Genomic DNA, 72,089 nt, shown 5'->3' on the forward strand with positions numbered 1-72,089 from the left:
TTCCACATCCAGAAAAACGTTGCTCTCTTGTAAATCTGAACACACTCTCTCCCCCTTAAACAGAGACACTCTGTTTAAAAACAGACAGATCCACCGTCAATACGTACAGCATTTCTAAACACCTCAACAACCTTGACGGGATCTGACCACAAAGCACATCCTTTCCCATCTATTCTACCTTTCTTGAAGCGAACCCAATCACCAAAAATGACCATTTGTTCACTAACAGAACCCTTCCCCCTTTTTAATTCTTGTTTAATTTGTGTGTTATATTCTTCCACTCTTCGCTTAATCCTTTTGAAATCAACTTCAGCCACACCATCAATATCACCTTGCTGGTTATGTAACCACCGTGGAACAATTTAGTACCAGGTTTGCGTCCCTTCAACGATTTAAAAGGACTTTGTTTATAGAATTAGGAGATGTCGTTTATCTCAGTATCCTGGATCGCAATGTATTCTTCCAATTTAGTCCTCCCTTTACAGCCAGTTGAATAGTGTCCTTGACCACCCAGTTGAACCTCTCAACTTGATTGTTGGCCTCAGGGTGGAAAACCACTATCCTTCTGTGTGTTACACTTCATTTTTCCCCAAAATTCTGCATTAGTGTACTAATCAATTGGAGCTCAATAACAGTCATCAACTCCTGAGGGATGCCTTCTATACATACAATGTAATCTTTAAATTCCACAACAACTTGTGAAGTGATATGAGGCACCATTTTGATTTCTGACCATTTAGAATAATACTCACCTAGAACAATGCCATAAGCCTGGTGCTTGGGTAAACCAGCAAATAGCCCAAAAATGTCCACATCCAATTTCCGCCAAGGACCACAAGGTAATTCAATAGGTTAAGGTTTCAACACAAGTGGTCTTAGTGGATTTGTCATTGGAGTCTCAATTACCGCACAATTTAGCTTGATGCTCAATAAAAGTATCAACACTGGGCCAACAAAAACTTTCCCTGACTTGCATTTTGGTGTAAGCTATACCAATATGCCCTTCATGGGCTATATCCACAACTACTTTCCTCAAACTAAATGATAGTATAAATTTATCACCATGTACCAAAATGCCATTTTCTTCAGCCAATTTCTCCCGTACCTTGGAATATGCCATGATATCTACAGAAACCTTCCTCTCCTCTGGCCAGCCATGTAAAATCCATTGTGTAGCTTTTTGAGATCCTTAACGTTTTCCATCTCCTCTGCCCATCTAGACTCTAAAATGTTGGGTTGTTCAACACTAAGAAGGTTTCCATCATGCAAGATAAACACCACTTCACATTCTTCCTTATCTATTATTCCAGTAGCGTCGGTTCCATCTGCAACCGGCAAACGAGATATGCAATCAGCATGTATGTTGTTTTTTTCATGTACACATTGATACTGAAAATGTTGTAGTCTGGATGCTAATCTTGTTGGTTTTTGAGACATAGAATGTCCAACCCCAGGTGCCATCATGTAGATTAACGGCTTATGGTCAGTTTTAATGAGAAACCTGGTGCCCCACAAGAATGTTCTGCTCCCCATCCGCATGCTAACAGCTCCCTTTTGATTACAGAGTAATTCCTTTTGGCTTCTCTCCAAACTCTGGAGGCATACACAACTATCCATCCCTCACCATGATCTCTCTGCAAAATGACCCCACCAAACCCACAATTGCTGGCATCAACCATCACAATACATTGTTTTCTGGCTACAACAGTTTCAAACATGGTGCATCAACAGTTAATTCTTTCAATTTCTGAAAAGCAGCCGACATGGCTTCAGTCCAAATGAACCTAGTATTTTTTTCAATAAGCACCCAAGCAATTTAACTTTATCAACATAATTGGCAATCAATTTTGAAAAGAATTCTGTTAATGCCAGAAAATCTGCTAATTGCTCCACTGAAGTAAAAACAGGAGACCTAACGATATTCTCCACATGATTTTTTTTGGGCTTTATGCCTGAACTGCTGATAGAGTGACCAAGATACTCAACTTCAGTTTTCCTACAATACATTTATAAGGTCATAAGGTGAGACCCTTCTCAGTTAATACCATCAATGCCTTCTTTAAATTGTGATCATGTTCAATATTGTCCTTCCCAAAAACAAGTATGTCATCCTTGAATGCAACTGCTCCACTTAAACCCTCTAATGTTTCTTTCATCAACCTCTGGGAAATTATTGCAGCACTGATCAGCCCAAAAGGCATATGACAAAATTGAAATGGAACCTCCGGGGTTATAAAAGCAGTTGAATCTTTCGATCCCTCTTCTAGGACCATGTGGTGGTATGCACTAGCTAAATCGAGGCATGAAAATATTTTGGCACCTGTTAAGGTGGTAACCATTTTGTGAAGGTTAGGTAAGGGATGGGCATCCACACATATACATTTGTTGAGAATGCTAAAGTCAATGCAAAGTCTCAGCTCGCCAGAAGATTTGACCGACAAAACAATTGGTGAAACCTATTGAGAGGACTCAATTGGTTCAATGATTTTCTTTTTACAGAGATCACCTAAGATGTCTTTCAGTTTACTCTGTATGGCAAAGGGACATTGCGCATCCTATGACGAACAGGAAATGTATTCTCAGGTAGTTTGATGCGATGCTTGAACCCACGGTACTTCCTAATATGGTACAAAAATCCTAAAGAAATTGTGATTTGAACCCAAAATTAACAGTATTATTGTCTGCAGAATTGTGGGTTACAATACAGGAGGAGAAATAGTAGGATCTAGTTTGATTCCCATTGTCACTTGGCGAGGCCAACCTAGAAGAGACTACCCCTGGCTAAATATATTTCTCTAAAAGTTTGAAGCCCAGAAAATTCTATCCTGGCCCAAAAGAAACTTAACAAGTCAATCTTATGGCCAGTATACCCTCCAGGAGAGACATCAGAATTCATAAGCTCCTTACTAAGATACTTCTGTTTTTGGACAGCCTGGGAAATAATTGTATACCAAGCGCATGAGTCAACAACTACACGTAAAATAACACTATCAATGTTGATTTCACAAGAGGTAAATTTAGTAGATTGCAATTCTTCCCCAACACTCACTACGGTATTTATGTCAGGTTCACTGCCATCGTTGGAACTGTCATACCCTTCAATTCATCCCTGGCATCAAAAGGATTACAAATGCCATGCACTGTAATGGACTTGCAGATGAGGTAATGACCTCAAATGTTGCTGCAACAAGATAGGCTTAATAAAGCAGGATTATCCTATTTGTAATAGGAAAATTAAAAGGGTAACACCCACGTGTGTTGGAGGATGGCGTGGTGGGCTTTTTCATTCCACCCCAAGGACTTGTACTTTAGGTATCTCATAAAAATGGAATGTTGTAATGGTGAGAGAGAGAAGTCATGTTATAGGCACCACTGAAAAAGGTGCTTCTTCTATGTGTTTTATACTTAATAATGTATATGTAGCTTGTTTTTTAGCCTCTGCTTTTTGAGTAGAATTAAAATATTTGGAATGTCACTGTCATTCGGGTGTTACCAAGGCACATTTCCAGCTTTGAGAGCTTGCAAAACCCAAATTCTTTGAGTGATTCCTCATAACTGAGCCTGTCCATATTATAGAAAAGTTAAAACATCTTTCAAACATTAAGAGTGGAAGATATTACATTATTTTTTGAAGAGTACACTCTTTTAGATAGTGTATGCAAGCCATTACCCATCATTTTGAATGGTATTTACAGTTTTCACCTGTCAATTTCTTTGATTCTCTCAGCAGCCCTTTTTGCATAACATCTTTTCACTTCATTATAAAGTGTGTATCCCGGTTTTAGAACTGGGGGTCTCTAGTTGGCTGAGGTTGGCACAGTAGGCCAAATAAGGACCTTCACTAAGTCAGGGAAAGGGAGGACACCTTTTCAGAAAGGCTCAGCTCACCCCCTCAGTAGCTTGGCACGAGCAGCCAGGTTTATTTCTAAGGCAAATGTGTAAAGTATTTGCAATCCCGCTCTCAGTAACCCAATGATGGCACCACAATGGACTCCACACAAGTTTCACTGAAAAAAGTATATGTTTATATAAAAAGATATACGATGAGACCCACGATAAAAACTCCAACACATGCATATTTGTAATATTTTACATGGCCAGTTATTAGGCCAGCAACCCCTTGTAGGTTCTTTCAGTATGAGCAATTCTAGATGATCCAATGCAGTCCTAATGCAATGCTATGCAGTTCGTAATGCAAGAATCAGGCACTTCATAATGTAAAAATAATGCAGTTCATTATGCAAAAACAATGCAATGCGTAATGCAACAATCAGGTAGTTTCTAATCCAGAAATAATGCAATACGTAATACACTAATCAGGTAGTTCGCAATGCAGAAACAATGAACTGCGTAATACGACAATCAGCTAGTTCGGAATGCAGAAATAATGCAATGCGTAATACACTCCAGCACCGATCATGGTGCCTTAGGTGGTCTCTCCACCACTCGTACTGACTTGCGGTCAGCTACCATCAACAGATGCCCCCAAATGGGTATGGTGTAAACAAAATTGCAGCTCCGCACTCCTGCCCCGGTACTGCCACTCCTTGGCAAATAGCCACCCAAAGTGGGCTTAATACATTGTCAGAAGTTTCTAGGCTTTAATTCCCTTAAAATCCAGATGCGCAATTAGTGCTCCGTGTGAGTCAGTGTGATAATGAGTCTCTACCCTGGAATGCTGACACATCCATCATCCTAAACTACAAGTCCCACAAGCCCCAGAGCGATCAGCTGACTGCTCTTAATGACGCTAGCTGTCGGGGGTTGACACTAATGATTCCTGTCTGGAACGCGGAAGTATCAGAATAGCCGAGCTCCGGAGACTGACAGAAGCCCCAAACAGCGCGCTCCTCGATTCATGACTAAAGGTAGGCAAAAAGCGGGCGAAAATGTGTTATGCATCGCGCATACCGCAAGGGCACACAGAAGGACTAAAATCCCTTTTGTTCATCAGATTGAAGAAAAACGGACGAACAACCATCTGTGAGCAGATTCACGCTCGCCGAGGGACGCTTCCCTGAAAGGTAGAGTGTCCTTCCGAAATCTCTCCACACATGGCAAAAAAAGCACGTTTAAAATATGCACTCTTAAGTAATTCCGCATTTCCACAAATAGGGAGCCTCCAAGTACAGAAATAGACGACAAACGATCCGAAAGGAGCACATGAAGAAAACTCTTCACGAGCGCGGTGCCATTAACAGGTATGAATCAGTGGCACATCCCATTTGTTAGGGTAGATCACCCCCCAATCCTGCAATCTCTCTTAACAGACACAACTATTTTCACAGATTCCCCAAAGACAGTCAGACAGACAGAAGGCCGTTGAACCCGGCCCAAAGCAAAGCTACAGGTATGTTTTTGCGAAAAGGCAGAGTGTAAGTGAAGCGAAATGGGTCAGAACAACACAACTAAGACGTTGTTCTTTCTTTTCTCTCTTTGCACACAACACACAGACATTAGAAGTGACAAGGCCCTGATGAGACCCCGTTCACTGAACTAACGGGATCGAAACGCGTCGGCTTACAAGAAGGCTAAAAAAACAAACTGGACTAATTGCGATGCGGATTCACTGATTTGTATCCCATTAGCCTTATTTCAGACTCTTTGTCCTTCAATGAATTTATGAAAAAATAGTTTTTTCTTGATATTAATATTTTGTTCATGATTTAAGTATTTTTGAACAAATGTTGCAATGTCTAAATAATGTGCAATGTATTGTCTCACAATTTAAATTGGATAAGTTTTTTTGTCATTTATTGTTCACATATTTGTCTAAATGTTTATATGTTTCGTGTTTCTCATACATGTAATGATGAATCTTTTTGTATTTGGAATTCATAAGTAAATGGTGAAACTAAATAAACCCACATAATCAGAAATAGTCCTGATTGATGTACTTGTAATATCAAGTAACAAAAAAAGTGTGAGGGGAGCAAATTGTATTCTAGTGTTCTATTAAGGTCCAGCACCCCCCACGTCCCGGGACCTAACTCCTTATACCTTGGCAGGCCCACTAGTAGCATTTGCATTACCAGCCTTGTACACATAATGTACTTTACTAGTAAGGCAAACATACCAATCATGGACAACCAATTACCATTACACTTTATACAGGGAGCCATTGCACTTTGACACTGATCAGCAGTGGCAAAGTGTCCAAAGCATCTAAGTTGGCAACACTACGTCAGAAAAATATGTCTAGGGGGAAAGCAAAAGGTTTAGGGAACTTTAGCCAAGAAGGGCCAAGCCCAACAGCCGATAACAAAGACAAATCTTTTGATATAGCAAGACAAGGGACTAGAAGGAAATCTATGTTTTCATTTCTTCTGAATAGATGTATCTTAACAGCAGTGATGGTGAAACGTGCAAACCAATATTGGCACAGCTTACCTAAACTATATGTGGTAACACTGGCAGTTATAAATACTTTATATCTAGGGCCTGAGTATTCACATAAAGGACCAGGATTTTTTGAAAGAAGCCTGTGCAGACACACATCGGAATCACTGGGCCGTAGAACCATAAGTTCTGTATACTATAATTTACATCAGCATCAGAAATGTTTTATTTCTTTTGCCAATTTAAAATTTGTGTCCACTTTTTGAATTGAGAGTGTTTTAAAATGACTCATGAACCAAAATCACAAACAAGTTGTCTGATGGATTATTTTGTTCTGGAATATCATTTCTCTAGCTATTATGAAAGCTCCAAGGCTTCTGTAATTTGAATTTGCTAGCCTTTTGTTTCCCAAATACTTTTTTCACCAATATTGTCTTTCCAATACATATAGATTTGTATGGCAAGGTTTTCAATAAATTTACAGGAGTAAATGAGGTAACTCCTAGTAAGGAAGTTCTTCCAGAACTTCTCTGGATTTTGCAAATAGTAGAAGGCTGAAAGGTCTCCCCCATGAAAGTAATGGAATTTCTTAAAGAAATGCTCCCACTGTGTGTAACATGGTGTGCATAGTGTTGGAAACAAAGCATTTCTTTAATATGGTTAGCATTTAAATTAGAATTCTGTAGGAAATTGGATTATTAGTTGTGCAGGATGTGAGGCCTGCTCAAGTAGCAGGTCCACAATTGTCCCTTTCTGAGAACAAAGCACCCTGTTGCAGTTCTTAGATTTTTCAGGGTAGCAAATAGAGCAATCCAAGGCCTATTCAAGGGAAGTGGTGTGGGGTAGTAATAACCAATTGCATTAAGAATTCTCAATGAATGATTGTCCAATCAGTGCTTTTTCTTTTGAAAAAGAAAAGTTCTTTAATTAAACACTCATCACTAAATAATTTGCATTAATTTATAAATATATACATAAAGCAGATTAAAAATACTTTTGATTGTATTATGAAATCACATTCAACCCCTTAAGGATCATGACTCCCAAACTCAGAGTACCCCGTCCATATCGGGTGAAACATAACAAAATAGGATTTATCATAAATGAAGTTAACCAATTGGCTTTGTCAAGGGGTCACCCCAACAACATATAAGACAAGCCTATTAGATTTGTCAGAAATCACCAGATCAGTAATTTAAGGCAAGATTTTTGGCTATGTCAAAACTGCATCACATTTAAGGATAGTTAACCCACATGTTGAAATCTCCATCATTTCAATCCAAAAGAAATGCAAAAATTAGCATAAATTGTTAATAAAGCACTGAAAAAGGACCTACAATGTCTTTGTCTTTTTATACATCTTCATGCCCCATAAAATACTGCCATAGAAACAGCCTCTACAGGGTCCTGGACTCCCAGCTGTAGAGCAAAAACTCTAGCTTTTGGAGTGACTGAGTTAATGTTGAAAATCCTGGAGGATCACCCTGACCCTTCAAACGTAGGTTCAGTACTTTTAAAAAAAATGTCATTTGATGCATAAGAGCCAACAGTTTGCCTCTCCACTGCCCACCCATTACGGGCAGGGTAGTGGTGACCATTCCACTCCCCCAGACATGGGTTCAGGGAGTTGTGGTAAGTCAACCACAGAGACTGTGATGATTCTCCCCCTGCCTCTTGGTTTGTTGACCCTTTCTTCTTCTGTGGAGGGGCGTAGCAGTGCACTCCCTTTCATTTTCTTGGCAGGGTCCAGATATGGGGTCCTAAACCCCCACCGGATGGGGTACCCAGCCCTCAGGAACCGTGAAGAAGGGAGATCCATTCACAACCTCCCACAGAGCTGTCACCAACCATTTCCAAATATGGTAGGTGACAGCTCCTTACCCTCATCCTGACACAGATGGTCCATCCTGCAAACACATATTCCCAATCTTTTCACTGTCTGGGAGTAATACCCAAAGACCAACTGCCAGCTACACCTAGTCATATTACCCAAGATACAGAATGCAGGCACCAAATAGTTGACAACTTTCTAATAGTGGCATTTTCAGAATGGTGTCTTAAAGGGTTACTTAAAATAGAACTTTACCATTAAAGAAATGTTTAAATGTCAATTCTTTGGACGCCAAACTTGACATTTCTGACCGCTTCAATTGAAAGTTATCACTTATTAAATGCAAAAAGGTAACCCAATATTACTCCATGATAGAAACAGGCCTTGCAAGAGTGAAAAATTAATGTATATTTCACTACCAGTTAAAAGTAGATGGCCAACTTTATAAATATATTGCACTTTAAGGCCTACACTAATGTTGACTTATATGTTTTAAAAAGGAAGGTTTATTGTGTCAGGGGGAAATGGCAGTTAAAAAGTATACACTCAGGCTGAAGTAGCAGGCCCACTAGTAGCATTTAAGTTACAGGTACTGGGTATAAGTAGTAACACTTTACTAGAGTTGTACAAGTAAATTAAATGTGCCAATTGTGTTAGCCAATGTTACCATGTATTAGGGAGTGAGCACACACTCTTGAGGACTGGTCAGAAGTGGTAAAGTGCACAAAGTAACCGCTGCACCAAGACTACACTCATTGCCTCCACCAAAAACATCTGCTCACTCCTTGACCAGGGCAAAACTGCAGCCCTCATTCTACTGGACCTCTTAGCCGTCTAAGACACTGTATCCCACTGCACCCTAATCACGAAACTCCAAGATGCTGGCTTTCACTGCAAGGCCCTGGACTGGATCTACCCGTTCCTTACAGACTGAACACAGATAGTCAGACTGCCTCCGTTCCTCTCAGAACCTACAGAGATTAGCTGCAGAGTATCCCAGGGCTCCTTCCTGAGCCCCACTCTCTTAAACATCTACATGGCCCCCCTCGCCGCCATCTTCAGAAACCACAGACTCAATAGCGTCTCCTACACCTATAACATCCAGCTGATCCTCTCTCTCACCAACGAACCCACAGGCACCAGAATCAACTTTCACAGCAGGATGAAGGCAGTTGCCATGTGGATGAATGGCAGCTGCCTTTGGCTCAACTCGGACAACATCGAAATACTCATGCTGGGACTGGCCCCTCAGCCTGGGATGACTCCTGGTGACCCACTGCACTGAGAACCCCACTTACCCCGAAGGAACATGCACATAACCTCGGAATTATACTGGACTCCTCACTCATAGTGAACCACTAGATCAAAACTGTCTCCTCATCCTACTTCCACACTCTCTGCCTGCTTCACAAGACTTTCAGATGGATCCCCACTGAATCCAGAAAGTGGTCACTCATCACCAGTAGACTCTACTACGACAACACATTCTATGCCGACGTCACCCAGAAACAGCTCAGGAAACTTCAGTACATACAAAACACCACAGCCAGCCTGGTCCTTGACATCTCCTGGAGCAGCCACATAACACAACACCTCCAACAGCACCACTGGCTCCCAGTCAACAAAAGAATCACATTTAAGCTCCTCACACATGCCTACAAAGTCCTCGATGATGCAGGACCAGCATATCTTAACCACCGCCTCTCATTCCACGTACCCGCCAGACAACTTTGCTCTACCCCACTTCCATGGCCACAGTCCCATGTATTCACAAGACCAGAAGAGGAGGAAGATCCTTCTCCTACCGTGTCGCCAAGACCTGGAACCCTATGCCCCTCCACCCCAGGCAATCACCGTTGCTGTCCCAATTCAGGAAGCATCTCAAGACCGGGCCCTTATTCTGCACGTGTATGCCCAGACGAATAAGCATCCCCCTCCATCAGTGCCTTGAGACCCTCAAGGGTGAGTTACCTCACTTTACAAAGTCCTGATTGATCAATTGATTGAAAGTCCTAAATCCAACAAAAAAAAGATAGGCAATGATGGAGGAGTAAATGAAAAGGTTTTGGGGAAGACCACCTTAAGGCTAACAGGGGACATCAAGCAGATGCACAGAGAGCAAAATGACCTCATAAGGAGTAGGGGTGAGCGGAACTCATGGAGTTTCACTCGAAGATTCCTCAAGAGGGTGAAATATGGCATGTTGTGTTTCTCGTGCTGATTTATAGAGCCAGGAGCTTGTTCCTCAGTGTAAAATCAGCCAAGTGGCACACCAGAGTGTGCTGCTTCTTTCTGCCACTTGAGTAGATTTTATATTTGATTTGTAGCTTTCTTTACCCAATCAGTCGCGACCAGCAGTGACTGCCTTGCTGAGAAATCTTGACTGGAGGCATTGTAGCACCCAAAAATTGCACTACGGAATGCATATTCTCACTTGCCAACTGAACATCGAGGAGCTGTGCATGAAATGAAATACCAGTATTTGTAAAGCGCACAGCTACCTCCGAAGTGGTGTCCCAGCCCTGGGGGCCCTCGGGAAGATTAAGCAAGCTATTGCCCAGAGTCACATGGTGCTGGGCTGACCTGCCGCTGGTAGCGGGGATCGAACCGTGAGCCCCAGATTCCAGCGTCAGTTGCCCTGGCCGCTGCGCCACACCTATTGAGAAAACCTCTTTCAAGTAAGAATAATACCAAGTACAACAATAAGAAAAAAGGTAACTTTCTCATTAAAAAAATCACTAATGATTCATTTTTGCTACTGAAGATGGATGTGTGATGTAACATATGACAAAAATGTGCATGATTCAAGTCAATATTTTAAGATGTACACCAACTAATATAATCTCAGAGCCACAGTGCATCAATTTTATCACTTAAAATGGGCACGTTCTCTTCTAACATTTAACCTAAATGCATCTTTCATACACAAGAAAGGCCACTCTGCCATGTAACTAATACACTGAAAATTATCACCATCTATTACAACTTTCTTGTAAATATACCAAAACATACTACTTAAATAAAATCAACATGAGTCTATCACTAGTATGGACACATAAGTAGAAATGTCATTCCTTTACATCATGTACTAATACTAAGCCTCATGAGACAATGTTGTCTATGACATCTTGTCGCAAATGATTTCCTTCTTTCTCACCAATGTCATCTTCATTTTGCAATTCATCAACATCACCCTTTTACCACCTCATTGTTGTCATCATCCAGGATGAAAGGTGTGTTTGGCACACCTTATCTGGCAGATTTCTCATAGGTAGTAACTAAAAATAACGGTCAATATGGATAGGATGAGTCTTAAGAGAATACTGTTTGTACATTTAGACATTTATACAAACATAACACTTACCAACAAGCCAGGCCCTAACATTTCTAATATTGTCATTTGTTGTATGCCTCGATTGCACCATAGGTCAATCCAGGGAAGCATGCACAGATGTTTGTAATACACTGATCAGTAATGGAAACACATTGCACATCTAAAGAATTGACGTTTTTCTGTTACGGTGCCACCAACAACATGAGGTATGCCACCCAAAGTATGATACCCAGCCTTCACATTGTTGACAACTTCTTCATCGAATAAAGCTTTTTGTATGGGGTATCGTCATTGTCAAGAATTCCTATAGGAATAACTAAAAGTTACTTGTGACATTCCATAGCAATATCCTATTGTGTAGGGAAAAGTTCAGTTGGATTTTGATTCAGAGGTAGAAGTTGTGGTTCCAGCTGATGGCATAACTCAAATATGGTTTAGCGGTTTAGCCTATTTTCTTCATAATTTCTTTTTCTTGCCTGGTGTCAAGGTCAGGGAATGAACAGGATACTCTAAGTTTGCATCTCTACAGTATGTCTGATTTTTTTTTTACTGATTTCTTTTTTCTAAAATCAGTATGTAAAATGTGTTAAATCAACACACTTTATACATTATGAACACTAATAAAACTATTGGTGTGTCAGCTCTCATTATCACAAAAACACTGTTAAGAAGTTATTCTGCTATATGTATGATATTCCAGCCCATAATATCTGTCTTATTGTACAATCTGCAACTTGTACTCCACTTTTATTATATAACAAGGAAGAGTATAAGTCCCAGAATCCAATAAGGAAACATGCGCTACAAATGAACATCAGTCATGGGAAACATTGCAACAATGTATAACCTTATTTTAAAAAATGTTTAATCCAATTTAAAATTCATAAACTGAGGTTTTCGTAGAACTGCATACCATAAAGGTATAATGTTAACTTTCATTATTCCATGTATTCAACTGCTACTATAACTCTGCTGACAGTGTTTCTGACACATGAACTGCTATATTTTAAGTGTTTCTTGCAAACATTCTAGCAAACAACATGTAATCCATCCTAAAATGGAGACTGCCCGACTTCCACGTCATGACAGGTAGAATTTGTTCTTCCACTAAGGGGCCGATTTCGATTCGGGAAAATGCCCTCCGAATAGCCATACAGAGCTTTTTTCCCGTATGATTCGTATGGAGAACCGTACCCGTACGTACGACCTATTACGATGTGTACCCAAAGCAGTTCTCCGTACGAATCGTACCGAAGACCGTACAGCTCACTGATCTCTACGAATCATATTCGGAACGCGCAGTACGCGACGTCCATAAGGATTGAAGCTGTATTTTCCGACCCAGCAAGTACGAGTCTACGGGAGTTTAAAACATCCGTAAAAGCATATTTCGCCTCGAAATGCGTATGAATCGGACCCCCCGCGTACGGTACGTACACCCCATGATAGCAGGGGTTCGGGCGTCAGGGTACGGTGTGTACACCCCTGGATTTCAGGGGTACGGTGCGTATGTCCCCCGTGCGTACACCCCATGAATGTTGGCGTACTGCACATGGGGGTACGTTTCGTACCCTCCAAGGCCGTAGGTGTACAGTGCGTACACCCCTTGCGTTTAGGGGTACTGAGCGTATGTGAATGTGGCTCTCCATATGAATTGCCTATACGCGACGTGTTCCGTACAATTTGCGTATTAATTACCGGATCGTACTTGTCGGGTTGTACGGCATGTTTACGAATCGTACGGTTCACTGTGAGAGTCTAATTCGTACAGATTTCACCTTGTATTTCGTACGTTTCGCACGGATTCGGACGTATTTCTAGCCTACGGATCGTACTACGGGATTCGGACGGATTTGTATGAATCCTACTGAAACGGCTTCCAATACGAATCGTCGTACGGGTTTGTTTCCCGAATCGGACTCGATCACTTGGTGTTCTGTTTTTAACAGACATAACACTGGCTGATGGATAAAACTATCCAATGGTTTGTATAGGCAGGCTTTGACGGATGTCTACATCACAGTGATGTCCGCGTTCCTGTAACAGTTACTCACTTGCCTCCTAACCTTGGTAGTGTACAGACTTTCTCCAACTATGCTTCTCTACCTCATCTGTGAGCTGTTTTGGTGGTCAGTTTGAAATGCTCACACAAAGTCCTGGCCCAGTACAGCCAGATGTATGCTCTCCGCAACAAATACCACTCACATTTTTTTTCAAGGATAGACCAAGCATGTGTTACTAAGACATTCTGTTCATGTAACAAATGTTCAATCAAAATTAGAAGAGCACTATGACGAATGACTTCAGAAGATGTATTATGTTCTCAATATAATGCAGTGGCCATAATTAGGATGTTGGTCGGAATTGCCTCCGTCTGACATCACTGCGATTTTGGAACTGACCAACCTTGGGTCGGCGGTCCAAAACCTCAATTACGATGTGACCGCACATGGTACGCTTGCAGACTTCGATTTCCCTATGGGAGCATGTACGGCGGTCAGAAACCGGCTGCAGCACAGGCTCCCATAGGGAAATGGGAGTCAATGTAAATCCCTGCACCGAGTGGCAGACACCTCATGGTGCAGGGATTTATCGGGCCCCAACCGTAGGCTGCAGAAGAAGGGGAGCCCTGCTAAGGGGCCATCTAAGTTGTTTTCCGACAGTCTTTCCCTAGTGGAAAGTGCAACATGGTAAGCCTGTCGGAGACCGAAATCATAATCCTGACGGTGGCAACGCCATCCGTAAGGGATTATGTTCGGTTTCCCACTGCCCAATGGGCTCCTTGAACCCGTCGAAAGCCAGCAGGCTTGACCGGCCAGTTTGACTTCCTACCGCTCAAATTTTAAAACGGTGGCCAGAGTTCAAACCAAGAATGGCAGTCGGAGGCTTATGAATGTGTTTTCATTATGTTTTTACCAGTGGCATTGAAATTTATAGCATGTTTGACTATCCCAAAAATGTGAAGTTTAATTAACAATGTGGCTACAGGTAGGCCCAAGCGGACTTGGTGAAGTTTGATAACACCTCACTACATTTGCAATGTTCTTGCCAAATACCACCAATCGGCTTGTGGCAGAATTTTTCTGTTCAAGCAGTGAGCGTGATATCTATGGAAACAACACGAGGTTCCTTCAACACTAGCTTAAAAGCCCCACCGAGGTTTGCCAGCCCTTGCATGATTTCTGGTCACAAAAAAGCTTTCCAGCACCATTTCGTAATGCCCGGCATCACAAGCGGTTGGGCTGCTTCTGGAATAGCATTCAAATCAACTCACAAATACCATTTTGACTGAATATTCAATTTGAACAGATGGTTCAGGTAGTTTCTTTAGTGCAAAGTCCAATGTTTTTTATTTTACTTTATATTTTAGCAGGATGGAAGTGCCAAAGAGATTCAAACTTCCTCTTTCTGTCAAGAACGCCCCTATCAGTGCTTTGCCCATCTCCTGGTCACTTTTTATTTGGATTTTGATGTGAAAGGATCACTCTCTTTTTCTGCAATTCCTGCTGCATATACCATTAGATTTTAAGGATGTTGTTTTAAATTGTGACATCACAACAAGCAAGTTAAAAAACTATTGGGAAATGTGTTCTTTGATAGAGTGCTGTAGGAAAGTACTTCTTTTTCACATGGTCACCCCCACTTTTTGCTCACTGATACTGATGCTTTTGATTGGAAGTGCACTGGGTCTGTGCTAACCAGGCCCCAGTGCCAGTGTTCTTGCCCTAAAATGATACAAATGCTGATATAGGCCCAGTTGGCAAAGACTTTTGCACCTTTGTAAGACTCTGGTACATGGTACCCCTGGTACCCAGGGCATGGGTACTAAAGAGGGTTCATAAGGGCTGAAGCATGTATTATGCCATCCGAATGGACCTCAATACAAACTGCATGCAGACTTACATTGCGTGGAATAGTGCAACCCATTCTGAAAATACATTGCACACTCCCTATGTGCAATGCCAAAGAACACTAGATACACTATATGTTGTAAGTCACCTCTACAACAGACCTTCATAGGCTCAAGGTAGAGTGCATTATAGTACATGTGAGGGCACATCTGCATGAGCAGACATGCTGATGAGATGCCTAGTTTTATTACAATGTTTTGCAAGTGATCAAGAAGCCATTTCAAAGGTATGTACTGGATACTAGTCATTACGAGTTAACCAGCTACATAACTGATTCACTGAAAATAATCGTGTTTGGTATCAAACATTTCACCTTAATAAATCTGTACTGATCCCAGTATCACATTTATGAAGACATTCAACTGCAACCCTACTAGTCTCATAGTTTGTTGGCTGACTGGTATCTTCCAGCCTGCCACCATGAGTTTTTGACCCCTTGCAAGGGACAGCCAGTGCGCTCAGAGGTCAGGAATAAAGCCTGGTCGGCTGAAGGTGTTCTCCCCTCATGCAGCAATACAGGTAGTGACTTAGCATATCAAGTTGGAGGCTTTAAAGCTCCTGCCGCCTTTGATATGCAACCCCGGCTACCCTCCAGACCTGGGGGGAAATTAGATATTCAGGAGGTGTTTTTCAATCACAGGCTAGTCACACCCCTGAGGTGGGCTACCTAAAGTAAACAGCCAAAGAAGGGTTGTCCCTTCTTGGTTTTTGGTGAGCTATAGACTTCGAGTCAGGGTTATGTCCACTCCCCACAGGAAGTTGTCATATTTGGGTGTAGTCACCCCAGTGGCACATAGTCCATTGACTTCTACTATTTACTCACCTAAATGCCCCTGACATCCCCCTGACAATAGACCTACAGTTTCAACTTCCTGGCAACAGAAGAGAACAAAGAATAGTAGACACTGTGAGAACCAAGGCCCTGCACAGAAACTGGCACCAAACATTGTATTGCTGCTTGCTCCTTAACAATTCAGAATACCCAACTTGCCCCGCAGCTGTGCATCCTCCCCAACACTTGGAGGACTTCCTAGCACTTTACCAACCACCTATCATCTCCTTTGGGATGGGGGAGCCATCCCCAAGCACATTCCCGGCTCACCTTGTTGTTGGCCATCGGAGCACCGAGTGAGCAACACCTCAATATGAGGTACTTGGGGGTCTAGGAGGTTAGCCCCATCTCTCTTCTGAGTTACCAGAACACTTGCACCAGCCGACTGCAAGTACTTGTTTGCTATGTGTGTTTTTCCCTCCCATAATAACATTGCAGATCATCTGCAGTGTAGCACAGGGATCCGCCCTTAGCCCAACGCTGTTCAACATTTACATGGCCCCACTCGCACACGTAGCCCGACAGCACTACCTCAACATAATCTCCTACGCCGACGACACTCAGCTGATCCTCTCCTTCACCAAGGACCCCATCACCGCCAAAGCCAACCTCCAAGAATGAATTAAGGCCGTCGCCGACTGGATGAAGACCAGCCGTCTGAAGCTGAACTCGGATAAGATGGAGGTTCTCAACCTCCGCTCCAACCCTTCAGCCTGGGACGACTCCTGGTGGCCGATGGCACTGGGGGTAGCCCCGACACCCACCGACCATGCACGCAACCTGGGAATCATCCTCGACTCAATGCTCTCAATGACCAAGCAAGTCAACGCCATCTCCTCCTCCTGCTTCAACACCTGCATGCTCTGCAAGATCTACAAATGGATCCCGACAGATACAAGAAAGACAGTCACCCAGGCCCTCATCAGCAGCAGACTCAACTACGGAAATGCCCGCTATGCTGGAGCCCCGACCAAGCTCATCAAACGACTACAACGCATCCAAAACGCAGGACTGATCCTCGACGTACCCGCCACAGCCTCATCACCCCCACCTAAGAAACCTGCACTGGCTCCCCGTCAACAAGAGGATATCCTTCAATCTCCTCACCCACGCACACAAGGCACTCCACAAGACCGGCCCAGCCTACCTCAACAGACGGCTCTCCTTCTACATCCCCAAACGCCAGCTATGCTCAACCGACCTCTCACTCGCCACCATCCCACGCAACCACCGATGGGAGATCCTTCTCCCACCTCACCGCCAAGACATGGAACACCCTGCCACTGAGCCTACGACAGATCCAAGACCTGCTTACCTTCAGGAGGATACTCAAGACCTGGCTGTTCGATCAGTAGCGCCCCCCCCCACAGTGTCTTGAGACCCTCAGGGGTATGTAGTGCACTTTACAAATGATTGATTGATTGTTGGAGGTTCAGTACTTCAAGATCGTTATTTGAGTATGTTACTGTTTTGTTTCAAATTCAATGTCTCCAAAAATTAGAAAAATTCAAGAATTTGGTTTCTAAATTCATATAAAATTTACGTCATTTTTATAAATTGGTCTCAGATTTCTTATTGAATGTGTGAACCATTTATTGACGGTGTGTGTACAACATATGCTTAACTGGGCTCTCTGATAAGCCTAAGCTGTTCAACCACACTACTACAAATAGAGCAGGTGTAATTATTAAAGTAAGCCCTATAAACCTAGTAAAGGGTTTTCTGAACTTTTTGCGTGGTGTGTCCTTACATTGGCACAGTACATAAGAATTAACAACAAAGAAACCTAGGGGTCTCGCTAAGAGGATAGCGAAAGAACCTCAATCCGTCCTCGACCAAGTCTAAAATAGTACAGCGATGATTAACATTGAGTTAGTGGAGTGGGATAAACAGTAAAAAAACAGAAGCTGTGTTAGTGTTAGAATGTAAAAGAGACTAGGAGTAAGGATAACAGTAATGTAAGTTCGTAGAATGCTTGGAGGAGTGATTAAGGTTTGTTCACCCCTGGCATTTAAGCATGTGTATCCTTGTTTCTTCCTAGTGCGTCGCCTCATTAACCCTAAGTCTGTGTCCAGGTGAGGTGAGGTCTATTCCCCGGTAATGTAGGGTGAGTGTGATTTTGATTCTATTCAAAAGGAATTGAGTGGCATATTCTTCCTCAGTAAACATTAGTTTTGTGTTTTTGGTTTGTATTTTCTAGATCCAAAAAAAAGGAACCACGTACACGGAGGATCAGTAACTAATCTATTGTATCCTTTTGGTTTCTTTCACTGATTTATATGCTTCATTTATTCCTAATTTGATTCAATAACTTTTCACATTGCAGTAGCAACTTTATGAACAGAGGCCCTGAAGAAAGCCTTGGGTCTTCCCCATGAAGGCTGAAACATGTTGGCCCTTATGCAGTCATTTGTTTTATACTGCTCTTTTGCGCTGTTCCTGTTTTTAACTAGGAAGAGGTCATATTCCCAATAAAATAGTCTTCCTTTATGTCCTCTATCCTATCTTAATTCACCACATTTATGATTTTTTGCACTGCACCGTTACCCATTAGTTGAACATCACTTGGTCATAAAGCGCTTGTGGACAGTGAACCCGCTCTGCTACAGGGTAAGAATTTGGTCTCAATGATCTAGAGACTCATTACCTCTGTGGGATGACCAGATGATAAAATTGATCATACAATACTTTGATGGGTATCCTATGAACACTGATCGGGTTCTATTCACAACCACTAACACAGCTTCCGTTTTTTTACTGTTTATCCCACTCCACTAACTCAATGTTAATCATCGCTGTACTATTTTAGACTTGGTCGATGACGGATTGAGGTTCTTTCGCTATCCTCTTGGCTAGACCCCTAGTTTTCTTTGTTGTTAATATTGTCAATGGGGGGTGCAACCTAGGCATGGTCTTTAAACAACCCTTAGACCCTTTCTCTACCTGTTTTTGTAACAATACATAAGAAGCCATCTTCCCATAAGGGCATGCATGGGTATATATGTGTAACTTGTAATACATTTTTTGGGATGATTGTGGTTGTGGCGAGTGGCCTGATGTTGCAAAAGGGGCTGAATTTTTGCATTCAATTTTCTAGCTTTTCAGAGGGAAACAGTTTGCGCAATAAGTACTTTTTTCTTCATGTTTGTGAAATATGCACTATTCATTTATTTTACCATGTGGTCTAGTCTGCCCACGGACCATCTAGCGAGTACTGGGTATTGGACGTATAAAACAACTGTTTCTCTGGTACATGTTGTTTTAAAACATTTATGATTTTGGAATGGCTTTGGATTAAATGCAACATGTGTTTTTTGCTCTTCGGATTTTTTAAATACAAAAAGGGTATTTTGGTGGGGTAATATTTAGATGCCTTAGGAGGATGTAGGATGGATAATGTTGGAATTCTTTCATAGGTGACTTAATTTTCGTTCTTGGTAGAGCTGAATTAATGGAACTGTTTTCTTCTATGTTTCCCATACTTCCCTTGTTTGCTGGCCAAGTGGCCATTTTTTTATCTGGCCAGTGTGTGTATTGTCAGTGTCCATAGGCCTGCATGTGTTCTTTTTTTCCATGCCTTCTTTCTTGCTGTTACTTAAAACATGTTCCACAGCAGCCATTTTGAGTAGCCAGCAAATGTGCTTTTGCCATAGGCCTGCATATGTTCTTTGTTGTTTCTGCCTTTTTGCTTGTTGTTGTTGGAACAAGTGAACAGAGGCCATTGTGTATACCCCGTCAGTGTGCATTTGCCATAGGTCTGCATGTGTTCTCTGTTGTCCATGCATTCTTACTTGTTTTTGTGTGTACATGTGGCCAGTGGCCATTTAGTGTAGCCAGTCAGTGTGCTTTTGCAACAGGCCTTCCTGTGTTCTTTATTGCCCATGCCCTCTTGCTTGTTGTTGTTTGAACATGTGGTTTGCAGCAAATATATCTATCCAGCTGAGTGTGCTATTGTCACTGGCCTGCAGTGTTTTTGGTTGTCCAAGCCTTTTTGTTTGTTGTTGTTTGAATATGTGGCAGGCAGACATTTTGTATAGCCAGGCAGTGTGCTTTTGCCATCGGCCTGCATTTGCTCTTTGTTGACCATGCCTTTTTTGCTTGTTGTTGTTTGAACATGTAGCCCGCTTCATTTTGGGTAGCTAGCCAGTAGTACATAACATCCACCAAGCACCCAAGGGTAAGGAGCCCAGTCAGCTGTCAACATTTGACAGGTGTGTGTAAAAGGTGTCCTGGTCGGTATCAGGTGCATATACATACCCCAAAACTTTTTTTCTCAAGCCAGGCTACCCTGCACCAACACATATCACCCTAGTGTGTCCACCCTTGACTCCAGGACCTCAAACAGCACACTGAACAGGAGCCAAATTGCTGACTTGTGAATAGGCTGAATAAGGAGTGTAGAATAATTGACCCCACCAACACTTGTGCATCTTGGAACCCTCTTTGGCAACCATGTGTGTTTATTAGACAAAGGTAATATGGGCCTGGTGTCTACGCAGCTAGGCTAATATCCTGTGTCTTCTTTGTATAGATTCCATACCTCACACATTCGGGGTTACAAGGTTAACTACTTATTCACCAACTCCATTTGTGTGTCTAAGTAACTACATGCTCTACAATGGTCGATGCACCAAAGAACAACTCCCCACTCCAATCAACATTGGTGACATAATCAAATAAAGTGAAACAGTCCCCAAATGCTTGGTTCAGTGAATACAGTCGTAACGTTCCATTCAAGATGTTAACAGTTTAAACATCATAAACCAGATGCACCTGTTATGGAATGCAAATAACCAAACATCAGAACATAAATGCTAAGCTTACTTGAAAGATATCTAATATCTCAGCAACAGTCAATATCGCTCCCCACAGCTCGGCATGGGAGCCACCTAGTTTGTCCGACAGCCAGCAGCTTGTCCTCTCTTATGAGGGCTCTTATTTATCCGGGAGGGAGGAGCCAGGTGTATCGGTGTTTTGCTTGGTACTGTACTTTATATTCAGGGTGTCCTTACTTCCAGATTAAGAAACACTGCTAGGACGTCACTTATAAGTCAATTGAGGATTATGGAGTAACCATTGAGTTAATGCTACACTACCAGCTGGTCCTGAGTCTGAGGCACTAACTTGGGATGAAGTGGAGCTGATGACCTGTCTTGTGGTACATATGATGGATGCCAGTCAAATCGCTCCTAACTGGCCTTCCAGTACCTTCTGTGGGGACAGGTATCCTGAGCTGCCGTCCCAGCTCAGACCAGTCATGCCTCTCCGCCTATTTTTAGTCCTGGGTATTGCTGTTCCAACCAGTCCAGGGCCTGCTCTGGCGCATAGAAAAAAAAATTGCTTTCTGTATACAGTATTTTAAATTGGGCAGGGAAAAGGATGACATAGGTGAAGCCTTTCTGCTTGAAGCCAACATTGCACAGCAATTGTGTAGTCTGGGAAAACCCCCACATTGCCCATCAGGATAGGTGCTTTGTCTCTGGCTGCTTGGAATAGGACACCCTGGTCCCTAAAATTTAGGATTCTGACAACACTCAATGTGTCTTTCGGAGCTCTATGAATTGACCTTCTGGTAGGTACTCAGCTGGCCCTTTCATAAACAAACATGTCCTAGAGTCCAGAGGGAGTCGCTGCTGTCTGGAGCCATTCTTCTATAAACTGGGTGGCACATGTTCCGTCCTCTCCCTCTGGGAATCCGATAATCTGAACATTATTGCAGCGGGCTCTCACTTTCACATCATCTGTTCAGTCTTGTAGAAGATCCTCTCATCACTGTAGCTGAGCCATTTGAGCTTTCTGTGCTCTGGGGATAGTGTTGAAACGATTTGTTCACTTGTTTTGACACTATCGGACTGTTTCTGATGGTTCTTCAGCAAACTTGCATCATTTCTGATGGCTCCCAGTCGGTGCGCCATCACCAGACGTGATTCCCTTATTTCCTGCAGGAACAGGTCCAGTTTGTCCATGAGAGATGAACCTCCATGACAATGTCTAGTGACCTGTTCGTGGAGTCATCCTTTGGGGATGGCTGGTCTCTCTTCTTTGCTCTTAGTGCTCCCCATGTCCTCTGCCTGCCTACACCAGCAGGCAGAAAGGCCCACCTGAGTGAATATCCAGCTGCAGTTGCATAAAATCTCTAGGCCGGAGATGGAGGAACTCTTTCCAACTTCACAGGTGCTCCCTCCTCAGCGGTAGCCTCTTTCCAAAGAGCTCAAAGAGCGAACTTCGAGAGTCCCTATATTTCAGAGTGTCAATAGTACTCCGGCAGTGTCTCAGGTAAAACAACAAGTAGGGGGTCACCTTTTGTTGATCAACACTCCAAGTGACAGAACAGGAGGCCCCACTCATGTCGTCTTCAGCCTGCGGATTATTAGCTGTAGATTGTGGCGACCTCTTGGCCTGGAGTCCAGTTAGGCACAATAGCAATGGACTTCCTCCTAGTTCATGCTTTCCAGCTTCCCATGAGGACCCCTTGCCAGGGGGTCACTGGCCAGGGCCATTTGGTTCTTAATCTCTGGGACCACAAAGGCCCCATGTCAGCCTGTCTCAGTTGGGCAGTCCCTCCAGACTTCTGCTAGTTGGGCCCTGGCACCCCAGTTAGTTGCTCCTGGCTATGCCCTTGTTCCAGGTCCTCAGCATTAGGATGTTGTGGCCCCCACAAACCTCCCCCTTCCCATTCACTGTCACAGGGGGGAGATGCAGCAGGGGAGGAGGCATTAAGCACCAGTTCTCAGTACGTCCCATTGACTGGAGAGGAATGGAGTCTTCTCCACATGTGTTTCTCCCCAGGACCTCCCCTCACCTCCGCTGGGCTGCCACAGGGGCTGAGCACTGCACCCCTCTCCTGCCAGGTAATCAAGGCAAGAGAGGTGCCCTACATTACTCAGTCTATGCTGCGTTCCCGGTCCAATCGGGCAGACGAGTGAACCTCCTCTGTGCATGGCACCAACAACAGCAACAACAACACCCCTTGGTGGCGAGGGGCTCATTACAGAGCCACCTTCCATCATTTTAACACCAACTTGTGGCCCCTGAAATGGTGATATGCAGCCACTATAGACCCCAGGCCACCAGTCACACACTCCACCTCCTTGCCTCAGTTGGTCACCCCTATAAACTGCGGTGCTGGTGACTGTTGATGCACAGGGGCTGCAGTCTAATTCACCTGCCATTTTGTCAGTGCAGTGTGGTCCACAACCAGCCAGTCCCAGGAGTGGCTGCAACAACTTCTATCTCACCAGTGGGATGTCTTAGAATGACACTTTGTCCCTGGTTGTTCACCTCCCAAGCTGGGCTCCTGATGGCACTCTCAGGGTGAGTTAGGGGCCTGGTTGGAGAGCTCACTGACTACACGTCCACCATGTTCAGGTGCTGGCCACATTCCCCTTGTAATGGAGTTTGGTGCATGTGCTGTTATATGCAGCATTACACATTAACACAGACAATCCAATATCCCAGATACTTTGAAGATTGCATGTCAGGAAACTAGGTACACAACACAATGGTGATCGAAGATCATGTAGAGGCTGCCACCGTTTTCCAGTTTAAAACCTGTAGTCTAAATATCTGGTCCACAGTCGATGTCCTCATCCTGAAACCAGCCTGGAAAGGAGTTAAAATCGAATTTTCCTCCATACAGCTCTGAACTCTGTCTAAAATAATCCGTCCCATCAGTTTTTGAGTGACGTCTATCAGGCTGATAGGCCTGTAGTTAGACGGTTTAAGAGGGCAGTCTTTTTTGTAAATAGAGACTATTTCCGCACCGCGCCAGGTGTCCGGGGGATCCATGCCTTTTAATATGGCATTAAAGAGAACACGTAAGTTTGGAACCCATATTTTTGGATCAGACCGGAATAAGTCCCCCGGTAGCTTATCTAAACCGGGCGCCTTGTTAGGCACTAATTTAGAAATAGCAACTTCCACCTCCGAGGAGGTGATCTCCCAGGCCCCCTCCAGTCGATGCTCATGGAGGAGGCCTGGGAGAGGAATTACAGGGCCATCAACGCTCGAAGGTGCATATAGGGCTCCGAAGTGAGCTTCCCAGGCTGCGGCAGCTATATTTGGTTCAGTTGCCATTTTGCCTGCCCTGCTCCTGCAACTAACAAATGTCTAAAAAGATTTTGAATCTTTGGACTTCAGTGCAATTCTAAGATCTTCCCAATTTTCAGCCTCCCACTCTTCCTTTTCCTTTTGTATGACCCGCTTATGCATAAGGCGACATTGCTTAATCCTTGTCCAGTCCTTTGTCTTAACTGCAAATATCAAATCCTTCTTTGCTTTCCTGCAGTTGGCATTGTACCATGGGTGGGCCGGGACTGGTTTTACCTTTGAACTTCCTTCTGGGTAGAACACATCGGAAAGTTTCAAGATAAGCTGTTTGTGTATTTTCAAAGCCTCATCCTCACATCTTTGATACTGGGCAATTGCCCCCTACTTGCCCATATCTCTTAAGTGTGGCAAGGCCCTTAAGTATATGTCAGCAAGTTTTTTTGGGGATCCTAGTATGAATGGCCATTTGACTCTCCGCCTGTTGTTCGTTAGCGAGAGCGGAGGGTCTAGTAGATTGGGCACAGAATCTGGATTAGACAAACCCAGACTCCCTGGTTTGAGCATCATAACAAGAGGGTTGTGGTCACTATCTTTCCTAGAATAGATCTGGAAAACCAGGACCATGTCCCATGTTCTAGATTCCACCAGGATATAACCAAGAATGGAGTTTTGCCCTTCTCTATTAAAGGCCATTCGGCCAGGTCTATCCAATTTTGTGCTCCCGTTGCAGGCCCTGAGAGAGGACAAAAGCATGAGAGAATTAATTTGAAGCACCAATGGTGACCAAGCTCTAACTACCGGAATCTGTGGTTCCGGGATATACCAATACTGGTCCTCACCCTCTGGGCCATCTTTACTTACATCACAGAGGGGCTCAAACTGGCAGTTAAAATCGCCTCCCACTATTATAGTAACTGCTGGGTCAAGAGTTGAAATAAACTGTCTAAGTTGGTCAATAACTCCAGACTCCTTCCCACTCTGGGTGGGCCGTGAATAAATGTTTACTATTGCGGTTTGTCTGTTTTCTGGAAGTGTTAAGAGGACACACTGCACATCGGGAGAACTAGTAGGAATCTACGCTGCATTAGCACCCAGGTGAGTACCCACCCAGATGCTTAGTCCCCCCGAAGGTCTGCCCCTACCCTTCGTTATTGCCAGTGTGCTAAAGGTAGAAAACCCTCTCCTCTGTGTGTCTTCCAGCGCCCATGTCTCCTGAAATAGACAGACATCGCATTTCTCCACAAACGCTTCGCAGTCTGGGCACAAGAGTTAATTTTAATCCCAGCCACATTCCAGGAGAGGATTTTCATAGTTTTGTTAGGCTCCCCCACCTCAATTCCTTTTTGTGCTATATTGAAGCTGTCGTCCCGTGCAAGTGGGGCATCAGTAGCCTTCCCATTCTCACTAAAATTTGGACCCATCTCCTGTACCACCCTATCGTGATTCCTTCCCACTTCCAACGGGGATGCAATCCAGCTTGCATCCTCCTGTATTATTGTTTGTGGGGTTCCAGGCACTACACCAACCATATTATTACCCCTACCCCCCTTGGCCCTTTCACCTTGCAGCCTCCCTTGCTAACCCACCCCCCTGTGGACTAAGTATATTAATGGAACAGACATTTGTCTTGAGGCCTTCTTGCTCAACTGATAGGCCCTGCGCATCAATATGGGGGGATTGGGGCAAGCAGCTCTTTAGCCGTCAGTCTTTTTGATCTAAAACACTGTATTTATTGCTCAGGGGAAACAAGTCTCCTCTAGGGGTATAAGTGTTTACTCCCTTCCGAGCAGCTTGTTCGGCCTGGACCCCAAAACCCCAGGTATCACGAATCCCCAGGGCTGCCCTCCTCTATAATCAATAGGGGAGGCAGGGTAGAAGTACGTTAGGGGGAGAAATTGAATTTGTGTTCCTGAACGTACAACAACCCAGTTGCAAATATAATCCACCACCCAACTGTTCCTGAAAGTGATTACAACACAGTCTCCCATTATGTCTTTTACCCATGGCCCCACCCAGTCCATGCGTCGAGCGAAAAGAACTTCACTGGATACGAATGAGGGCAGTGGCCTATTCGAGTTTAGCCAGTGGGTGCATTTATTTTTTAGATCACCATAGTCCTTGATTTTTCCCCGATTCAAGGCTGGAGCCCCTGCAAGGACTATCACATACGGGACGGACTAAGGAGGGAAATCTAAACATTTTTGTTCTATTACTGGAGCATCACAAATAGTGCTCCGGTTAGGTGGAACTTGTAGATTTGCTACCCCTTTGCCCTCCTCATTCACATTAGCTCTGCTCATTACTGGATTGGTATTTACAGAACTATCACTGGGTTGGATTATGTATTCACTGAGCAACACATTTGGGGGAGATAAATCAGCCAAATTTTCTGCCAGGGCAGGAAGGTGACAGGCTACATTCTCTGGCCTTGGCAGCCTCGCTATAATGACATTACCATCAGTTGATCGTGGACCATCTTTCTCCCCCTGAGCAGCTGCAAACAATTGTTCAAAGCGCGAAAGTCTGCTTTCAATAACATTAAGTCTGTCATGGAAAGGAAGACATGACTTGGTAAAAATACTTTCCATTTTAACCCAAAAGTCTTCTCCAAACTCCGTAGGGCACGCTACGTCAGGGGATTGTGGAGGCATAGGCACTTGTTCATTCATCTGGTTAGGAACTGGGCTATCAGTGGTTGTTGTCAAAAGTTCTTCCCCCATATTATTGCATTTCTGGATTTTTGCTTTCCTCTTGTTTATGGGGGCTCCTCCACGCTTCCTTTTGGAGACTATTGAAGGAACTTTGGCTCCCGTTTTGGAACTGCAATCAGCTCGAGTTAGCAGTCTCATAGTAGGCAGACCCTGGGAGTCGTTTTTTTGGGAAGAAGCAATAGGTGCAACATCCATGGTTGCTGAGAAATCAGAGGGTCTATTTTCTATTCGTACTTTATGGCGACCCTCGCCGTCATCGCCCACAGAAACGGTGTTGGTGATTCCATGCCGGATTGACGATAATACCTGTGCCAAACAGCCCAAGGACGACCGTTTGTCGAGGGCAGGATCCAAGGATAACCTCCTTTCAGTTATTTCTATTTGGTGTTCATTCATAGAAGATGCCCTAGTGAGAAATTGATCCAGGGTTCCCACAAACAACCCACCTGGGGTTGGCTTTCTACCCTTCCCCACCTTACAGGAAGCCATTGCAGAGTTTAATCGGGACAGTTGCTCCTCTATTCAAATACAATAAATCGTGTGCTCCAAAATAAATCAGTCAGCAAGGGCAACCAAGGTACAAGGTACTGACCTTATCTCGATCAACTGAATGCGGACCAAAGGGGGTGGCCCCGTCCCATCCTCGTTTGTTCTCGAACGGGCTCAAACGGGCCCACACACGTCCCGCGGAGCGGGGGCCGCAAGGCGCTTTAACAGCGAGGTGTACAGGGTACCGGGGCTGCTGGTATCGGTAGTCCCCCACAGGCAGCAGTGAAGCAAAACAAAGACCCTGGCTTCAAGCGGCGAGGCACTTTAACAGCGAGGCACAAGTAGGCGCAGGTGGGCAGGGTCCCGGGCTGCTGGTATCGGTAGTCCCCCACTGGCAGCAGTGAAGCTAAACAAAGACCCTGGCTTCAAGCGGCTCCCACGGAGCGGGGGCAGCGAGGCGCTTTAACAGCGAGGCACAAGTAGGCGCAGGTGTGCAGGGTCCTGGGGCTGCTGGTATCAGTAGTCCCCCACAGGCAGCAGTGAAGCAAAACAAAGACCCTGGCTTCAAGCGGCACCAGCCGTGAAATATTCACTTGTTCAAAATCCAAGTTAGCAGTTAATTAAATACAATATGGCAACCCAATGTTATCTCATGGGAGAGGCAGACCTCACAGTAGTGAAAAACATATTTTGGAGTTTTTCATTGTCAGGACATGTAAAACTTAAATGTACATGTCTAACCTTTTAATTACAATGCACCCTGCCCTACTTAGGGCCTACCTTAGGGGTGATTTGTATGTAAAAAGGGAATTTGAGGCTTGGCAATGGGTTTATTGTGCCAAAGTGAACTGTAAGGTACAATTGAATTCAGGTTGTGATAGCAGACCTGGGACATGTTTTAAGGGGATATTTAAGTGAGTGGCACATCAAGTGCTGCTGGCTAGAAGTGGTAAAGTGTGCAGAGAGCGCAAACAATTCAGCAAAAATAGGAGGGGTAACAGAAAAACGTTTGGCAGTGACCCTGCAGAGAGGTCCAATTCCAACCCTCCTTTACTGTCAAGGAGGGATTTTCTTCACCCAGTACAACTAATCGCCCTTCCACACCCTCCATCAGCAGAGAGCCATATGCAATGCTCTGCCTGGAAACCACCAGGTATTCTCTTGCGGTAAGACTGTACCCGGCATTACCGAATCAGGAGGATAGTTCCCTAAGGAAGGAATATTAACATGCGGCAATATGGGCCACTGCATCCATTTCTGAATAAGAACCCATAATTGTGCGTCTTTTATCAAGGGAAATGTCATCAACTATGACCTTGAGGATTTATCTGTCCTCAGTAAAAAACTGTGGGATAACAACATCACTTTTACTCCCGCTTTCAGCCATAACAGAAATACCAGGCCCCACATAAATAGCGCCTCAATTCATTGAAATATTCTATATTTAACGACGATATTAAACGCCTGTAAATGTATGTTTTCTACTTCTTACCAACAATCCGAGTAAAAGAGAATGAACATGCACGTCTAAGTAACATTTCTTTTTCACGCATTTCTTGAAGTGCACGTGTAATCTTTAACTTCTGGCATGATTGAAAGGACTAAATTAAACTACATTAAAGTAAAAAAAACAAAAAAAACTGTTCGTCTATTTGGGACCGAACGCTACCCATTAGACATGGTGTGGAATTTTAGCAGATAGCAGAGGAAATTGAGAAAGAAAGACCAGTGTTCCTGTTATATCACCGACTCAAAAATATACTGTATTCCTCTTTATATAGAAGGAGGACGTCACTATGCAAAATCTGAAGTCAAATTAAAGCAAATACTTTACACGTTTTGAGAATCGCATGCTCTCTTGTTTTTTTCTTGTTACAAAAGTATTGATGTATAATTACGAGCAGTCATTTAAATTTGGAAGACTAATTTACCAAATATTTTATCTCCCAGAAGAACGGGTTTGCAGAAATGGTTGGGATTAACACAATGAGCAACTCATAAACTATAGAACAGTGCAGCTTTTCTGCCTCACTGGATCCAGCATTGTGTATTCATGTTATCCCTATAGAATAGACTGTTGTACTTGGAAGCTTACCTAGTTTGAACTAAGCTGCTCGAGTCCAATTTGAAAAGGTTCTGTGGCTCAGTTACACATGGCTGTGAGTATTGTTTTATGCAGTCAGCTTCTTTTCTCAATGTTTACATGAACATTCCTGCTCTGAAAATTACTTTGGCACAGCTTGTCTTTTGTAAATAAATGTGTAAACCACATACATAACGATGACATTATTTACCCGTGAATCATTTTTCATATTTCTTCTCTCATCCCATCCTTTCCCTTCATCTGTCGTTTATCTCTGTCATTTATCTTCTAGACTGAATTATATATTGCGGTGGATGCACTACACGAGTGGTTAACTGTCCCATTAGAATTTCCAGATGAGTGGGGAAACAGTGGATCTGTTTTGTTTCTCCTGTAAAATATGGCTGGTGAAAGTATGGAATTATCCAGGTGAAACTCTGGGTGCAAATAAGGAATTATTAGAACTATCCCGGTCATTTCTCAATTCTCTTGGGAATATTGTGCTGCCCCAGTTTCTTCCCATTAATTCCCTTGTACAATTGCCAGTGCCCCTGATATGGGTAACTCGGGGGCAGGACCCAGACCACAAAGGGCCGGTATCAGGAAGAAAAACAGTAATTTATGCCAAATGTGTGTTGTTGATGGCATTTGTCAAACGCATTCTAGTCACTCTGCGACATTTGTGTAAAAAATGAATGATGATGAGGCATACATCCTGTCATATTAAGAGATGCAAGTGTTTCTTTTTAAATATTTGTGAGTGCCAAAATGTATTGCAAATATCTTAGCAAAAAGTAGCAGCATTTCTATATCCTGGCTTTCACACAGGTTATTTTCAAGAACTTAGCTGGAAGAAGCAAAGGAGAAACATTGAACCGCAATGTTATTTACACATTTGACTGGTGAAAATGCATATAAGGTAAATACCCTGAATCAAATCAACAGTTACAATGCTAGCAACACTGTTTATAAAGTATTATATAATGCAAAATTATTTAATAATTAAGGTGTAACTTAAATATAAGTGTGTCACACTACCTGTGTAGAGTAGGCAATGGGTGGGCTTGATTTACTCAAAGCCTGGGCTGGATTACATTTACCACTGTCACCTTTAGCACTGTAGTGTCTGTAGAAGTGTAGTATGCAAATAGCAATAAGATTACTCTTTTGTGGGTGAGAGAGAGTTTATTGAAGCCAGTCAATGTATAAACCACACCTTATTTTTCGTTAACGTTCACAAATTTTAAAGTAAGTATTTTAATTTTCCAGCCACTTCACCTTGTCCCTCTTCATTTACTACTAAAATGTAGGCTCACAAGTGCAGAGGTCTCCACCACCATGTTAGAGATCTCCACAAACAAAAAATATGAAGGCGGAGCTCCACGCATAAGTTAGTGCAGTGTTTTCAAAGCTTTTCAGAAGTTCAACCCGATTTTTAGAAGATCAAAGGTTTGCAACCCAATTACCTTTAACGGACATGAGACAGGACGATTATAAATGTAATTAAAGCATTATGTGGTAGTCCAATGCCAATTACAGATAGCAAATTTTCCATGGCCAGTTAATTTGGACAGACATTCAGGGCCTCATTTATGAGGTTTTGCCGTATGGAAGCGCAGCAGGCCTTCCTGCTGTGCTTCCCTATGGCAAAAGAAAAGGGCAGGAATGCGCCGTATCTATAAGATACAGCGCATTCCTGCCCTTTTTCCCTGTGCCGGCGCACAATGGGCTGCCTGCACCAACGCAGGCACCTTTGCACCATGGTGCAAGGGTGCCTGCGTTGCGGGGATGATTATTTTTGTACTGGAAGGGAAGCCTTTCTGTACAAAAATAATCACAAGAGGCTATTTCTCTTTCTATGTGTGCTGCAGAATGCAGCACACATAGAAAAAGGAAAAACGAGGGGAAATAAAGATATTCCTCCCCATTGCGCCTCCCTTACACCTCCCCTACAATGTCTCATAAATCTGGGGCAGTGCCAAAAGGCCATGGATGTTGCTGGGAATGCCTCTAGCAATACCCATTGCATACCCCTTTAAACCAGAACACTGCGTTGAAGGGACTGATATTTATCAGGCAGCATTAAGCCAAAAAAAGTGGCTTTGGGCTGCCTGATAAATATCACGTAGGCTTCTGCGCCACGGAACGTCACAAAAAGTGACGTTCTGATGGTGCAGGGGCCTCATAAATGAGGCCCTCAGTTTTACTGATGATACTATATAGCACCGAAATGTGTGGACATCGAATTACTGTGATTATTTATCATTTGTGCATCACCAAGTAAAATCTCTTGATTTTATTGATCCTATGAATGTTTCTGTTAGTAGGACACTTCAGAATTAGGCTTCATTTTTGCTTTTCTGCCAGCTGAATGCAAACAGTTCATTTACAGGTGCTTACATTTGCTTGCATGTTGCAAAAAACAACATCCACCCGCCTTTCCTTTCACTTACGCTGTACTCCAACAAGTTTGTCACATATCCTGACATTTGATTTCTATCTTTGAAGCACTGGCAAATGTGACAAGGTAAACACAGATCCTTTGAAGTCGGGTGCGCGTGGAGCCAACGTCGTGGGTTCTCACATAACAGTGATTGGTACGCTTGTTTGAGGAGCATTTCTCTATTAACTAGGATACTTGGTGCTATTACGTGGTGTGATATATTCAGAACACCTATATATATGTACAACTTTTTTGTCCTGATGATGGTCCCAAGGATCTTTTAGACCACCGGGGGACAGAAACGTCGACGCCCAACACCGTTTTGCTCATATACTGATTTTAAGATTCTGAATTTAATTTGTAGTGTGAAAAATTATGTTCTGTATGGTATGTCACTGATCTATACCTGAAGCAAAAGGTGTTTCATGTACTACTATTAATTGTGTTCAAAACCTGAGTAGTATGAATGTTGCCATGTTGCAATCTTAAATTAAAAACAGATAAGTGTAATTAAATATATCTGTGGCATTCATGCACAATTCCCTGCTTATGTGGATTTATGATCACTGATGTGACATTTGTGAATTGTAATTATTATCAAATAATTCTTTGGGGGGCAATTTATACTTCTATTATTTACGATATCCAGTCCCTCTGGGATTATTGGGTGGCTCTATTGTGTGTAATAAGGTAAACACAGTGGCATCGTTTTTTAGTGCTCAGACTTTCCCAAACCACCAAAAATTGATTTGCAAAGTACAATTAGGGAAAAGCTGGATTAGTGTATAGCATTTTGCAGGCCCGAGGCCTACATTGTAGAGCTATGTCACATACTACAAAATGCAATTTGTGAACGAGCTCCTTAGTCTTATCTTTTTATTTGTGAGTATTTCATTTTTGTGACATTTTGAGTACAAAATTTGTGAGGCGTTCAAGAAAGCACTTAATGACCAAAATATGGTCCTAATTCTAAACACATTTTAAGGAGAATATTTTGCTCAACCTATGGTAGCTATGGTTCAATCAGCAGTATTTTCCACAGAGTATTTAACTAACACAAAATATATTTAACCCCGAAAACCAAGTAACAAAGTTGTTAATTTAGAATGTGGTGCCCTCACTTTGTTAGGGTGGCATAGGTAAGTACTAGAGTACTGGAAACAAGATTTTGAGTTTTTTGCCACCACTGCAGAGATCTCTGGGGCATATTATCAAGGACAGACGATATATTATCGCCGCTTTTATCGGCAGGAAACTGCCGATAAAGCGGTGATAATGGCCTTGATAATATGCTCTATGAATTCCAATCGAAGTCCATGTTAGATGTGTTCACATGTGTGGTCAGGAAAATGAGCAACCCATCCTCTGTGGACACTCAAAATCAGTTCTGGGGGCAGCTCTTATTTCACTGAGATTGGATCCTGGCTGGCTAGAAAGACAAAGGGGAGGCAGGCCAAGGTGTGTGTGGCATCTGCCAGTATTGGGATAGGCATCATTCGAAGATATGAAAGCGGCTGGGCACAGCAGCCAGGCCATCACCCAAGTGAAAGTCAACCTCTACCCACACCGAATTTTTTTGTCTCTCCTCTGGGAGCCAATCCACACCTCATCAAAGAGCCATTCAGCTCCTGGCTGACAGATGGAAGTTCAGGTAAATGGACTTCTAAGGCTTTAGGCAGGCGGAGGTGCCTTTTTAAGAGTACTTTGTTATAAAATATTTGTTGTAAACTCAAAAAGTATCCTAAGGTTTTTCTATAAAACAGCTCAACCTGATAAATAGAGAATAGCTTTTAGGGTAGTGTCTCTGTAAGAAGATGTTTAACATGTTTTTATAACTTCAATTTATGCTTTTAACTAAATTGCAAAAACAACAGTTGATGGACAGAATGAAGAACAATGGCATATATTCACCCCAGTACAGAGATCTGGGCCTAAATCTATAGTTGTTTTGCTCACCAGGCCATTCCAGTTTGAATCAAGCCATATGCAAATCAGTCTTGACCCTGTGCCCCATGGGAACAGTCCAGCACGAACTGCCAAGTCAGGCCCTCCCTTCACTGGAAACAAGCATCCAAGGACCGGTTTCGGGGTTTCAGCCCTCATCAGTCTGGATAGCTTGAATCCAGTGGCATGGAGAGCACGTGACTCACGTCTGAGCATACACGTCCCACTCGGGGTGACAAATGCAAAAACAACAGTTGATTGACAGAATGCAGAACAATGTCATACATTCACCCCAGTACAGAGATCTGGGCCTAAATCCATAGTTTTTTTGCTCACCATGCCATTCCAGTTGGAACCAAGCCATATGCAAATCAGTCTTGACCCTGTGCCCCATGGCAACAGTGCAGCCCGAACTGACAAGCCAGGTCCCCCCTGGACTGGAAGCAAGCATCCAAGGACCGGTTTCGGGCTTTCAGCCCTCATCAGCCTGAATAGCTTGATTCCAGTGGCATGGAGAGCACGGGACTCACGTCTGAGCATACCTGTCCCACTCGGGGTGACAAATGGAAAAACAACAGTTAATGGTTAGAATGCAGAACAACGTCATACATTCACCCCAGTACAGATATCTGAGCCTAAATCCATCGTTCTTTTGCTCACCATGCCATTCCAGTTTGAACCAAGCCATATGCAAATCAGTCTTGACCCTGTGCCCCATGGGAACAGTCCAGCCCGAAATGCCAAGGCAGGTCCTCCCTGGACTGGAAACAAGCATCCAAGGACCGGTTTCGGGCTTTCAGCCCTCATCAGCCTGGATAGCTTCATTCCAGTGGCATATAGAGCACAGGACTCACGTCTGAGCATACCCGTCCCACTCGGGGTGACAAATGCAAAAACAACAGTTGATGGACAGAATGCAGAACAATGTCATACATTCACCCCAGTACAGAGATCTGGGCCTAAAACCATCTTTTTTTTTGCTCACCATGCCATTCCAGTTTGAACCAAGCCATATGCAAATCAGTCTTCACCCTGTGCCCCATGGGAACAGTCCAGCCCGAACTGCCAAGCCAGGTCCTCCCTGGACTGGAAACAAGCATCCAAGGACCGGTTTCGGGCTTTCAGCCCTCATCAGCCTGGGTAGCTTGATTCCAGTGGCATGGAGAGCACGGGACTCACATCTGAGCATACCCGTCCCACTTCGGGTGACAAATGCAAAAACAATAGTTGATGGACAGAATGCAGTACAATGTCATACATTCACCCCAGTAGAGATATCTGGGCCTAAATCCAACGTGTTTTTGCTCACCATGCCATTCTATTACGAACCAAGCCATATGCAAATCAGTCTTGACCCTGTGCCCCATGGGAACAGTCCAGCCCGAACTGCCAAGCCAGGTCCGCCCTGGACTGGGAACATGCATCCAAGAACCGGTTTCAGGCTTTCAGCCCTCATCAGCCTGGATAGCTTGATTCCAGTGGCATGGAGGGCACAGGACTTATGTCAGAGCATACCCGTCCCACCCGGGGTGACAAATGCAAAAACAACAGTTGATGGACAGAATGCAGAACAATGTCATACATTCACCCCAGTACAGAGATCTGGGCCTAAATCCATCGTTTTTTTGCTCACTATGCCATTCCAGCTTGAACCAAGCCATATGCAAATCAGTCTTAATCCTGTGCCCCATGGGAACAGTCCAGCCCGAACTGCCAAGCCAGGTCCTCCCTGGACTGGAAGCAAGCATCCAAGGACCGGTTTCGGGCTTTCAGCCCTCATCAGCCTGAATAGCTTGATTCCAGTGGCATGGAGAGCACGGGACTCACGTCTGAGCATACCTGTCCCACTCGGGGTGACAAATGGAAAAACAACAGTTAATGGTTAGAATGCAGAACAACGTCATACATTCACCCCAGTACAGATATCTGAGCCTAAATCCATCGTTCTTTTGCTCACCATGCCATTCCAGTTTGAACCAAGCCATATGCAAATCAGTCTTGACCCTGTGCCCCATGGGAACAGTCCAGCCCGAACTGCCAAGGCAGGTCCTCCCTGGACTGGAAACAAGCATCCAAGGACCGGTTTCGGGCTTTCAGCCCTCATCAGCCTGGATAGCTTCATTCCAGTGGCATATAGAGCACAGGACTCACGTCTGAGCATACCCGTCCCACTCGGGGTGAGAAATGCAAAAACAACAGTTGATGGACAGAATGCAGAACAATGTCATACATTCACCCCAGTACAGAGATCTAGGCCTAAAACCATCTTTTTTTTTGCTCACCATGCCATTCCAGTTTGAACCAAGCCATATGCAAATCAGTCTTCACCCTGTGCCCCATGGGAACAGTCCAGCCCGAACTGCCAAGCCAGGTCCTCCCTGGACTGGAAACAAGCATCCAAGGACCGGTTTCGGGCTTTCAGCCCTCATCAGCCTGGGTAGCTTGATTCCAGTGGCATGGAGAGCACGGGACTCACATCTGAGCATACCCGTCCCACTTCGGGTGACAAATGCAAAAACAATAGTTGATGGACAGAATGCAGTACAATGTCATACATTCACCCCAGTAGAGATATCTGGGCCTAAATCCAACGTTTTTTTGCTCACCATGCCATTCTATTACGAACCAAGCCATATGCAAATCAGTCTTGACCCTGTGCCCCATGGGAACAGTCCAGCCCGAACTGCCCAGCCAGGTCCTCCCTGGACTGGGAACATGCATCCAAGAACCGGTTTCAGGCTTTCAGCCCTCATCAGCCTGGATAGCTTGATTCCAGTGGCATGGAGGGCACAGGACTTATGTCAGAGCATACCCGTCCCACCCGGGGTGACAAATGCAAAAACAACAGTTGATGGACAGATGTTCCATTGAGGCACAGGGTCAGACTGATTTGCATATGGCCATGTCTGAACTGGGGTGGCAGAGTGGGCTAAAAAACGGTGATCGATTAAACCCAGATCTTTTGACTAGGTGTGAGTGTTTGATTGGTTCAGATGCTACGGTCATCACCACTCCCTTTTGTACAGCTTTGTTCGCCATAAGTTGGCAGGGTATGCTCAGACGTGAGTCCCTTGCTCACTTTGCCACTGGATTCAAACAAGCCTGGCTGAAGACGGCTAAAATGCCAGAAACCGGTCCTAAGAAGCTTGTGTCCGGTCCAGGGAAGGCATGGCTTGGCAGTTCGGGCTGGTCTGTTCCCATGAGGCACAAGGTCAGACTGATTTGCATATTGCCATGTCTGAACTAGGGTTGCAGAGTGGGCTCAAGAACGGTCATGGATTAAAACCAGATCTTTTGACTGGGTGTGAGTGTTTGATTGGTTCAGATGCTCCGTCCATCACCACCCCCTTTTGTACCGCTTTGTTCACCATAAGTTGGCAGGGTATGCTCAGACGTGAGTCCCTTGCTCACTTTGCCACTGGATTCAAGCAAGCCTGGCTGCTGAAACACCAGAAACCGGTCCTAGGAAGCTTGTTTCCGGTCCAAGGAAGGCATTGCTTGGCAGTTCGGGCTGGACTGTTCCCATGAGGCACAGGGTCAGACTGATTTGCATATGGCCATGTCTGAACTGGGGTGGCAGAGTGGGCTAAAGAACTTTGCTGGATTAAACCCAGATCTTTTGACTGGGTGTGAGTGTTTGATTGGTTCAGATGCTCCGTCCATCACCACCCCGTTTTGTACGGCTTTAACTAAATTGCAGCAGGTATACATTTTCAAGTGGTTTAGACGAGTGGTAAGTTACAGCAGTGTACACAATATGGACAGGAGTTACCAGCTATTGGCAGACCAGTTTACTGTGTATTTAAATGCATATTTATCGTCCTTTGCATCTCACACCACCTCCCCCTTGTTGTGCCCCCACTGGTGTCTGATTCATGTGGGTCACTCGCATCCGGTTCTGGGTTCAGGAAAGCATTACACACACACAGCTCACTCCATTATCTGAGGTTCTCGTCCAGCTTTTCACCCGCTCAACTTAGTTTCATATGGGCTTCTACTGCCAGCGTCTACTCATGCACGTTCCTGTACCATGCATCCACATCTGGGGTACACTGTCTCATCTATGTTATGGCAACCATGCGTTTTGCCAACACTAAACGTAAGTGCAAACGTTTGTAAGCTATCTTGCACTTCTTGGGTTTCCTGATGTGTCCCACTAAACAACGTCTCTCAACGAGAATGCCTATGCCCTTCTGCACAATCCACACCACCTGGGTCAAGCATTGAGTGATCCCGGGGCACCTCCATGCTAAATGCAGGAAATCTACCCCGGTCTCACCACACCATGGGCAAGCATCCGAATGGTCCGGGGAAGTACGGTGTAGCTTCACTGGAGTCATTTAAGTACGATGTAGGAAATTGTAATGTATTAATTAATGAGAAATAGAAAATAGCTTTTAGGGTAGTGTCTCTGTAAGAAGATGTTTAACGTTTTTTTATAACTTCAATTTATGCTTTTAACTAAATTGCAAAAACAACAGTTGATGGACAGAATGAAGAACAATGTCATACATTCACCCCAGTACAGAGATCTGGGACTAAATCTATAGTTGTTTTGCTCACCAGGCCATTCCAGTTTGAATCATGCATATGCAAATCAGTCTTGACCCTGTGCCCCATGGGAACAGTCCAGCCCGAACTGCCAAGTCAGGCCCTCCCTGGACTGGAAATAAGCATACACGGACCGGTTTCGGGCTTTCAGCCCTCATCAGCCTGGATAGCTTGATTCCAGTGGCATGGAGAGCACGGGACTCACGTCTGAGCATACCTGTCCCACTCGGGGTGACAAATGCAAAAACAACAGGTAATGGTTATAATGCAGCACAATGTCATACATTCACCCCAGTACAGAGATCTGAGCCTAAATCCATCGTTTTTTTGCTCACCATGCCATTCCAGTTTGAACCAAGCCATATGCAAATCAGTCTTGACCCTGTGCCCCATGGGAACAGTCCAGCTCGAACTGTCAAGGCAGGTCCTCCCTGGACTGGAAACAAGCATCCAAGGACCGATTTCGGGCTTTCAGCCCTCATCAGCCTGGATAGCTTCATTCCAGTGGCATATAGAGCACAGGACTCACGTCTGAGCATACCCGTCCCACTCGGGGTGACAAATGCAAAAACAACAGTTGATGGACATAATGCAGAACAATGTCATACATTCACCCCAGTACAGAGATCTGGGCCTAAAACCATCTTTTTTTTGCTCACCATGCCATTCCAGTTTGAACCAAGCAATATGCAAATCAGTCTTCACCCTGTGCCCCATGGGAACAGTCCAGCCCGAACTGCCAAGCCAGGTCCTCCGTGGACTGGAAACAAGCATCCAAGGACAGGTTTCGGGCTTTCAGCCCTCATCAGCCTGGGTAGCTTGATTCCAGTGGCATGGAGAGCACGGGACTCACATCTGAGCATACCCGTCCCACTCCGGGTGACAAATGCAAAAACAACAGTTGATGGACAGAATGCAGTACAATGTCATACATTCACCCATGTACAGAGATCTGGGCCTAAATCCATCGCTTTTTTGCTCACCATGCCATTCTATTACGAACCAAGCCATATGCAAATCAGTCTTGACCCTGTGCCCCATGGGAACAGTCCAGCCCGAACTGCCAAGCCAGGTCCTCCCTGGACTGGGAACAAGCATCCAAGATACGGTTTCGGGCTTTCAGCCCTCATCAGCCTGGATAGCTTGATTCCAGTGGCATGGAGGGCACAGGACTTATGTCTGAGCATACTCGTCCCACCCAGGGTGACAAATGCAAAAACAACAGTTGATGGACAGATGTTCCATTGAGGCACAGGGTCAGACTGATTTGCATATGGCCATGTCTGAGCTGGGGTGGCAGAGTGGGCTAAAAAACGGTGAACGATTAAAACCAGATCTTTTGACTGGGTGTGAGTGTTTGATTGGTTCAGATGCTCCGTCCATCACCACCCCCTTTTGTACCGCTTTGTTCACCATAAGTTGGCAGGGTAGGCTCAGACGTGAGTCCCTTGCTCACTTTGCCACTGGATTCAAGCAAGCCTGGCTGCTGAAATACCAGAAACCGGTCCTAGGAAGCTTGTTTCCGGTCCAAGGAAGGCATGGCTTGGCAGTTCGGGCTGGACTGTTCCCATGAGGCACAGGGTCAGACTGATTTGCATATGGCCATGTCTGAACTGGGGTGGCAGAGTGGGCTAAAGAACTTTGCTGGATTAAACCCAGATCTTTTGACTGGGTGTGAGTGTTTGATTGGTTCAGATGCTTCGTCCATCACCACCCCGTTTTGTACGGCTTTAACTAAATTGCAGCAGGTATACATTTTCAAGTGGTTTAGACGAGTGGTAATTTACAGCAGTGTACACAATATGAACAGGAGTTACCAGCTATTGGCAGACCAGTTTACTGTGTATTTAAATGCATATTTATCATCCTTTGCATCTCACACCAACTCCCCCTTGTTGTGCCCCCACTGGTGTCTGATTCATGTGGGTCACTCGCATCCGGTTCTGGGTTCAAGAAAGCATTACACAGCTCACTCCATTATCTGAGGTTCTCGTCCAGCTTTTCACCCGCTCAACTTAATTTCATATGGGCTTCTTCTGCCAGCGTCTACTCATGCACGTTCCTGTACCATGCGTCCACATCTGGGGTACACTGTCTCATCTATGTTATGGCAACCATGCGTTTTGCCAGCACTAAAAGTAAGTGCAAAAGTTTGTAAGCTATCTTGCACTTCTTGGGTTTCCTGATGTGTCCCACTAAACAACGACCTCTCAACGAGAAAGCCCATGCCCCTCTGCACAATCCACACCACCTGGGTCAAGCATTGAGTGATCCCGGGGCACCTCCATGCTAAATGCAGGAAATCTACCCCGGTCTCACCACACCATGGGCAAGCATCCGAATGGTCCGGGGAAGTACGGTGTAGCTTCACTGGAGTCATTTAAGTACGATGTAGGAAATTGTAATGTATTAATTTAAAAAGTGTGTTACAGGATACTGTATGATTAAGCTCACTTAAGGCTATCCGTGCCTTATCTACCAAGGGCTCTGTCATGTCTGTATCCCATGCTACCCTTGCCCTAGGAGGGGGGTCGGTTGAGTCTGCACTCCTTGCGTTCTATATGATAGAGATCAGTCTGCGCCAGAGCCACAGGTGAACAATATATCCAATGTGTGTGTTGTCTGCGGTTATAGCAGGGTATGTGGGCCAGGGTACTTTAACTATTTCCATCAGTCCTGCATTATGTAGATAGTGGCCCTGACCCAACGCAAAGTCCGCACATGCTTGCTCATAGGTAATGAATGTTTCACCTGGGAAAAGGTCTGTTAATACTTCGCATCCACATGATCCATCATTTTCTGCACCGGTGCAAGTATTCATATAGAAAGTTCCCAATGGAACGGTGCTCATCTCGGGATCCTTTCCATGTATAGCTGCCAGATGCTCGCAGTTTGTCGGACTATGTAGGGCATATCATCTGAGACCATAACCTCCATCAATGCTACATGGAGTTTGCCCAATTGAACACATTCAGCCAGCAGTCTTTTCTCCAAGCTGTCCCCATCGTCCAGCCACTGGGTCGCCTGCTTTAAGTGAGCTGTGTAGTAGTATAAGTCCAGTCTAGGGGCTTCCAGTTTCCTCTCCTCTTACCGTCAGATCAGGGTGCTCAAAGCCACCCTACTGAAATGTCCCATCCAAAACAGTGACATAAGAACAGAGGAAAGCAACGTTTTGTAGCATGTACAGGCAACGCAGCAGCACCACCATCTTGGACACCGCTAGTCTCCTCATCAATGAGAGTGGCAGTGAGTTCCAGAAGGCCACCGATCACCACATCATGGCCACGTTCATGTAAAGGTGTAACAATTGGGAATCTTTGAGTGCCATCTGCACATCCAGATCTTGAATATGCCCCCGTTCCCAGCATAGCGCAAACCAAGGGAGGTGCTCCAAGGCAGAGTGGCCATACAAGCCAGGGGAAAGAGTAAGGATTTATGCCAATTGGGACACAGACCAGAATAACCTACCAAACCCTCCAGGAGCAGCTGCAGTTTAGGAAACACCACAGGGTGTGAGGCTATGTAGACAAGTGCATCATCCACCTATCTGAATGCCACATTGCTCAAGGTCTCTTAACACTCAAACTGCCAGTGGCTCAATAGCGAGGACAAAGATCAGTGGTGAAATCAAGCATCCCTGCCGCGTTCCACCTCCAACAACCTAACCCCAGATCGACTCAGGCCCACATGGATCCACAGGTGCAATGCGGCTGATAGTAGCTTGACCCAGCAACATAACTGTGACCCAAATCCCACCTCCTGTAGGTATCCCTAGTCTACAGTGTGGAAGTCTTTTTGAGGTCTATCGACACCAGGACCACTTCCTCTTCCCTGTGTTTCACCTCATACATGACATGCATTAACCGCCCTAGGTTCATGCCAGTATTGTGACCAGTATAAACCTGCATTGGTCCTCATGGATCATGTGGGGGATGTTCGGGGCCAATCGTGGTGCTATCAATTTGCATAGTATTTTAATGTCAGAATTGATCATTGTGAGCGGGCGATAAGTAGCTGGTCCCTGCTTGTCTCCCCCAGGTTTTAAAAACATGCATATCTCCCCTCCCTCATAGTGTGGGGTAAAACTCCCTGTTCAAATGTCTCCTTGTATGCCCATAGTAGGGCCTGTGCCATCACAGCTGAGTATGCTTGGTAGAATTAGGATGGGAATCTGTCTCTCCCAGAGTCATTGTCTCCAGGGAGTGCCTGCAGATCTGCTTCCTCCAATGACAACTGGGCAAACAGTTCCTTCAGCCTCAATGGTGGGAGGTGCACCAAGGGCAAACTCCGGAGAAATAGTATGTAGCGGGCCTCCCTGGACCAATGGATTCGTTGTCTATACATTCTGTAAGTACTGCTGGAATGCCACCAATATGTATGCCCTTGTGTGAGCCACTTCCCCCAAAAGGTGAGCAAGCAGGTCATCAGGGCAAGGTCTATTCCCTCCATGAAATCCAGGTCAGGAGGCATCTGGATTTGTTCCCCTCTCTGTGTAGTCATTGTTGGGACTGCCAGAGTGTGTACCTATTCAACCTGTCCCTTATCTCGCTGATACATATGTGGACCACACTGTCACATTCATCAGTGGACGGGTGTGCCTGGTCTTCTACCTGAACGATGGCTATGCCATCATCCTCCTCCCTTTGATCCCATTGAAATTGCCGGTGGACCCCACACATACTGACACCCCTTAGCAATGTCTTAATTGCCTCCCATTCCGTGTCTCTACTGGATGTCCGCTCTTAATGGGTCATTGGAGCACTATGTAGCATTTTATTGCATGTGCCTAAGCCCCAAACATACCACCTTAGAAACCTAACCGCTGTTGCCATGCTAATGTGTTGTGGAGTTCAAACGTAACTCAAACATATGCTCACTTCTTGCTGTTAACAACTGCTTTATGTCTTCATAACTACCAAACAAATAATTCTATAACAAAGTAACCCTACCACCTTCCATGGAGGAAAAACATGCAACTGTGCAAATCGTCAATGTCCACCTCATGTTCATGCCAGGACATTGACAAGCTTCCCCAGCAGCCCAACAGGGGCTAATGAACCCCTCAGTGCAACAAGCCTTCTGACCAGTCCTGCCCATCAGCATCACCAGCAGAAACCCAAATGCAGTATAATCTCAGTGGTGAATGTATCACAAATAGTGGTCATCCTTTGCCGCCACTCCCCCTGGCCACCCCATCCAACGTCACAACATGGCCATTTGACTTTCAAACAGCTTCACTCCCCTTCTTTTTGCTGAGATGTTCTTGTTGGCTTTAGGACTCTCTGTACTTTAGCATTGCAAACAAGTGCTACAGTGCTTGTGCTTCCTCTTTTAAACATGAAAACATTGTCTTACATCTAATTAGCGCGTTATATTTTCTTGTAAGTCCCTAGTAAAATGGTTCTGTATGTACCAAGGGCCTGTAAAATGTGCTTTTAGGTTAATTTGTCCTGGAATAAAAAACTCGTACATTTGTTATACACTACTGCAAGACCTTCCTCTCCCATGGGATAACATCTGGGTCACCTTATTACATTTAATGAGATAACTTGTGATTTAGAGCAGGCAGAAAAGTCATGTTTGGAGTCTGAGAAATCATAATTTAAAACCCTCTTTTATGGGAAAGTTGGATTCTGGAAATGTCACTTTTAGAATGCTATGGTTTTCTTGTCCTAACCATTTGGTGCCTGCAGCCTATTTGTGGGTCACAGGAAAAGCTGTAGTGGGCCTTTGTTTATCCCTCTCTTCACCAGGCTCCTGGACCTGTCGATGCTACAGAAGGACACCCTGCTGCACTGCTGAACCTTCAGGGCCTGCCTGCTGAGAAGGAGGACTAAACCTGCTCCTTTCATCCCAGGTTGAGTAACTCTAAGGGTCATCTGTCTGACCTCCTGTTTTGAGCTACAGGGACAGAAAAAGCTCCAAAGACCTTCAAGCAATACCTAGCTGCTCTGCTGCACTGGACCTGCCTGAACCTGCCACTCGACCTGCTGAGTTTTTCTGGCCTCAGATGGAGAGAGTTCCTAATCCCCAAGAGTTGCCCCCCCAGGCCCTTTGCCCTTGGCTGGTATCAGAGAGAGTTACCCTGGCCTAACTGAGGGTTTCATCAAATCCATTACAAAGCAATGCAAAGCCCCTCAAAACCTTGCCACACTGCTGCAAGTTTCATCAGAACCATGACAAAGTGATAGATAGCATCACAAAGCAATGCAGAGCCCTACAAAGCCTCACCTCACAGCTGTCAGCCTCCTCAAAATTGAAGCCTCGCTACGCAAAGCTGTGCCACTTCTCCAGAAGCAGTGCCTGAAGAAGTGAAGCCTTGCAAATCACCAGCACACAGAGCACTTGCAAAGGACATAAGGTACAATCCTCAGTGGGCCAATATTAGACCTGTACCCAGCCTGTGCCCCCTGCCTGTGCCCCCTTGTGGTTGGCCTGAATTTGGTCCATTGTCACCAAATAACCTCAGTTGGTCTTTTGGTGCTACTTTTCTCTTAATCTTTAGAATGGCATTTCTTCAGTTCTATTGATTGGATATCTATTGCTTTGGTGTCAAATTATTTATTTACATTTACTCCATTTTTCTAAACTGGTTTGAACATTTCCTTGTGTTGTGTTTTCATGTTATCACTGTTTGTGTACTACATAAATACATTGCTCTTTGCCTCTAAAATAAGCCTGACTGATTTTGTGCTAATCTACCAGAGGATACTGTGAATCACTGTAGTTCACCCTGACAAGGATTGTGGCTGCTGCTTGAGAAGTGCTCACACCCCCCCTTACCCAAGCAACTGATTTTCTCACAAATGTATATTATAAAAAAACCTTTCTTAAAACTCCTCATCTTACAAAACTAGCATAAATACAACTGAAAAATGTTTTATTTAAATGTAACTAAATCTTTTAGTGAAGGGATCAAGCAATAGTTTAGGGGCTGATTAGGATGGCCACCGCCACAGACAGCCCGGCAGCTGCGGTCCCACCACCATCTGGGACTGAATCACCACCCGCCACATTACGATGGCGGGTAAATGTATGGTGTTTGGAAAGACAGACTGCCACACATCCCAAGGGCTCAAGGAGCCCATCGCTGCATCAGAGGTTTCCACAATCCCTTCAATGGTGGCAGTGCCTGCCAGGCACCTTCATAGGGATTATGATTACCCTCCCTGCCGTCCATTTTATGGGGGTTTACCCGCCATGAAAAGGCAGGCAGAAAGGGAAATTGGGGGCCCATGATGGGCACCTTACCCCCTAGGCCCCAAACATGGTACTTGAGGGGCATCTATGGTGCCCCATTCATATCCCTGTACCATGTAGCAGGCTTTGAATGGTGCCTGCCACGTAGTACAGGGATATGTGTGGTGTCTCCTTTATGCATTGTGGTGGGTGCTACAGGCAGCAGCACCCGCCGCAATGCAAAACTAAGTATGGGTGAATTTTGCGGATCGGCGGTCTGCGAATTCGCGTGAAATCGCAAAAAAGTCGCTGATTTTTGTGTGATTTCCATCTACTCAACTGGAGTACTTTCTACTGGCTAATCAGTAAGTGCTAGCTCGTTGGGTAAATGTATAGTGCTTTTCCTACACTGCAGCTGCGTAAAGGGCGGCCAGAAGATTGGTCTCCACTGACCATGTGTGCCTGTAACTTTGCCACAGCGTCAAAAGGCGCCGATGCCCCTTGAGTGAGCTGTCCATCATAGTTGGGAAAGGGCAGGAAGATGTTTGATACTGCTAGTGTGTGGTGCGGGGCTTCTATGCGTGTTCACATGCCTCTTGTGTACAAAGAGTCAGAGAGCGAGCAGGGCAGCAGGTGAGGAGAAAGCAGCCTCCTGGTCACAGGAACGGGGATTGCGCTCGAGAAACTCAGGGATGCAAAGACCTCGCTCGGGTATTACAGCTAATTTTCGACTGCAGATATGGGGTTAAAGCACACTTGCACAGCCTCGACCATGCTCACTAATGCCTTTGGCCTGATTAAAACGTTACTGAATTTGAGCTTCAACTCGGGCACCTGCTTTATTTATATCTGTAAGTGCTTCCTATTGAGGTTTAATTTTCGTGACAGGAGCCTCGTGCCAGAATTAATCCTGCCCTGCAGAGTTATCCAAGAAGATGCCACCGTTTTGTGCAATACCTCTACTCAACTGGAGTACTTTCTACTGGCTAATCCAGTAAGTGCTACCTCGTTGGGTAAATGATAGGGCTTTTCCTACACTGCAGCTGCATAGGGCCAGAAGATTTGTCTCCACTGACCATGTGTGCCTGTAACTTTGCCACAGCGCCAAAAGGCGCCGAGGTTCCTTGAGTGAGCTGTCCATCATAGTTGGGAAAGGGCGGGAAGACGTTTGATACCGCTAGTGTGTGGTGCGGGGCTTCTATGCGTGTTCACATGCCTCTTGTGTACAAAGGGTCAGAAAGCGAGCAGGGCAGCAGGTGAGAAGAAAGCAGCCTGATGGTCACAGGAACGGGGATTGCGCTCGAGAATCTCAGGGATGCAAAGACCTCCCTCGGGTATTACAGATAATTTTCGACGACAGATATGGGGTTAAAGCACACTTGCCCAGCCTCGACCGTGCTCACTAATGTTTTGGGCTGATTAAAACGTTACTGAATTTGAGCTTCAACTCGGGCACCTGCTTTACTTATATCTGTAAGTGCTTCCTGTTAAGGTTTAATTTTTGGCCCACAGGAAGCACTTACAGAGTTAAGGCAGGTGCCTGAGTTGAACCTAACTTTGTAACCATTTTGAAATGGAGCCAACAAGCACTCTGGCAGCTTGCCGGTGCAATTCTAAAATGGTTACAAAGTTAGCTTCAACTTGAGCACCTGCCTTAACTGTGCTTCCTGAGGGCCCCCAAAAAATAATCCGCCTGCTCGCGAATTCGCTAATTTTTCAGCAATTTCGCGAGATTTGTGGATTGCAAAATTGCCGAAAATTCGCAAATTTCGCGAGCAGAGCAGATTTTGCTCCCATACTTATCCAAAACATAGGTATTCCGACCGAAATGGTGGTGGTCGCATCCTAATGCCTATGGCGAGACCGTCAACACCCTGTCAGGCGGTCCCATCTCCAAAATGATGGCAGTCGGACTAAAGTCCAACCACCATCATAATCAGCCCCTATGTTCCTGAAATGTATAATGTGACATACTGATTTTAAAAACTGGAGGAGAGGTTTATTGTGGCTTTCATTCAACAGAAAGAAATGTATCTTCCAACAGAATGATTATTATGAGTCTTTGTTTAAAAATATATTGGGTTCCCTGTGCATGGATAATGGTACCCCAATTCAAACATTAATTCAGAGAACCACAAAACATTTAAATGAAACACACTCTGGGGCGGATTTGCTTACATTTTATGCAATGCAGTTTCACAATCAAATTTGTTGCACTGCATTACGTTAAAAGAAGACTGCAGAAGAACACCTTATATACTAAGACACTACCATGAGACAATACATAAGGCCACATGAATCAAGAATCATTTTTGTGATTCCTTAATACCGATTTATAAGAAATCGCTATTACGGAATGGGGAAAACAAATGCATCAAAATGTTTGCAATAATTTATCGATTCTGTAAAAATCGCTATCACAAGTAGCGATTCTGCTATCACAAATCGCTAATACAGAATCCTCAAATACCGAATCGCAAATTGCGATTTATCCATATTGCTGCATTTGGATGACATCACAACCAGGAAGTAAATCTTGGAATGCACACACTTGTTCACAGAGTAAGAGGAGGAGGCAGACGGTTTGAGCTGAGCAGGAACAAGCTGTTTTGAAAGCAGAATCTGTATGAAAACAACAACATGGCTACAGAAAAAGGGACAAGAAAGGTGAAGGAAGGAAAAGGAAACTGAAATTCAGCTAAAATGAACTTCAAATCCTCATTGAGGAATTAGTGCTGAGCCACGATAAACACTTTGGAAAACTATCTCTGCAGGCTGCAGTCAGTAAAAAGAAAGATTTGGCTGGCTATCCAATCGAAGGTAAATGCCGTGGGGGGGTCACACAATGCTCAATCTCTGACCTGCACAAGCGCTGGTATGACCTGCACAGCCAACAAAAGAGAGGGTGGCTGCAAGGCTTGCAGAGGCTAAAAAAGCTGGAGGGGGACGTGGCAACACACCCCTGGAGCACATGGTAGAATCTACACTGCAGCCAGAGGTAGATGTCGGCATCACCCGGATCGACACCTCTGAACGGGCTGGAACCTCACAAGGTAAGATGACAGCAAAATATCTTTATATTTACATCTGTTTAAAATAGCCCTCAAAGCAGATCATGCGTAGTGTTGTGACATCCACATTTTACTTGCAATACCCAAAGGCATTATGGGAGTAGTATACTGATAAATGTAAGGGTAAGGCAAGGAAGGGCCAATACAGCTTAAGTGAAGCAGAGTACAGCAAGGAAGTGACTAAACTAACTCTGCCCATAGCAAAATAACTTTATTAAACAATGCCATGCGCTTTGTCACATACATGTGCAACAAAAAATACTGAACTTGCGCTGTTTCAAATCACAGATGCAGCTGCACAGGAAAGGGACGTGGCTGATGTCCACGACTCACAGCGACTGAATGCACAGTCTGAGGAGGAATCAGAAGTGCCAGCATCCTCACCCCTACCTGCAACCACTCAATGCAGGAGAATAGTCCCACCTCCTCCTGATTTGGAGAGTGAGGAAGAGAGCCAAACAGAAATCCCTACACAGCAGGCTGGCCATACACCCCACCCACCAACAGAGGTACCAATGCGGCGGAGGTCTGTACATTTCCTGCAGGTGAAGGGCCAGGGAAATCATGACAGCTGCAGAAGACAATGGGGCTGCTGCCTGGAGTGGGCTGGAGGGCAAGATGCTCTAGGTCCAGCGTCCGCAGTGTAAAAACATGAGGATAATGCAGAGCCAACTAGGAACAATGACAACAAACATGGGAGATATACTTGACTGCCTGAAAGAGCTCACCATAGCTTTTGTGGAAGGGCAAACAATGAGAACTTTGCAAATGTGACAAAAGCTATGCATGACTTGTGCAGGGTCATGCATGAAGACCATGCATCCCATCACAATTTGATTGGGTGCCTAGACGGTTACACCAGGGCCATAAATAGGTTGAGCACAACAACAGATCAGCTTTCACGTCAAGCTGTCAGCATGCAAGTGGAGATGAGCCACTGCTGCGGGGATGTGTCCAGGGGCCCCTTCTAGGTCACCAAGGCAGTGGAACAACTCCAGTTTGCTGCAGTTGGTGGCTACGTTCTTGGAGGGGGGATAGTAAGAAGGGCTCCAGCCTCAGTAGCTTACTGTTAAAAATCCCAGGAGGCGCAGTACTAGGAGCAATAGTGGCACAGAAGGCACAACATGGGATGTGTCTGAGCCAACTGAAAGGCACTCTAGAGTACGTGGCAGGAAAAAGTGGAAACATGGACATGTAGTATTCTCGTGAGGTAACCAGCAGCATGAACATTGTTTTTACTGACTTGTAATTGCCATTGCAATAGGATATAACTTACTTTCTTCACACTATAGTTGTCTGCACATGTTTACAGAGTATCGGAATTATACGTTATTATTATTTATAATGAAAACCTTGTATTCATAATTCGATTTTTATCTCTCTATTTATATATATAGATAACTGTTGTTACTGAATTCCTGTCGCAAGTACTCAGTCTTGCAACATAGCTGTACAGTCAGCTATTCAATTGGTAGATAATAAGGGTAACAGTTCAAGGGAAAAAGAAACACAGATGCCTTGGGAACATATTTTCAGCTGAAACAAAAATTCCGAAGCCCAATACTTTAAAGAAATCTAGTGGTGCTGGAAAAATGTATGAGCTCTCCATGTACTTAGTCAACATTAAAAATAACTGCTCCTTCCAAATATACATTATCGGTTTTCTGTTATTTTCAGGGCACTGTGGGATTTTCTACTATAGGATGAAAATAGCATCGCATACAACAATGTCAGTTTCTGCAGAGAAAAACATTCTGCAACTACTGCTCGGCAATGAATCACTGCAACATTCTCTGGATCAGCCAGTGTCTTTAAAGTCGTCTCTGCTTCTTCAGAAAGTATATCAAGCTAAAAGGCAGTGATTCGACTTCTTTCAGGCTGAGCAAGTGGGCAGGTGATATCTACCCTTTCATGATTTTAAAGGAACTAAAAATAATAAAAGTGACATGGACAAAGGACAAAAAAAAGCTCCGAATTGCAAGGAAAGGGTTTAGCTTTTTCAAGAACTCTGGCCACATACAGTGTATTGTGCAGCAGCAAATGCTTTTAGAAATGTTCTTTTTTAACAAATAGGCAAGATGTTTTGGTTAGTTACATTCATTCAGGAAACATGTTTAGGGGATTGCTAAAGAAGTACATTAAAGATTCTCAGAGCCAAGACAAAGGCCCAGATTTAGTGATGCTCACACGATTTGCATTACTTTTTTAATGTAATCCCGTGGTACATTTTGTGGTGGGATTTATTTTCCAACTAAATCATGATTGGATTGGAAATTCGCTAAAAGTAATGCAAAGTCGTGCTCTGAGTTGCTTTGAACTACTTCGCGTCCAGGGGGTGTACCATTGGTGGTACATGGGCTTTTCCATGAAACCGCCCATTCGTTTTGATGCAAATCCCTCTCTATTAACATTTGTAGCCGCTGGCCGTAGGAATTGCATTAAAAAAATGATGCTTCCTTGAGGCAAGCTTGACAGAATGCATACAGTTTATAATATTCCGCAAGGAGCTATGGTCCACATGCACCAAGCTATTTCGAGATCGCAAACGTTGTGAATCGCAAAAAAAGGCAGTTTGCGATCGCAAAAAAATAGCCCAATGCAATGCATGAAACAAATTTGCAGATCCACCCCTAAAATCACAACATTTTGCGATTCCCAAATACTGAATCGGAATTAACGATTGTGTAATAGGGAATCAAAAATTGAGAGTCGCAAAGCCTATGCATGAAAAATTTGCAAATACCAAATCTTCAAAAAATCTCAATTAGCCTTTCTTAAATAAGAACAAATCAAACCAGGTGGTAAGCATTACACATTGGAAAAATCAGGTGCCAATCATCAGCAAACTACGTAAACAGTCCTAGGCGGCCTCAGAATGTTTCACAATGGCAGTGCTCTACGTCATGGCGAGGAGGATGAGGCTACAAGCGGCAGCACTGAGAAAAAGGATACAGGAGCGCATTTTCAGAGTGAGGGCAGACAGAGGAAGAGATCTATGATAAATATAGGCTGAATGCAGATATAATATGTGATCTCATAGCCAAATTAGATCCACTACTGCAGCATCAGACATGCAGGACACATGCTATCCCCACTCATGTGCAGGTTCTATGTTCCCTGCACTTCATAACGTCAGGTAGCTTCCAGGGAGTAATTGCCACAGCTGGAGGTGTCTTTCAAAGTGCGCTATTGCGCTTTTCTAACGCATTCCTTGATGCCATGTTACAGAGGATAAACCACCTCATTAAGTTCCCCACAACACCACAGGAATTGCAGCAAACTAAATATGACTTCTATCAGATAGCCCATTTTCCCCACGTAATTAGTTGCATTGATGGGACGCATGAACCCATCTGTCCCCCTCAGTGAATGAGTACATTTACAGGAACAGGAAATCATACCATTTATTGAACATACAAGTCATCTGCAATTCCAAGAACATCATCACAGACATAGTGGCTAGTTACCCTGGCAGTATACTTGACTCGTACATCTTCAGACACAGTGGCATACACAAACGTGTCCTTGCGGGTGAATTTGGAGAAGGATATGTTCTTGGTAAACATATGTGATACTGTCTTGCAGACTATTTATTTATTTAGTGTGTCTTATATAGCGCGCGGCTACCCCAACGGGGTGTCCCGGTGCTTCTGAAAGTGTAAAAATCTTACTCCTTTAGGGGATCAGCAGAAAAGGAAGGTTTTAAGTGCCTTACGGAAGGAGGGCTCTTCAGGAATCAACCTGATGGCAAGAGGAAGTTTATTCCAGTAGGTGGCGGCACAGACCTGGAAGGTTTTCCCTCCAGAGCGAGTTTTCTTAAATCTGGGAGAGATAAGAAAGTATTTTGTGTCAGAGCGGAGAGATCTAACATTTTTGTAGGGGCGCAGACAAGAGGTCAGGTAGGCAGAGCCTTGTCCTTTCAAAGCCCTATGAGTCAGGATGAGGGCTTTGTATTCAACTCTCTTCTGGATTGGTAGCCAGTGAAGAGAGCGCCGGTGCGAGGAAATACGCTCTCTTAGAGAGATGCCACATACTAGACGGACCGCTGAATTTTGAACTGTCTGTAGTCGGTGGCATAGACCTACAGACAGCCCAGTGTACAGACCATTGGCATAGTCCAAGTGGGAGGTGATCAGTGCTTGGACTATGGCCCTCCTGGTGTTATTGGGGAGGAAATTGATGAATTTTTTTACCATCCTAATTTTGGAGAAGCAAGCCGAAGCTACTGTCTGTACTTGGTTACGTAAAGAGAGGTTAGGGTCCCATCTAATACCCAGGTTTCTTACGGATTGTTTAGGCAAAGGGGGGGAACTCAGATCATATGGCCACCAAAGGTGGGGGTCCAAGGGAGATGGCTGATGGAAAAAGAGGACCTCAGTTTTTCCTGCGTTAAGACGGAGGCAGTTATTGTCCATCCAAGTGATATTTTACGCAGGCAGTTTTTTAAAGGGTCAAAAGCCGACTGGGAGAGGTTATCATATGCGAACAAAAGTTGGATATCGTCCGCATAGGAAGTGGCTTTGAATCCGGCCTGGGCGATCATCTCGGCAAGCGGGGAAAAGTACACATTAAAAAGAAGAGGACTCAAGGAGGAGCCCTGCGGGACTCCCCACCTGAGCGGACGGCTGGTGGACGTGAACGGGGGCGTGAAAACCGCCTGAGTCCTATTGGACAGAAAGCAAGATAACCACCTCAAGGCCTGGCCTTGGATACCCTTAGAGTGGAGACGATCCAACAATACAGAGTGGGAGACGGTGTCGAATGCTGCCGACAAGTCAAGCAGCACCAGCACCGCCTTTGAACCTCCATCAAGTTTCCAGCGAACAGCATCAGCCATTTCAATTAGGGCTGATTCTGTGCTATGGCCATGTCTAAATCCATGTTGTGTATCATGGAAAGACCCGTTGGATTCCAGAAATTTAGCAAGCTGTTGTTGTGCTAATTTTTCCAGAACCTTAGCTGGTGCCGGCAATAGAGATATTGGTCTATAATTAGCCGGCTCATTAGGGTCAGTGTTGGCTTTTTTCAGGATGGGGACTAGTCGTGCATGTTTCCAAGAATCTGGAAAGATGCCCATCTGGAATGAGTCGTTCCAAATGCTATTCAAAATGGGGTTAAGGAGAGGGGCCAAGGCATTTTATTGTTTTGCCGGCCATGGGTCGGTAGGTGAACCCGATCTGCATTTAGATAATTCTGCCAACGAAAGATCAAGGGGGATTTCTTCAAAGTTGGTGAAAATTTTAGAAGGTACTGAATCGGGGGGAATGGTAGAAGTAACCTTATTGGAGGGGTCAGAGTGGTTTTTATTAGGGAATGAGTCATAAATGGAGATGATTTTCTCCTCAAAAAAGTCAGATAAACGATCACAAAGTGATTGAGAGACTGGGGACTGGCGTTTGAGGGCCAAAGGATCGGTGAATGATCTAACCGTCTGAAAGATCTTCCTGGCAGAACCATGGGCTTTGCTAATTTTTTTCTCAAGATGTATTCTTTTGTGATCTATGATCTTTTTCCTGTACTTTTTGAGTGCCAATTTATATTCTGCTTTACTAGCGGGAGAGTATGTAAGTCTCCAGCGCCTTTCAAAAAGTTTACAGGCCGATTTGCATTTACGTAGTTCTTCTGAGAACCATGGTGCAGAGGGAGCGGAACGGAAAGTTTTGATTGGCTTGGTGGGGGCAATTGAATCAATGGCTGAGGAAATCCAACTATTGAAATTGTTCAGCCTAGAATCAAGATCGGCGGCCTCCCTCGGGGCTGTGTTACCCAGCTAAGCGCTCAGACTCACTGGCGAGATAGTGCTCCAATTGCGCCCATGGGTTTTGGCCTGAACACAAGGGCGTTTTAGATGGGATAAGCACAAAGAAAACGGAATAAAGAAATGGTCAGACCAAATCACGGGGTACGAGTTGCCAATGATTAAGTCTGGCAGATTGGAGCAGATAAGATCGAGAGTATGGCCTGCCTTGTGGGTGGAGCAACGGATCCGCTGTTCCAGACCGCCGTCAAGAAGTGTGGAGAGAAAGTTGGAGCTATGTAAATCCGAAGCGTCCTCCACATGGAGATTAAAGTCTCCAAGTAAGGTGAAATTTGCGTAACGCAAACTAGCCTGAAGAATATAGTCCAGAAAATCCGGTAACGCGGAGATCTTGGACTTAGGGGGCCGATAGACAAGCAGACCTGTCAGAGTGACGTCAGCCGGAAAGTGGATACAAAAAGGGAGGGAACGCCACCGCCGTGGGAACAGCTATACCTATTCTCACAATAAATGTTGTAACCCGCAGGAATGGCTAGGGCTAAGGCAGGGTTGGAATCTTCCCCAAGCCATGTTTCCGTCAAGAAAAGAATGTCCCAGTTGTTATCTGTTAGGGATAGGGCAATATCCAAGGAGTGCTTTACTAAAGAGCGGCAGTTAATAAGGCCTGCTTTTATCTTAATGTTTTTATTGATTGATAGGGTCTGCTTAAGATTCGTGCGAAAAGGGCAGCATAATTCCAGATTATCCTCAGCCTGATCAAAAAGACAAGGCATACACGGGAAGCTAGATGAAATCAAATCCAAAGGGAGGGAGTGTGTAAATGCACAGTTAGATGGTTGCAAATTAAGTAGTGTGTTTCTATCATACCTATGGATAGGGAGACCCACATGGTCTGTAGCCCTAGCCGCGGTCTGGTCGCGGATGGTCGCAGACGGGCAGGACTGTGGCGCGACTCCGGCGCAGGTCCGGCGCGTCCGCTGTGCGCGGAGACATGCCTTTCCATTTTTATACTCTCCGCTACAGCGTGAGAGTAGGCTTCCCCAACCAAAGATGGCCGCACAGAAATTCAGCCCGACTAGTCCGTCATAGTGAATTTTGAAAAATAAGGGGACCCCTACTCAAGATATATTCACTACCAGTAGGGACTGACAAAAATTTTTGGGGAAAAAGAGCAGTAGTGAAATACAATGAACCAGATGCCAAAACCTAGGGGATTTAACTAAATATATATTCACTGTGACATGTAAACGTTATTAAAAAAGACCAAACATAATTTATATATAAAAGTACTGTTTTTAATTTATTTATCTTTTTTTTTTCATTTTTTAATGTCTCCAGGTTAAAATTACATCTAGGCATTTCAATGAATAAGTCAATGAAGAACATACAATTTTGCAACACAAAATTATATAACAAAAAAGAGGAACCCAAATGACTTAGTTGTAGTTATGGGCTGATGAAGTTAGCAAAGCGGTGGATGGAAACTCTACGCGCGTTTCGGCTATTTCCTTCTTCAGGAGTCCGTCATTTGCAACAGGACAAAATAAACAACACTAAAAAACACAAACAAATCAATGTCACATTTCATACTACTATGTTATTTTACAGAGTATACATAATTACCCTAAAACCCTAGGCCTAGGTCATGTTAATAGAGAGCTTAGTATCAAAAAAGAGTATGCATTGATAAAAATGAAGGAGCTGGATATGTATTTGCCCTTAATTGGCCAGTTTATACATTTAGATACAGTCAGCCAAGACAACCACCACAAGTGGCATGCGGTCCCAGAGGGGAGAAAAGGACGTGCAGAAATCACTCAATATTTCTTCTAAGGTGGATAATCATGAGACAACACATAAGGTGCTCAACAGTTTAATGAAATAACATAGTGGTTGTGTTAATGCACACTCCAGTCGCCTTAAAGTCCATCCGAACCAGTGGTTCCCATGGCACCTGCTTCCTCGACCACTTCCTCCTCGCTCCCTACTGCACATCTACTCAGGAGGATCGCCCGTCTCTCCATGAGTCAAGACTTCGAGATCTTCTTCGAACTTAAGACAAGTTTACGAACTAGGCTAAGTATCAGGTTTGTGTGCACTAAACCTCCTGCAGTAGTAAACAGGACCAAGTATCCCTATATTCAAAGACTATAAACCTTTCCCCAATTTCTTCTCTGTGATTTACTTCAGAAGTTCTTATGTGTTTCAACTCCGAACCCTACTTACAAACCTGATGCTAGAACTATCACCATTCAAGGATTAAAGACTTTAATCCTGTGCTTCTCTGATGAACAGTAGTTTCGAGAGAAGGCACTTCAGAGGCTTTCATATGCACATCAACCTTGTACCCTATTCTGTGTGACACTCCAACCTATGCTCTGAGTGTATCTTGAGGAGTGCCAATAACTCCAATTTGTATTTCTAGTGTCACACTCCAATATCTGATTTTGGCAATTCTGCTATCATGTCGAGTAGCTAACGAAACTTGTAAGTTTGTGTCATTAAAGTTATGGAATGTTCATTGTTTGTAAAGACATGTTAGTGTACCAATGGTAACTGCTTCCTCTTGTTATTTTCAATACATTCCATCACTGCAAAGCCAGAGGTTCTAGTCCACTGCACATCTAACTCACAAAAATACACAGTCTCAGAAGTGATAAATCCAGTTACGCAGATTCACACAGCCGCTGAGCTGATCCAGTACCGAAAGCCTCTCTTTTCATGTTTTATTCCAACCCCACTTCCCTCCATGCGCCATTGTGGACTCTCAGGTTTCGGTTGCTGGAGCTTCATTGTAGGATATGAGGTCCTGCATCGTCTCCAGTGTCCTCTCCACGATTGGGACTAGGTGAGTGCATGACAGAAGGCCAAGCTCAGCGTGTTTTCACTGCCCATAGAGCATGAAGGGCCAATATATAATAATATATAATATTCCGCAAGGAGCTATGGTCCACATGCACCAAGCTATTTCGAGATCGCGAACGTTGCGAATTGCAAAAAAAGGCAGTTTGCGACCGCAAAATAGCCCAATGCAATGCATGAAACAAATTTGCAGATCCACCCTTAAAATCACAACATTTTGCGATTCCCAAATACTGAATCGGAATTAACGATTGTGTAATAGGGAATCAAAAATTGAGAGTCGCAAAGCCTATGCATGAAAAATTTGCAAATACCAAATCTTCAAAAAATCTCAATTAGCCTTTCTTAAATAAGAACAAATCAAACCAGGTGGTAAGCATTACACATTGGAAAAATCAGGTGCCAATCATCAGCAAACTACTTAAACAGTCCCAGACGGCCTCAGAATGTTTCACAATGGCAGTGCTCTACGTCATGGTGAGGAGGATGAGGCTACAAGCGGCAGCACTGAGAAAAAGGATACAGGAGCGCATTTTCAGAGTGAGGGTAGACAGAGGAAGAGATCTATGATAAATATAGGCTGAATGCAGATATAATATGTGATCTCATAGCCATATTAGATCCACTACTGCAGCATCAGACACGCAGGACACATGCTATCCCCACTCATGTGCAGGTTCTATGTTCCCTGCACCTCCTAACGTCAGGTAGCTTCCAGGGAGTAATTGCCACAGCTGGAGGTGTCTTTCAAAGTGCGCTATTGCGCTTTTCTAACGCATTCCTTGATGCCATGTTACAGAGGATAAACCACCTCATTAAGTTCCCCACAACACCACAGGAATTGCAGCAAACTAAATATGACTTCTATCAGATAGCCCATTTTCCCCACGTAATTAGTTGCATTGATGGGACGCATGAACCCATCTGTCCCCCTCAGTGAATGAGTACATTTACAGGAACAGGAAATCATACCATTTATTGAACATACAAGTCATCTGCAATTCCAAGAACATCATCACAGACATAGTGGCTAGTTACCCTGGCAGTATACTTGACTCGTACATCTTCAGACACAGTGGCATACACAAACGTGTCCTTGCGGGTGAATTTGGAGAAGGATATGTTCTTGGTAAACATATGTAATACTGTCTTGCAGACTAGTCCGCCATAGTGAATTTTGAAAAATAAGGGGACCCCTACTTATTCACTACCAGTAGGGACTGACAAAATTGTTTTTTGAAAAAGAGCAGTAGTGAAATACAATGAACCAGATGCCAAAACCTAGGGGATTTAACTAAATATATATTCACTGTGACATGTAAACGTTATTAAAAAAGACCAAACATAATTTATATATAAAAGTACTGTTTTTAATTTATTTATCTTTTTTTCTTCATTTTTTAATGTCTCCAGGTTAAAATTACATCTAGGCATTTCAATGAATAAGTCAATGAAGAACATACAATTTTGCAACACAAAATTATATAACAAAAAAGAGGAACCCAAATGACTTAGTTGTAGTTATGGGCTGATGAAGTTAGCAAAGCGGTGGATGGAAACTCTACGCGCGTTTCGGCTATTTCCTTCTTCAGGAGTCCGTAATTTGCAACAGGACAAAATAAACAACACTAAAAAACACAAAAAAATCAATGTCACATTTCATACTACTATGTTATTTTACAGAGTATACATAATTACCCTAAAATCCTAGGCCTAGGTCATGTTAATAGAGAGCTTAGTATCAAAAAAGAGTATGCATTGATAAAAATGAAGGAGCTGGATATGTATTTGCCCTTAATTGGCCAGTTTATACATTTAGATACAGTCAGCCAAGACAACCACCACAAGTGGCATGCGGTCCAAGTGCAGCAGAGGGGAGAAAAGGACGTGCAGAAATCACTCAATATTTCTTCTAAGGTGGGTAATCATGAGACAACACATAAGGTGCTCAACAGTTTAATGAAATAACATAGTGGTTGTGTTAATGCACACTCCAGTCGCCTTAAAGTCCATCCGAACCAGTGGTTCCCATGGCACCTGCTTCCTCGACCACTTCCTCCTCGCTCCCTACTGCACATCTACTCAGGAGGATCGCCCGTCTCTCCATGAGTCAAGACTTCGAGATCTTCTTCGAACTTAAGACAAGTTGACGAACTAGGCTAAGTATCAGGTTTGTGTGCACTAAACCTCCTGCAGTAGTAAACAGGACCAAGTATCCCTATATTCAAAGACTATAAACCTTTCCCCAATTTCTTCTCTGTGATTACTTCAGAACTTCTTATGTGTTTCTACTCCGAACCCTACTTACAAACCTGATGCTAGAACTATCACCATTCAAGGATTAAAGACTTTAATCCTGTGCTTCTCTGATGAACAGTAGTTCCGAGAGAAGGCACTTCAGAGTCTTTCATATGCACATCAACCTTGTACCCTATTCTGTGTGACACTCCAACCTATGCTCTGAGTGTATCTTGAGGAGTGCCAATAACTCCAATTTATATTTCTAGTGTCACACTCCAATATCTGATTTTGGCAATTCTGCTCTCATGTCGAGTAGCTAACGAAACTTGTAAGTTTGTGTCATTAAAGTTATGGAATGTTCATTGTTTGTAAACACATGTTAGTGTACCAATGGTAACTGCTTCCTCTTGTTATTTTCAATACATTCCATCACTGCAAAGCCAGAGGTTCTAGTCCACTGCACATCTAACTCACAAAAATACACAGTCTCAGAAGTGATAAATCCAGTTACGCACATTCACACAGCCGCTGAGCTGATCCAGTACCGCAAGCCTCTCTTTTCATATTTTATCCCAACCCCACTTCCCTCCATGCGCCATTGTGGACTCTCAGGTTTCGGTTGCTGGAGCTTCATTGTAGGATATGAGGTCCTGCATCGTCTCCAGTGTCCTCTCCACGATTGGGACTAGGTGAGTGCATGACAGAAGGCCAAGCTCAGCGTCTTTTCACTGCCCATACAGCATGAAGGGCCAAAATGCATTCATGGCCTTGCCCAGGCCCTGCCTGAAGACATCCTTACTGTATTAGAGTTAATAAGGGATTTAAAGGATGTGCAGCAGAAAGTTCAGTCATTGTGACAGGAAAATCAGTTGCTTAAATACAAGCTGGCCAGGTGACATCTTTGGCCTTCACCATTGAGTGGGGACTGGGGATGTTTCCAAGAGTACACGACGAAGTCGGCTTCACCTTTGGACCCTTGTCCTTTGAAGACTTTGAAAGATTGTAGGCACACGCTTCTGCCGCCTCTTCTCGAAGTGATGAATGGTGCCATGGCTCAAGGTACCTTCTGTAGGAGAGTAGGGTCTGCTATCCTATGGTCACCCCAAATTTTTGCTTTTTGCTTCACTGGTTTTCGACTACTGAGGCTGTGGGCCTGCTGATCAGACCCCCAGCCTGCTGTTCTCTCACTAAATTAATGACACATGTGCTATAGGCACATACCAATTGGAAATGGACTCCTTGTCAGCCCCTGTAGAATGCACTATAGGTGCACAGGGCACAGGAGCCACTAAGGCCTACCAGGGGCTGCAGCATATCTTTTGCCACCCCTGGCTGGTTCTTAAATTGACACAACTGGCTGATCACTCAGCTGGGGTAAGGTGGTGTACACACCCCTTGCTTAGATATAGTATACCTATGTCTAACCCTATATCTGGACACATGTAAACCTGTGAGCCACTCCTATAGACAGGCCTCACCAATCCTGGAGGCTGGGTGCATGGTTTTTATGTGAGATGGAGCTCTAGCATGAGCTGAGCCTGTCTGCAGCCGTCGGGAACAAATCCCTAAGCTGTTTCAGGATAATGCCATACCATATACTATTAAGTGCCTTATAATCCTCGCGGTTATTTAGCAACTCTGGTTTGGCTTTATCAAAACATGTCGTGTAAGGTGTCATACGCTTTGGAATACCATCCCCTCGCCAGTTCTGGCGACGGGGATGGCATTCCACCCCTCTAGAGGGGTAAGACATGTTACTTCACTTTAATGCGGTTGATTTCTCCAAAGGCCTTAAGATCCCCAAACTGGATGCCTCTGCCACAGACAAATGTCTGGACCCCTGGAGCTGACCGAAACCCAGTCAAGGGGGTCCTGGACAAAGGGTTTCCTGTCACAGGAGGGTGTCACCGCCCTCCAGACAGGAGATAGTGTATTGTAGCAGGGAGGTTTGAAAGAAACCAGACACTGCCTGGGGCGCACAAGGCTGCCCCTTGCATAATCCGGCCAAACCGGTTCTGGGGCACTCCAGCCCTCGTGCCAGGGCGGCCTGGATCAAAGGAAGGGGGTGTATCCACCCACTTCCTGGGTCCCACCCATAGGAGGGGACCTAGCAGGTAATCACGCCCACCAGATTCGAATAAGAGTGGGAGCAGTGCCAATGCACATCAGATTTCCTGGAAGAAACATTTGAAACGATATTCTGGACCCTTCGCCCTCCATCTCAACGTGGAAGCCCGAAGAATCTCCCTTGTGGTCAAGGAGTGACCACCCTGCAGCAGCAGGCACCATCCAGCCCTCGACGTCTACTTAGTTGCAGTTCCCGCCGGAACTCGAGCGACTGAGATCGACGAGATCAAGCCTGCCCAGCTTCTAACAGCCCGATCCACAGTCCCTGCAAAGCTGAGACCCGTGGAGGCGACCGGAAGCGTGGGGCACGCCATCTTGAAGTGACCACGAGACGCTGACCGTGCAGCCCACGAGTGACCCTCGAAGCTGTACACCGGGGTTTGAGAAGCCCCCACCCTGAGCTACTCCTGAGCCGAAGTTCAGCCCTCCACACTCGACGAGTGCTGCGTGGGGCCCTTTGGCACGATTTGGCTCAACGCGTTGGCCCGGTCACTTGCCAGCTGGCTGGTGGTCCCTGTGCCGACGAACTACAAAAGAAGACTCGTGATTCTGGTTGCTCCAGATCCACACCAGCTCCCCTGAAAGGGAGCCCCGACTCTGACCTTCCTGGTCCGAGTGAGACGCCATCTTCCAATCCCGCGTGGATTGCTCTTACCAAGGCTTGTTTGCTCCAAACCGGAAGCCGACTGCACCGACGGTGAGAGCCTGCGTGGGACAGATCGTGACCTGCTCCTGGACGTCGCAGATGCCCCAGAGCCCACGTGACAGCGAAGAGAAGCGCCTCGACGACCACCTGATTGCGCCCGACATTGCCTGGTTCCGTCCTGGTTCCACCCTGGTCACTGCTGAGTGACCCAGACTCTGTCCCCTCTGCTTTCAGGTACTCTACAACTTGAGTCCACCCTTGGACTCCACCGGACACTTCGTCTTCACCCTGCCTGCAGCCCTTTCAGCTTCAAGCACCAAGAGCCTGCGTGTCAAAACCCGACGCCACTTCGACCCTGTGCACCCACTTCCTGTGGGTGAGGTAACTTTGCTCCGCCGGTGTTCCCACACTGGTGCACACCTCTAGGGTCTGTGTGTTAAGTTTTGTTCCTCTAGGTTCAGCGGAAGTGTCCTTAAACTTTAACTATTTGACTTTTACGCACCATTGGTTAACATTGGTGCATGCGTGCGCTTTCCGCACATCTCCCGAATCCCGAGGGCCATTCCCGACTTCAGCATTGCTTGTCCTGACTGCTCCCAGCGATTCCCTAGGCCCTAGGCCTAACCACTGTTCGAGTGGCCTCTCTTATACCACTTGTTTAGTATATGGTTTGAGTGGCCCCCTGCCCTCATCCATAATTGTGCAACTTGTATGTTTAAACAGTGCTTTTGATTTAACGCTTGTGCCCCTTTATTCATAAAGAATACTGGGGATTGTTTTTAGTAATAAACACATATATTTTTATAATATATACTTGTGTGGTGTCCTTTCATTTGGTATTACAGGATTGTATGTGGTAAAACAGCTCGCTTAACACGACCTCTTAAGTTAAGCCTTTAGGCTGCTTAGTCCATGCTACCCCTAGGATAGCTTGTCTAATAAGGTTGACTTACAACCAGACACCATAAGGGGATTGTTTGGTCAGGTAGTAGGTGGTTCCAGAATTGGAAACATCCCCTACCAGGCCAACTTCTCACATTGGTGAGCAGCGGTGCGGATTTGAGCTTGCTGTTGTTTTACCATTGCAATCTTTATATCAAATTGAAAGATCACATCAAGTACCTCTAGGTACATATAAAATCAAAAGCTTAGCATATTAAGTTCTACTGAACTTAGTAGTTGTAGGTTGAAGGGAGTAGCACACCCCTGACTACAACTCACTAGCAAGGTCCAGTAGGAAAACACTTAGTGTAGGTAAGTGCACCACTTACACCTCACTAGTAACCATGTCCGACACAGGAAAGGCCTCAGGGTCTAGTCCTGTGACAGTTGACCCTACCCAGGCAACTTCTGGATATGACAAACTAACCCGCAGAGACTTGATTGTCTTGTGCAAAGCAAGAGGGTTAAAAAGGGGCAGAAGCCCCACCTGCCTAATCCTGATAGGACTCCTAGAACAGGATGACTTAGAGAGGGCAAAAGCAGCTTCCCTAGATACAGGAACTGGAGGGAACCCCCCTGCAGTTGATCCCCCTGAAGAGGAGGATGATGATGACTTGGATGAGGACTCAGAAGTTGAGGACTTAGAAGTACAGGATCAGGGTAGCCAGGTTCCAGTTGGTAGGCTTAGCCAGGCCAACTTGGACCTACTGGGAAATGGAGAGGGCCAGCACCTCCCCAGATCCCAACAAATGATTCTCCCAGGCAACAGAAGAGTGAGATCTCCCTCAGGAGACTCTCATCTTTCTAGTGCCTCCAGGGAATCACAGAGAGGCATGAATGCTTCTCAAAAGTTAGAGCATAGGGCCAGAATGAGGGCTGTCAAACTCCAGATAGAGAGGGAGGAGGTAGCCTTGGCTCAAGCTAGACTTGCCTTGGCAAGAGAGCAGAAATTAAGTGGCTTAGATGTCACTGGTGGCAGCAATTTTCCAAGAGAAAAAGACAGGGCCTATGACAATAGAAACCTGACCAAGATTGTGCCCCCCTTTAAAGAAGGGGATGACATCCACAAATGGATGACTGCTCTTGAGAGAGCCTGCATGGTACAGCAGGTTCCTGAGAACCAGTGGGCTGCAATTTTGTGGTACTCCTTTTCTGAGAAAGGGAGAGACAGGCTCCTCACAGTTAGACCTGAGGATGCCAAAAACTACTCTGTTTTGAAGAGTGCTCTCATTGAAGGGTATGGCCTAACCACTGAGCAATACAGGTTGTTGTTCAGAGACACCCAGAAAGCACAGACTCAAGACTGGACTGATTTTGTGGAGTGTGCCACTAAGGCTTTGGAGGGTTGGTTACAGGGAAGTAAAGTTTCAGACTATACAGGATTGTACAATCTTATGATGAGAGAACAGATCCTTAATAACTGTACAAACCAGCTGTTGCATCAATACCTTATTGACTCTGATCTGACCTCTCCCCAAGAATTGGGAAAGAAGGCAGACAAATGGGTCAGAACAAGGATTAAGCAGAAACCCCAGAACCAAGGTGGTGACCAGAAGAAAACAGACCAGAAGGGTGGTAATCAGAATCAGAAAGATAAAGAAAAAGACCAGAAGTCTTCAGGCCCCCAAACTAATAGTAAGGAGGGTGGTTCCCAAAATGGTAACAAGAAGAAGAAGAACAAAGGTCCAAAGACACCTTGGTGTAATACCTGCAAATCAGTTTCACACTGGGGCAGTGAGTGCACCAAGGCAAATCCAGTTCCCACCACTACAGCTCCTAAAGCAACTGCAACCCCAAGTACAGTAAGCAGTGGTGGAACACAGTCCAAGGGTGTAGCTGGGTTGACCCTGGGTATTGAAGTAGGATCTGGCCTAGTCAGAATCCCTACACAGGCAGTTCTCCTGTATGATGTGGACATTGAGTTGCCCACTGCAGTAAGCCCCACTAACCTGGGCAAATACAGGCAGACTCCCTTAATAAATGAGAAACTGGCTCAAGCTTACAGGGACACATGTGCTAGTGTCACCATGGTGACCCCTGGCTTTGTGGACCCTGGACAGATTGTACTAGGAGAGAGCTACCTAGTAACCAATGCAAGCAACTCCACTACCTCCCATAGTGTGGCAGTTGTGAACTTCTCCTGGGGAGGGGTTGATGGCCTAAAGAAAGTTGTGGTGAGTGCAGACCTACCAGTAGACTGTCTGTTAGGCAATGACCTTGAAAGCTCAGCATGGTCAGAAGTGGAGTACAGGACTCATGCAGAAATGCTAGGGATTTCAGAGCATGTCCTTGCCATGACAAGGGCTCAGGCTAAGAAGTGCCTTCCTGAACCAGTGGTGGATCTTGAGACAATAGACCAGCCACAACCCAAGAGAAGGAGCAAGAGAGGAAAGGCCTCGCCTTCCACCTTGCCCCAGGTTGAGGATCAGGTTTCAGAGGAAACTGATTCTGCAGTCCAAGAGGAGACTGTCTCTGAGGAGCTTGAACCTGACCAGGTTGAGTTTCTGGGGACAGGGGGACCCTCAAGGGCAGACCTGAGGCAGGCTCAATTAGATTGCCCTTCCCTTGAACCCCTCAGACAGCAGGCTGCTGCTGAGGCTGCTGGGGATGCCCAAGGTACCCATACTGTGTATTGGGATGAGGGACTCCTTTACTCAGAGGCTAGAGCCCCCAAGCCTGGCATGACCAGGAGGTTGGTGATACCTCTGCAGTTTAGGGGATTCCTCCTTACCTTGGCCCATGATATTCCCCTTGCAGGACACTTAGGCCAGAACAAGACGTGGGACAGGCTTGTTCCACACTTTCACTGGCCTCACATGTCAGAGGATGTCAAGGAGTTTTGTCGCTCCTGTGTCACTTGCCAAGCCAGTGGTAAGTCAGGTGGCACAACAAAGGCCCCCCTAATACCACTACCTGTGGTGGGGGTCCCCTTTGAGAGAGTTGGAATTGATATTGTGGGTCCAATGGACCCCCAAACAGCATCTGGGAACAGATTCATACTGGTGGTAGTGGATCATGCCACCAGGTACCCAGAGGCTATTCCCCTAAGGACCACCACAGCACCTGTGGTGGCAAAAGCCCTCATTGCAGTTTTCTCAAGAGTGGGCTTTCCTAAGGAGGTACTATCAGATAGGGGGACAAATTTTATGTCCAGCTATCTAAAAGCAATGTGGAAGGAATGTGGAGTAAACTACAAGTTTACCACCCCATATCATCCACAATGCAATGGGCTTGTGGAGAGATTTAACAAGACCCTTAAAGGCATGATAAAAGGATTGCCAGAGAAGCTCAGGCGGAAATGGGACATTCTTTTACCCTGCCTGCTCTTTGCTTACAGAGAGGTCCCACAGAAGGGGGTTGGCTACAGCCCTTTTGAACTTTTGTTTGGCCACCCTGTGAGAGGTCCATTGTGTTTGGTGAAGGAAGGATGGGAGTTACCTCTCAAAAAGCCCAAACTAGACATAGTGGACTATGTACTTGGTCTCCGCTCCAGGATGGCTGAGTACATGGAAAGAGCATCCAAAAACCTGGAGGCCAGCCAAGAATTGCAGAAAGCTTGGCATGACCAAAAGGCTGTGCTGGTAGAGTTCCAACCAGGACAGAAGGTATGGGTACTGGAGCCAGTGGCTCCAGCAGCACTCCAAGACAAATGGAGTGGACCCTATCCTATTATTGAGAAGAAAGGGGAAGTCACCTACTTGGTAGACTTTGGAACACCCAGGAGCCCTCACAGGGTAATCCATGTGAATCGCTTGAAAGCATTTGTAGACAGGGAGGACATGAGCTTGCTCATGGCCACAGATGGGGAACAGGAGGAAGAGAGTGACCCTCTCCCAGACCTGCTTTCCCAGAACCCTGATGATGGTTCAGTTGATGGAGTAGCCTTGGCAGGCAGCCTCACTGACCAGCAACAGAGGGACTGCAGACAAGTTTTGCAGGCTCACAGGCAAATGTTTTCACTCACACCCAGCCAAACTGACTGGTGTACCCATGTTGTGGACACTGGTGACAGTCTGCCTGTCAAGAATAAGATCTACAGGCAACCTGATCATGTCAGGGATTGCATCAAGGCTGAGGTGCAAAAGATGTTGGAGCTTGGAGTGATTGAGCCATCAGAGAGCCCATGGGCCAGCCCAGTAGTCCTGGTGCCAAAACCTCATACCCAAGATGGTAAGAGAGAAATGAGGTTTTGCGTGGATTACAGGGGTCTCAATGCTGTCACTAGGACAGATGCTCACCCCATTCCAAGAGCAGATGAGCTCATTGACAGATTGGCTTCTGCCAAGTTTCTGAGCACATTTGATCTGACAGCTGGCTACTGGCAAATCAGACTAGCTGAGGAGTCAAAAGCCAAAACAGCATTCTCTACCCCTAGTGGACATTATCAGTTTGTGGTAATGCCCTTTGGTTTGAAGAATGCACCTGCCACTTTTCAAAGGTTGGTGAACCAAGTCCTTACTGGGTTGGATGACTTTTGTGCAGCTTATCTGGATGATATTGCTGTCTTTAGCTCCACCTGGGAGGATCACCTGATCCACCTGAAGAAAGTTTTGGAGGCCCTGCAAAAGGCAGGCCTAACTATCAAGGCCACAAAGTGCCAGATAGGGCAGAGTAAGGTTGTATACCTGGGCCACCTAGTAGGTGGAGGCCAGGTTCAGCCACTGGAAAGCAAAATCCAGGCCATACAGGACTGGGCTCCTCCAGTTACCCAGACACAAGTCAGAGCCTTCTTGGGCCTGACTGGGTATTACAGAAAGTTTGTGAAAAACTATGGGTCTATAGTGACACCATTAAATGACTTGACATCCAAGAAGATGCCAAAAAAGGTTCAGTGGACAGTTAGCTGTCAGAAGGCATTTGAAGACCTGAAGAAGGCCATGTGCTCTGCACCTATCCTAAAGAGTCCTGACTACTCCAAACAGTTCATTGTTCAGACAGATGCTTCTGAGTTGGGGGTGGGAGCTGTACTCTCACAACTTAATCAAGATGGTCAAGACCAGCCAATTGCTTTCATTAGCAGGAGGCTAACCCCAAGAGAAAAACGTTGGTCAGCCATTGAGAGGGAGGCCTTTGCTGTGGTTTGGGCATTAAAGAAGTTGAGGTCCTACTTGTTTGGAACTCACTTCCTAGTGCAAACAGACCATAAGCCCCTCTTATGGCTTAATCAGATGAAGGGTGAAAATCCCAAACTGCTCAGGTGGTCCATTTCCCTACAGGGGATGGACTTTACAGTGGAGCACCGCCCAGGGACTGACCATGGTAATGCAGATGGTCTCTCCAGGTACTTCCACTTAGAACATGAAGACTTATCTGGTCAAGGTTAGTTTAATGTCCCTGCGTTTGGGGGGGGGTTGTGTAGGAGAGTAGGGTCTGCTATCCTATGGTCACCCCAAATTTTTGCTTTTTGCTTCACTGGTTTTCGACTACTGAGGCTGTGGGCCTGCTGATCAGACCCCCAGCCTGCTGTTCTCTCACTAAATTAATGACACATGTGCTATAGGCACATACCAATTGGAAATGGACTCCTTGTCAGCCCCTGTAGAATGCACTATAGGTGCACAGGGCACAGGAGCCACTAAGGCCTACCAGGGGCTGCAGCATATCTTTTGCCACCCCTGGCTGGTTCTTAAATTGACACAACTGGCTGATCACTCAGCTGGGGTAAGGTGGTGTACACACCCCTTGCTTAGATATAGTATACCTATGTCTAACCCTATATCTGGACACATGTAAACCTGTGAGCCACTCCTATAGACAGGCCTCACCAATCCTGGAGGCTGGGTGCATGGTTTTTATGTGAGATGGAGCTCTAGCATGAGCTGAGCCTGTCTGCAGCCGTCGGGAACAAATCCCTAAGCTGTTTCAGGATAATGCCATACCATATACTATTAAGTGCCTTATAATCCTCGCGGTTATTTAGCAACTCTGGTTTGGCTTTATCAAAACATGTCGTGTAAGGTGTCATACGCTTTGGAATACCATCCCCTCGCCAGTTCTGGCGACGGGGATGGCATTCCACCCCTCTAGAGGGGTAAGACATGTTACTTCACTTTAATGCGGTTGATTTCTCCAAAGGCCTTAAGATCCCCAAACTGGATGCCTCTGCCACAGACAAATGTCTGGACCCCTGGAGCTGACCGAAACCCAGTCAAGGGGGTCCTGGACAAAGGGTTTCCTGTCACAGGAGGGTGTCACCGCCCTCCAGACAGGAGATAGTGTATTGTAGCAGGGAGGTTTGAAAGAAACCAGACACTGCCTGGGGCGCACAAGGCTGCCCCTTGCATAATCCGGCCAAACCGGTTCTGGGGCACTCCAGCCCTCGTGCCAGGGCGGCCTGGATCAAAGGAAGGGGGTGTATCCACCCACTTCCTGGGTCCCACCCATAGGAGGGGACCTAGCAGGTAATCACGCCCACCAGATTCGAATAAGAGTGGGAGCAGTGCCAATGCACATCAGATTTCCTGGAAGAAACATTTGAAACGATATTCTGGACCCTTCGCCCTCCATCTCAACGTGGAAGCCCGAAGAATCTCCCTTGTGGTCAAGGAGTGACCACCCTGCAGCAGCAGGCACCATCCAGCCCTCGACGTCTACTTAGTTGCAGTTCCCGCCGGAACTCGAGCGACTGAGATCGACGAGATCAAGCCTGCCCAGCTTCTAACAGCCCGATCCACAGTCCCTGCAAAGCTGAGACCCGTGGAGGCGACCGGAAGCGTGGGGCACGCCATCTTGAAGTGACCACGAGACGCTGACCGTGCAGCCCACGAGTGACCCTCGAAGCTGTACACCGGGGTTTGAGAAGCCCCCACCCTGAGCTACTCCTGAGCCGAAGTTCAGCCCTCCACACTTGACGAGTGCTGCGTGGGGCCCTTTGGCACGATTTGGCTCAACGCGTTGGCCCGGTCACTTGCCAGCTGGCTGGTGGTCCCTGTGCCGACGAACTACAAAAGAAGACTCGTGATTCTGGTTGCTCCAGATCCACACCAGCTCCCCTGAAAGGGAGCCCCGACTCTGACCTTCCTGGTCCGAGTGAGACGCCATCTTCCAATCCCGCGTGGATTGCTCTTACCAAGGCTTGTTTGCTCCAAACCGGAAGCCGACTGCACCGACGGTGAGAGCCTGCGTGGGACAGATCGTGACCTGCTCCTGGACGTCGCAGATGCCCCAGAGCCCACGTGACAGCGAAGAGAAGCGCCTCGACGACCACCTGATTGCGCCCGACATTGCCTGGTTCCGTCCTGGTTCCACCCTGGTCACTGCTGAGTGACCCAGACTCTGTCCCCTCTGCTTTCAGGTACTCTACAACTTGAGTCCACCCTTGGACTCCACCGGACACTTCGTCTTCACCCTGCCTGCAGCCCTTTCAGCTTCAAGCACCAAGAGCCTGCGTGTCAAAACCCGACGCCACTTCGACCCTGTGCACCCACTTCCTGTGGGTGAGGTAACTTTGCTCCGCCGGTGTTCCCACACTGGTGCACACCTCTAGGGTCTGTGTGTTAAGTTTTGTTCCTCTAGGTTCAGCGGAAGTGTCCTTAAACTTTAACTATTTGACTTTTACGCACCATTGGTTAACATTGGTGCATGCGTGCGCTTTCCGCACATCTCCCGAATCCCGAGGGCCATTCCCGACTTCAGCATTGCTTGTCCTGACTGCTCCCAGCGATTCCCTAGGCCCTAGGCCTAACCACTGTTCGAGTGGCCTCTCTTATACCACTTGTTTAGTATATGGTTTGAGTGGCCCCCTGCCCTCATCCATAATTGTGCAACTTGTATGTTTAAACAGTGCTTTTGATTTAACGCTTGTGCCCCTTTATTCATAAAGAATACTGGGGATTGTTTTTAGTAATAAACACATATATTTTTATAATATATACTTGTGTGGTGTCCTTTCATTTGGTATTACAGGATTGTATGTGGTAAAACAGCTCGCTTAACACGACCTCTTAAGTTAAGCCTTTAGGCTGCTTAGTCCATGCTACCCCTAGGATAGCTTGTCTAATAAGGTTGACTTACAACCAGACACCATAAGGGGATTGTTTGGTCAGGTAGTAGGTGGTTCCAGAATTGGAAACATCCCCTACCAGGCCAACTTCTCACACCTTCCCTTCAGTGTGGAAAAGGGCAATAGTGAAGCCCCTCCTGAAGAAACCCACCTTGGACCCAGAACAGCTTAAGAATTTTAGGCCCATTTCCCTGTTACCCGCCCCCGCAAAAATGCTCGAATCACACCTGAACGCACACCTATCTACCTTTCTGGATTCCTCTAGGTTCTTAGATAGTTCCCAGCATGGATTCAGAAAGGCCCATAGTACGGAATCTGCACTGACTATGGTTGTGAACAACATCCGTCTGAAGGTGGATTTGGGCCAAACCACTGTGTTGGTATTACTTGACCTCACAGCTGCGTTTGATACCCTGTCTCCCTCTACGTTAACATCGCGTTTGAGGGAGGCAGGTATTGCGGGCTCGGCCTTGAGCCTTCTGCACTCTTTTTTACATCAGAGAGAGCAGAGAGTTATGCTCAGCGAGTTCCTCTCCCCTGCTAAATCCTTGCAGTATGGGGTGCCACAGGGGTCGGCCTTGAGTCCGACCCTATTTAACATCTATGTGGCTCCCCTTGCCAGGTTAATAAAATCGCTGGGGATGGAAGTTGCGTCATACGCCGATGACACCCAAATCATGGTGTCCCTGGCCCATTCTGTCACCACTTCCGCCGTCAACTTTAGGACTTGTATGCAGACAGTCT

The sequence above is a fragment of the Lissotriton helveticus genome, chromosome 3_1 (genome assembly GCF_964261635.1).
Source record: "Lissotriton helveticus chromosome 3_1, aLisHel1.1, whole genome shotgun sequence".
Taxonomy (NCBI): domain Eukaryota; kingdom Metazoa; phylum Chordata; class Amphibia; order Caudata; family Salamandridae; genus Lissotriton; species Lissotriton helveticus.